The sequence below is a fragment of the Aegilops tauschii genome, chromosome 3 (genome assembly GCF_002575655.3).
Source record: "Aegilops tauschii subsp. strangulata cultivar AL8/78 chromosome 3, Aet v6.0, whole genome shotgun sequence".
Classification (NCBI taxonomy): Eukaryota; Viridiplantae; Streptophyta; class Magnoliopsida; order Poales; family Poaceae; genus Aegilops; species Aegilops tauschii.
This window is the reverse complement of record NC_053037.3, coordinates 401,413,942-401,486,030: the sequence shown is the minus strand read 5'-3', so window position 1 is coordinate 401,486,030 and position 72,089 is coordinate 401,413,942. Positions and strand designations below refer to the sequence as shown.

At 46.4% G+C, this 72,089-nt stretch overlaps 1 protein-coding gene across 1 annotated transcript; it reads right to left on the bottom strand.

The window, feature by feature from the left end:
• Window positions 1–36,449: 36,449 nt before the first annotated feature.
• On the bottom strand, window positions 36,450–37,466 carry LOC109768873 (oil body-associated protein 2B). The gene is made up of 2 exons (XM_020327610.4): window positions 37,139–37,466; window positions 36,450–37,073 (listed from the first exon to the last, which is right to left on the bottom strand). Exons 1-2 carry the CDS (start codon window positions 37,428–37,430, stop codon window positions 36,613–36,615), a joined length of 753 nt encoding a protein of 250 aa, XP_020183199.1. The 5' UTR covers window positions 37,431–37,466; the 3' UTR covers window positions 36,450–36,612.
• Between the last annotated feature and the right edge of the window lie 34,623 nt (window positions 37,467–72,089).

Below are 72,089 nucleotides of genomic sequence, written 5' to 3'. Positions count from 1 at the left end.
CAGAACAAATGGAGCACTGAATGGTTCACAAAAACCAAGGGGTTTGTGCGAGCCGCATTTGCAAATGGCCAGAGGAAAACCTGGTGCCCCTGTTTACGGTGCGGCAATTGGGAAAAGAGGACAGAGGCTGAAATGGGCAAACACCTGCAGAAGAGTGGTTTTACGCCCGATTATACGGTGTGGACATTTCATGGTGAGTCTGCCCAATGTGACTGAGCTGAGGTGGATCGTCGTCGCACCGACGAGCATGGTACCGGTATGGAAAACATGGTGCAAGACTTTGATGATGCTCGGGATTCGGACGAGGAGATGGAGGAATCTGCAAAGGCCTTCAATGAAATGTTGGAGTCTTCAAAACGTCCGCTCCATGAGCACACTGAGCTTTGTCAGTTGGATGCCATCTCACAAGTAATGGCTCTGAAGGCTCAGTTCAACTTGGGCAGAGAATGCTACGATGCAATGATGACAGTATTTGGACGCTTTCTACCCAAAGGCCATGTAATGCCTGCAAACCTGTACCAGTCGGACAAAATCCTCCGTGCACTGAAGATGCCCTATGATAAGATACATGCCTGTGAGAAAGGATGTGTCTTGTTTAGGCTTGACTATGCGGACTTGAACTGTTGTCCCATTTGCAAGTCTTCCAGGTATGTTGTGGTAGACAACGGTATGGGTGAGAAGACACAGACCAAAATCCCTGTTAGTGTTCTTCGGTATATGCCAATCGTACCAAGACTTCAACGTCTTTTCATGGTCGAAGAGACGGCCAGACAGATGACATGGCACCAAACGGGCAAAAGAACCGAACTAGATGCAGATGGGAATCTGATGATTGTACACACATCGGATGGTGTTGCGTGGAAAAAGTTTGATGAATTACATGGTGACAAAGCGGCAGATCCGAGGCATCCTCGAGTCGGGATCAGCACGGATGGGTTCAGTGTGTTTGGTATGACGGCAGCCCAATACAGTTGTTGGCCCGTATTTGTCTTTCCACTCAATCTCCCCCCCGGACAGATTATGCAAAGAAAGAACATTTTCCTGACGTTGATAATTCCAGGGCCCAACTATCCGGGGAAAAATATGAATGTGTACATGCAACCGCTTAAGGACGAATTGCAAGAAGCCTGGGATAATGGGTTCAAGACATACGATGCCTATAGCAAACGGAACTTCATAATGCGTGTCTGGTACATGTACTCGACGCATGACTTGCCGGCGTATGCGCTATTCGTTGGCTGGTGTGTGCATGGAAGGTTCCCGTGCCCCACATGCAAGGGAGCTCTTGAGTTTCGTTGGCTTCAGGCCGGTCGCAAGTTTTCTTGCTTCGACATGCATAGAGAGTTCCTGAATCCTCGCCATAAGTTCAGGAAAGACAAGAAGAACTTCATCAGAGGTAGAGTTGTCAAAAACTCTGCACCACATGCATTGACAGGCCAACAGACCCTGGATCAGTTAAACGCTCTCGAGCCAGATCCCGAGCGTCCAGGGTACTTCAAGGGGTATAATTCTAAGCACGCCTGGACTCACAAAACATGCTTATGGGATCTGCCTTACTTCAAAGACCTCCTTTGCCCACACAACATCGACGTGATGCACACTGAGAAGAATATCGCCGAGGCACTTTTTGGTACATTGTTCGGCATAGATGGGAAGTCAAAGGATAATACTAAGGCTAGAGTCGATCTGGAGGCGCTATGTGATAGGCCGTTACAAAACATGAAAGAACCGAAAGGAAAGCAGAACTGGACGAAGCCAAAGGCATGGTTCAATCTTGGAAGGCCGGCTATGAGGGAAATTATCTTGTGGGTGAAAATGCAGTTGATGTTCCCCGATGGGTATGCAGCGAATCTACAGAGGGGAGCCAGTCTTGATAAATTGAAGATATTTGGTCTCAAGAGTCATGATTGGCACATATGGATTGAGCGGGTAATGCCGGTGATGTTGCGTGGCTTCATCCCTGAGGATGAATGGCTAGTACTGGCAGAACTCAGCTATTTCTTCCGTGTTCTTTGTGCGAAAGAACTATCGCCTAGCGTGCTAGAAGAAATGGAAGAGTTGGCACCGGAGTTGATCTGCAAGTTAGAGAAGATCTTTCCACCGGGCTTCTTTAATCCAATGCAACATTTGATTTTGCATCTCCCGACCGAGGCAAGATTGGGGGGGCCCGTGCAAAATCGTTGGTGCTACCCAACTGAGAGGATGCAGAAGACGCTTCGACAAAAATGTAAAAATAAACGTAGAATTGAAGCATCGATGGCTGAGGCATTCATCACTGAGGAGGCAGCAAACTTCGTGACAGCACACTACGAAGCCAAAAATCGTCATTTGCATAATCCGAAGCCTCGGTACAATGCTGACGACCCTAAAAAGGGTGGATCCAACCTCAGCCTATTCAAAGGGAATCTCGCACCAGCCAGTGTTTCAAATCCAGTATCTTTGGATAACGAATAATGGCGGACCATTTCGTTGTATATCTTCAACAACCTGATAGAAGTGCGGCCGTACATCGAGTAAGTTCTCGGTACATAGTTTCGCAACTTCTATTTCCTTTGAACTGCTCTTATTCCTGGATATTTCATACAGTCGATATGTCGCCTTATTCTCGTATGGAGCGGTGATCCAAAAGGATTCTGTCGAAGAGTATGAGCTTCTCGCAAAGCAAGGTGGCGGCTATCCCGGTTTCATCTCTTGGTTCAAACAAACGGTAATTTCTATTAGACTTGTAGGCTAATTTGTACGTGGCTATCCCGGTTTCATTCGCTAATTTGTGCGTAATGCAACAATCCTTTCATATTAAACTTGTAGGCTAATTCAGAGTCTATGGACGCCGAATTGAGACAAGTCGCTAATGGTTTTGACTATAAGGTCCGTTCATTTGACAAATACGACATCAACGGGTATCGCTTTCGTAACTATGGCAAAGAGCTATCTATGGCCGACCGAAAGTCTACAAATTGTTGTGTATCTGCTATCGGCGAAGGAGGTACCGAGTATTATGGGAGAGTTGAAGCAATTTATGAACTTCTATTCTATGGTGAAAACCCACCGAATGTCGTAGTCTTCAAATGTTATTGGTTTCAGCCGAAGGAGACTAGAAGAACTCATGAACATATAGGGCTAGTTGAAATCAACCAAAGCACCCATTTAGATGTTCCGGATGTCTATATTACGGCTCAACAGGCGACCCAAGTATTCTATCTACCGTGGGCCTGCCAAACTAATCCAAATCTGAAAGGTTGGGATGTCGTTTATGAAGTGCCGCCACGTGCTAGACTATCTCCCCCAAAGGAAGAGGATTATGAACCTCACATTAACCCAGACACATATGAAGGAGAATTCTTCCAAGAGACACGTCTTTCCAAAAAGCGTTTCAAGAACCGCTATACTTCACCCCAAAACATTGAAGTAGACAGTGACAGTGAATCCGACATCACCCCAGAGGAGGAACAAGAAGAGCCAGAACAAGAAGAGGTTACTGCTGCGGATGACCTGTCATTGCTTGACCGATTACGTCAAGGTGGCCTTGCACATGTTGATGCCACTGAACCCTATGAGCCCGTCATTGATTATAGTGATGATGATGATTATGCATTTATTGATGATACTGATCGAGATTATTAGTAGTGTCAGGTATTAAATTTTTTAATGTTGTACTCGATGATGATACACTTAAGTGATACACATATTATTATTCATGTCGGTCTTTTTTTTATGTTGTACTAATTTCGTTTACTGTTTGTCATGGCAGGTGTTGAAAGATGGTGGGCGCTGGTCGGGAGCGCGCCAAGGCCCCTTCTTCCTCGGTGCGTGGTCTGAGGTCTTCGATTCCAGACGTACCTCTTCGCCGAGCGTTGCTGGACAGTATGTCCACACCGCCGGGCCCTTCTTCGTCCACCGCGGTGCCCAGCAGGGGACGAGGTAGGAAGAGAGGAGGTGGGGCACGTGGTCGCGGGAGAGGAGGTAGGGTGACTGCTAGAGCGCCTTCCTCGCCGCCACCCCCAGCTGTTTCACCCGAGCACGTGACTGCTAGGGTGGACTCATCCGAGGAGGAGGCTACACGGACTCCGGTCCATGGGTCTTGGGCCCACGAGCCTCGGGTCGACTGGCCTTCGGCCCACGGGAGTTCGGCCCATGAGACCCCGGAGGAGCACACGTCCGGATGGGGTACTTGGCCGGATCAGCCCGAGGAGCCGAGTGGCCATGCTGATGATGGCGGGGAGCCGACTGATCTTGAGGACCAGGGTGGCACCGTCTACCAGCGTGGTGCTACACGGCTCCCGTCCGTGCCGGCGACCCGCGAGCAGAGGTGGTTGATCTTCCCTGATGGGGAGAGGTACGTAAGTGCAAATAATATTTTTGTACCTTCTGCATTCACGTTTCTTCAAATAACTAATGTGTTGGCCTTGTCATGCTGCAGGGGTTGGGACCACCATCATAGTGTCCGCCGGCCCAACTCCGTCCTTGGAGTTCTTTGCCGGCAAAACTTCCCGGGGTTTGTAACGTTGCCTGGTGAGGGTCGGCTTCCAGAGGTTGGGTTGAGCTGGGAGCACTACGTGGCTGCCCCGGCCCCGCCGGATGTCATTATCGACGGTGTCGTGTGCGACACGAGGGCAGACATGGTGATCAGGACGTTCCGGGTAATTTCTCCTTTACACATTTCAAAATCTTCAACTAGCTAGTTATTAATTGTACTAATCAATATTGTCTCATTTGATTGCAGACATTCTACAGGTGTGAGGAGGGATACGAGGAGGACTGCGCAAATGTTATCCAGAACGTCTGCAAGCGCCTACTCCAGAACTTACGGCACGAGGCTCGGGTGCAGGCTGTTCGAGACTACTACGCCTTGCGTGGTATCAAGAAGACCAAGCCGGCGTGCCGCGATAAGTTCCTGAGTAAGGAGCAGTACATGAAGGTAATTCTTAAGGCCTTCTACTTAAGTTCCTTCATTTAGTAATTCTTAGCCGTAGCGCTCAAGTTTCTATTTGCTAACTTAGGCGCCTCTGAGATGGTGTGCGGATCGGATGGATTGTTGGGAGGTGTTGGTCGATGAGTGGTGCTCACAAGAATGGCTAGCCCTCCACAACCAGGCCAAGGACAAACGTGCCCAAATGGAAGGTGTGCCACACCATCAAGGCAGCTCCAACTTATATCAGTTCGGGCGCAACTGGGTATGTGGTTTGCTTCATGATTCATGCAATTCATTCATCATGCTAGCTTGAGCCCTTTAATTACTAATTTTCATTGTTTCTCTCTTTCAGGCACGCCACAATAAGGCGGATAAGGTGCCAGAGGTGTACGACCTGTATGCCATGGCCCACACTGGCTCTTACAAGAAAGTCAAGGCTTTCTCTCAGTCTGACCTCGATGATGCAAACAACTTCACCAACATCTCCTCCCACAACAAGCTCGTGAGATATAGAGATGAGGGGAAGGCGAGGAAAGGGGAGGACTTTAACCCGAGCCAGGGTCCCATTGATCCAGAGCTGGTGATGATATTTGGTGGCGGGAGGTCCCATGGCTCCATAGCCATTGGAGATGGACTTATCCGTTGTCCTAGCACTCTCCCGGAGATCAAGGCGCGCCAGTCGAGCTCCGCTCCTGAGATAAGGCCTCGTGAACGGCCAGTGCAACTCGCCATCAAGGTTAGTGATACGTACTCAGTTATCTTTCTCCATTACATTGTGTGCGCTTCCATCAATGATTACAAATGGTCATGTGAGTGGTGTTGCAGGCTGCTATACAGACTGAGAGAGATAGAACGGAGAAACTTCTGGCGGAGGCGGCGGAGAGGCAGCGGGAGATGGAGGAGAGGACGAGAAAGATGATGGAGGAGGAGAGGGCACAGAATGACATGCAGGCAAGGGCCATGTACGAGCTCCTTGTGGTAAGTTTCTTCTACAGATTACTTGCTAGTCTTAACATCTGAGTCTCATTACTAACTAGTATGACTCTGTTCTGAAAACCAAATGTGCAGTCTGTGTGCGAGAAGTCCGGTCAGCCCGCTCCGCCGATGCCAGTGATTGCTCCTGGGAGCATGGTGAGTTTAGTTTGAATGGACATTAGTTGGTAGTCTCAACATTTGAGTGTCGTAATGCTAACGAGACATTGGAAATGATCTTTGTTGCAGCTTAACTCCAGAAACGCATCGCACGATCCTTCTCCAGGTAGCGGCACTAGCCACCCCGCTCCTACACCTCCCTGATCACGATAAGTTTCTCTAGTGTTTTGCTTAACAAATGCATAAAGACCTAGACTTAGCTTTATTTCCTCCAATATGCTTACCATAATGACCTAGAGTTAGCTTATTTTCCTCCAAAATGACCCATTTTACCTAGGTTAGCTTATAAATGATGCAGTTCATCCAAGTTAGCTCAAAAATGACCCATTTTACCTAGATTAGCTCCTAAATGATCCATTTTACCTACGTTAGCTTTAAAATGGCCCATTTCACCTACGTTAACTCCAAAATGACCCATCTTACCTAGGTTATCTCATAAACGATCCATTTCAACTAATTTAGCTCATAAACGATCCATTTGACCTAAGTGAGCTAAAAAACGATCCATTTCACCTAAATTAGCTCTTAAATGATCCATTTCACCTAAGTTAGCTAAAAATGATCCATTTCAACTAAATTAGCTAAAAATGATCCATTTCAACAAAGTTAGCTCAAAAACGATCCATTTCAACTAAGTTAGCTCAAAAACGATCCATTTGACCTAAGTGAGCTAAAAAACGATCCATTTCACCTTAGTTACCTCAAAAACGATCCATTTCAACTAAGTTAGCTCAAAAACGATCCATTTCAACTAGGTTAGCTCCAAAATGACCCATTTCACCTTACTTAGCTCAAAAACGATGCCCTTCACCTTAGTTAGCTCATAAACGACCCATTTCAACTAAGTTAGCTCATAAATGATCCATTTCAACTAAGTTAGCTCATAAACAACCCATTTCAACTTAGTTAGCTCATATATGATCCATTTCACCTAAGTTAGCTCATAAATGACATATACTTCTTGTTCTAGTCTTCTTCTTGTTCTAGTCTTCTTCTTGTTCTAGTCACCTATTTCTAACTTTCTTATTTACCATTTCGCAGATTTCATTCACTTGATGGAAGCTAGCTTGCTATGATGGAGTGCTTGCTTTTCCTTTGATGAAACTTTGCATTGTATCTAGCTTGCTATCTTCATGACACTTTGCATTGTAATATATATATGGATGGAACAATGTGTATGGATGGAACTTCCTTATGTATGAACAATGTGTATGGATGAAACTGATGTGATATGTGATATGAAACTTATGTGCTAGATATGTGTTGGATATGTGCTGGATATGAAACTTATATATGTGATATGTGCTGCAAATTGTGGGATTTAATAAAAAACAGAAAAAACAGACAATATGCAGGCTCTTTGCCGTCTGCCACCGACGGCAAAGAGCTCTTTGCCGTCTGCCGCGGACGGCAAAGAAGCCACGTGGCAGCCAACTGTGCTTCCTGGGAGCTGACCCATTTGGTCAGTTTGCCTACATTGGCAGACGGCAAAGACTTTGCCGTCCGTGGCAGACGGCAAAGAGCCTGTACTTTGCCATCAGTGGCAGACGGCAAAGAACCTGCCATCTAGTGACGTGTAGATGACATCATAAGGCGGACGGCAAAGACCAAAGGCTCTTTGCCGTCTGCGGCGGACGGCAAAGGTCTGCCGTTAGCCACTTAACGGACTGACAGCGCAATTTTTGCCGTCCGCCCTCTTTGCCGTCCGCCGCAGACGGCAAAGAGACTTTGTCGTCCGCCGCCAGGAAGCAGACGGCAAAGCTGCTGTTTACCGTAGCCTTCTTTGCCGGAGCCTTTTGCCGTCCGCGGCTGACGGCAAAGGTCTTTGCCGTCCGCCTTTCGAGCCTTTGCCGTCCGCCATGGCAGACGGCAAAGTAGCTGTTTCCTGTAGTGTACTATACATGACCGGTCAATTTTAGAGCTGGATTAGCAGTTCTGCCTCCGTCGTTCGCCTCTTATACCCGCGGAGTTTGTACCGCGCATGCATAATTATGCACTCAAAATACCTTGGTCATCGGCGGAGGCATAATACTTACAGGCCTACAAAGCGGTTAGTCCGGACTTTAGCCTTTCCTCTTTTCTAACTATTTTCTTATCTTTGTGCCACAGGGGAATGAATACCCGTCCGTCCTATGGACCTGAAAGGACTCTTTACGAGCCCGGCTTTCCTACAAATAACAGGGGATTGCTCCCTCTAAGGAAGCCTTTCACGGAGGCACAGGCAGCGCAGACGTGCGACAGGAGGTTCAAAAGATTTTTTGTAGACCAAAAAATCTATTTGAAACCTGTATAGAGTCTTTTTCCTTAGCCCTCGACCCCTGGCACATAAAATGGCCTGGGTAGTGGTGTCATAATCTGTACGATTACGTTTGACGTATCAATCAGATTTTAGCGAACATAATCTTCAGTATTTGCTTTTCTGCATACAAATGTACCTTGCTTCTTCGGTTGTTTCGCGCAGATACCTCGGCACAAATCGCCAGGGGCTCGATACGGCAACATATGGGTTGTCGAAAAAGTCCGAACAGCTCTATAGCATACTTCGGTGTCACGAGTTTGGCATTATATGCATCAGCTCTGAATCATGTCTTTGGTCAATAGTTGGGTTTCCCGGCTCCTGTGCTTGCTACCATACGTTCTGTCTTATCGGCTAGGTAGTAAAGGGAGAACTACTGCAATTGTGTTTCCAGTTCACCTGGTCAAACACCTCAGTAGAGAAAGCCGAAAACTGATTGTCATGATGCGGCGAGAGCTGGTCAACCACTCGGTGACTTATTAGAATCTTTTGCGATTCCTTCCGTATTACACGGAGGACTGTTTTTTCTGGTCACCTATGTAACGGAACCTTATTCGAATAACTGCGTACATACCAGGGGCTACATCTTAGACCCACTGTAAAACTCCTATGGCTAAGTGAAGGTGTTAAATCCCTATAGTCCGATTGCCTAGTTTGTCGCATTGACACCTCCGTTCTGGACCAAGACCTTGGGTCAAGAGTGATCAGATGCTATTCCGAACACCCCTGTATTATATACGAGGGGGCTGAAGCCGACGACTGGAAAACTTTCAGGTTATAAGAAACGGCTGCACAGGAGGAAATAATGGCAAAGGTATATAACACACCTTTAACGTATCATAATATTGTTTTCACAATTTCGGTACATTTACTCAAATATAATATCCTTTGAGTACTGATCCTCTATCAAGCGGGCACCCTCTAGGACGTCCTCCAAATAATGCTCCGGCATGTGATGGTCCTTGCCTCCAGGCGGACCCTTGGTTGCAACATCACTGGCCTTCATCTTTGCCCAGTACATCTTGACGCGGACGAAGGCCATCCGGGCACCTTCTATGCACACTGACCGCTTGACCGCGTCAATACACGGCACCGCATCGACTTAGGAGCCCCCTGCTTGATCGAATCGCTGGCGTTGTTGAGTCTAGAACAAAAAAATGTTTTGAGTCTTAGGATTATATATATCGAAGAGTAGGATCTGATACCAACTTGTAACGCCCACGATGCGGCTATATCTCCCACGTGTCGAGGCACGACTTAGAGGCATAACCGCATTGTGGTATTGTCGCAAGAAGGGTTATCTTCACACAATCCCATGTAATGAACAAGAATGGGATAACGAGAGTTGGCTTACAATCGCCACTTCACACAATACATAAATTAATTCATACATCATCCAAAATCCACACATAGACCGACTACGGTCAAATCCAAATGGAAATAAGATAACCCCAAATACTAGATCCCCGATCGTCCCAACTGGGCTCCACTACTGATCATCAGGAAAAGAAACTTAGCCCATCATAAGCTCTCACGGTCAACGAAGGATAAACCTTCTCCCGGAAAGACCCGATCAGTCTCGGAATCCCGGTTTACAAGACATTTCGACAATGGTAAAACAAGACCAGCAAAGCCGCCCGATGTGCCGACAAATCCCGATAGGAGCTGCACATATCTCATTCTCAGGGCACACCGGATGAACACTACGTACAACTAGAACCAGCCCTCGAGTTTCCCCGAGGTGGCGCTGCAAGTGGCTCTAGTTTGGACCAGCACTCAGAGGAACACTGGCCCGGGGGTTTAAAAAAAGATGACCCTCGGGCTCGCGAAAACCCAAGGGAACCAAGGTTGGGCCTTGCTGGAGGAGTTTTATTCAAGACGAACTGTCAAGGGGGGCCCATAAATCACCCAACCGCGTAAGGAACGCAAACTCAAGGAACATAATACCGGTATGACGGAAACTAGGGCGGCAAGAGTGGAACAAAACACCAGGCATAAGTCCGAGCCTTCCACCCTTTACCAAAAATATAGATGCATTAATTAAATAAGAGATATTGTGATATTCCAAAATATCCATGTTCCAGCATGGAACCAACTTCACCTGCAACTAGCAACGCTATAAGAAGGGCTGAGCAAAAGCGGTAACTTAGCCAAACAATGGTTTGCTAGGAAAGGATGGTTAGAGGCTTGACATGGCAATATGGGAGGCATGATATAGCAAGTGGTAGGTAGCGCAGCATAGCAATAAAACGACAACTAGGAAAGCAAATATAGAAGTGATTTCGAGGGTATGGTCATCTTGCCTGCAAGGTTCTCAGAGTTGTCGAAAGCTTGATCCTCGTAAGCGTACTCAACAGGTTCCTCGTTCACGAACTCGTCTCCCGGCTCTACCCACAGCAAGAACACAAGCAATGGAACCGCAATCAATCACGGGACATGCACAAGCAACATGATGCAAAACATGCATGATATGCGAGATGTGGTATGCGATGCATATGCGTGCTCCGAAAGAAAAAGAATAAACAAGGCAGTAACTTGGGAAACCAAGTATTCCACTGGAAAGATGAGATGATTTCGGTCGAAATCGATATAAAGATCACCGGAAACGGATGCACGGTTTGCAAATGGCAAGCAAAACAAGAATGACACGATTCTGCGATTAACAGCATGATAGCACTTAGAATACATCAAGTAACTATGCTAAAGCACCCCAACATAGTAACAAATCATATGACAGTAATCTATAGGAGATGCTTGACAAAAGATGAACACTGAGCTACGGCTAGATCACACAACAACAGGTTCAAACAAGCATGGCAAAAGTGCAAAAGATATCACGATAGCAGACTTAGAGAAAATACTGGACATGGCTGAAACAGCATCAGGTAGCAATGTTCAAAGCAAGCAAAACACATGCTACATGAACTTAACATAGCAAAACAAGGCATGTAATGAATCTAATAAATGCATAGAACAAAAGTCCCTTACTGACCATGAGCGAAAAAGGATCAGAAGATCTGATGGCACTCATGTAAACATAGCAAGTTTCGTTAACAGGTTTCAGACTTAGCAGAAAACAGAGCATGGCAGAAACAGTATTATGAAGGCATCTTTGTGAGCTTGATTCACTCAACACAAAGCAATTCATAACAAAACAAGCATACCTGCAGCAAGATGGCATGTTTATGAAGCTATCCATGGCAAGAGCAAATACATAGCTTGAATGAATCAACTACAAAAACATTGGCAAAATTGAATATCATGTTAACAATCTGCCAGGAACATTTTATAGAAAAAGTAGAGCAAGATTGAGACACGCAGGCACTCCATAATTGCAAACAGGGGCATGAATGGAAAAAGCACAACTATATCTACAAAACATCCTTACTGAACATGCCCAAAAGAAGCATGGGTCTCTCTGTAGACACATGGATACATAGCAACAAAATAACAGCAGTCACAGACTTGGCAAAATTCAAAGTCCCTTAAAACAGAAACATCACGAAGCCTAGTTTGCATGCTTGTGCTAGTCACCACATAGATCACAAAAATACATGGCATACACCTCTTTAAAGATGGCATGGCATAGATCAAAACACCTGTAGAGCTCATGCGCATAAGGTGCACACATCAAATGCAACAAAAATAACAAAACACCAAGTTCTGATAAGTAACAGCAGAAAACATCATATAACACTCTTGCATCAGAGATTTGGGCATCAAGTTGGACTCAAACGAGCATAGCACAATGGAACAAAATGAAGAGCATCTCGAGACGAACATTTTGATATATTACACGCATGAAACGGAGCAGTATGTCATGAGATGTGATGCGATGGACATGAGCACATAATGCAATATTTCAGGACTTAGAGAATTTCGGGGTGGGGGGGGGAGTCAACCTAGCGGTTCCAGATCCAGATCGGGCGCTCGCCGGAGCTGTTCACCGGAGGCAGAGGGGACGGCGGCCGGAGGAGCTCGAGGGAGGTCGGGGAAGGCGAGGGAGCGACCGGACGGGGCGCGGGCGCACGGAGGAGGACGGGCGCGGCGTCGGGCGGGCTCCTCCGGGCGTATCCGTGTATCAATACAATACCCAGTTTCAGAAACTCGCTCGCTTCGGTAAGCAAGACGTTCCTGATGAAAAGAGCATGATCTATCAATTCAGAGGTGGTCTCAGAGAAGATCTGCAATTACCTCTCGTGCTTTTTGAGCCGACCAAGTATGATGATTTATACAATCTGGCTCTGAAGCAAGAGGCTGCTCAGCTCAAGTGTGAGGCTTCTAAGAAGAGAGTCAGGGACGCAGTTCAGTCCTCTTCTTCCTCACTAGTGGCTGCTAAGCAACAGAAGTTCTGGTTGCCTCCTCCTCCGTTTCGTCAGCCTTTCCAGCAGAAGAACAAAGGTGGCCATGGATCTTCCCACTCATCCAACCCTGGCTATCAGAACAAGTCTCAGAATCAAGCTCCAAAGTCGAATGCTCCTTATCATCGTCCACTCTCAGAGGTGACTTGCAACAAGTGTCAGCAGAAAGGTCACTATGCTAATAAGTGCTTCAACCAAAGGCGCCTTCCGCCTCCTCCTCCTGTGAGATCTTCCAGCAATGCAGTGGTCAAGCATAATCCCAAGTCTGCTAAGGTGAACATGATGAACGCAGCTCAAGCGAAGGAATCTACTGATGTGATAATGGGTAATCTCTCAGTTAATGATATTCCTGCAAAAGTCTTATTTGATACTGGTGCATCTCTTTCTTTCATTTCAAGACCTTTTGTTGCCAAGCATGAGTTTGTGACGGAAAAGATTCCTATCCCGTTGAAGATTGTGTCCCCGGGTAAGCAAATGACATCTAATAATTGTGTCCCGGATGTTTCCATCAAGATGGGCAACTATAAATTTTTATCTTCTCCAATGGTTCTTGGTGACTCGGATATTGATCTAATTCTCGGGATGGACTGGCTTTCTAAGCACAAGGCTCAACTTGATTGTGCTGCCAGAGAAATTCAATTGACACACTCTTCTGAGGATGTGATTATCTATGCCGCTCGTGATGAAACCATTCGGTTGTTTTCTCTCAATGAGAAGGGCGAGTTGAATGCCATCTCTCAGATTCCAGTCGTTTGTGAGTACCAAGATGTCTTTCCAGAAGAGCTTCCGGGTATGCCTCCTCACCGGCCAGTTGAGTTCGTTATCGATCTAGAGCCTGGGACGGAACCCGTTTGCAAGCGTCCATACAAGCTTGGACCCAAGGAGCTGAAGGTATTGAAGAAACAGCTCGATGAACAAGAGCGTCTGGGTTTGATCAGACCGAGTTCATCTCCATGGAGTTGTGGTGTTCTTTTTGTCCAGAAAAAGGATGGCACAGACCGAATTTGTGTCGACTACCGTCCATTGAACAAGAAGACAATCAAGAACAAGTATCCACTTCCAAACATCAATGAGCTATTCGAGCAACTAAAAGATGCTAAAGTATTCTCCAAGCTTGACCTTCGTATGGGTTATCATCAGATTTGCATTCGTGAAGAAGATATTCCCAAGATAGCATTCAGAACAAGCTTTGGTTCTTATGAATATACTGTCATGTCTTTCGGCCTTGTCAATGCTCCTCCAACATTCTCTCGGATGATGAACTTCATCTTCAACCCCTATACCAATGAATTCGTCCTGGTGTAGCTCGATGATATCTTGGTCTTCTCCAAGAATAAGAAGGATCATGCCAAACATTTGCGATTGGTGCTCGACAAGCTCAGAGAGTATCAATTTTATGCGAAGTTTTCCAAATGTGAGTTTTGGCTTGATGAAGTTCTTTACCTTGGTCATATCATCTCTGCCAAGGGCATCGCTGTTAATCCCGAGAAGGTATCTGCAATTGTGAATTGGGAACCTCCTCAGAATGTCAAGCAGCTCCGCAGTTTCCTTGGTCTTGCAAGCTATTGCCGAAGATTTGTTGAGAATTTCTCTAAGATTTCAAAGCCTCTTTCCAACCTCCTACAGAAGCATGTGAAGTCTGTCTGGTCTCCTGAGTGTGACGTTGCTTTCAACACTCTCAAAGAGAAAGTTGTCTGTGACGAATCCAAGCCATTCGACAGCTCCTGTCTTAACTCCTCCTGACGAATCCAAGCCATTCGAAGTTTTCTGTGATGCTTCTCTTCAAGGTCTCGGTGCTGTGTTAATGCAAGAGAAGAAAGTTGTGGCCTATACCTCTCGTCAGTTGAAGCCCAACGAAAAGAACTACCCCATTCACGATCTTGAGTTGGCGGCAGTTGTCCATGCATTAATAACATGGAGACATCTCTTGTTGGGAAGAAAAGTGGACATATTCACCGATCACAAGAGTCTCAAGTACATCTTCACTCAGCCCAACCTCAACCTCAGGCAAACTCGATGGGTCGAAATGATTCAAGAGTACAATCCGAGTATTGAATATACTCCAGGCAAGGCCAATGTCATTGCAGATGCTTTGAGCAGGAAGGCTTATTGCAACAGCTTAATTCTCAAGCCATTTCAACCGGATCTTTGTGAAGCTTTCCGCAAGCTGAATCTCCAAGTTGTTCCTCAAGGCTTTCTTGCCAACCTCATAGTCTCTCCTACTTTGGAAGATCAAATTCGTGAGGCACAACTCCTGGATACCATGGTGAAGAAGGTGAAACATGGTATTGACAAGGGTCTTTCCAAATACAAGTGCTATCGCATTGATGACAGAGACACTTTATTCTTCGAGGACCGGCTTGTGGTTCCTAAGGTGATCTAAGGAAAGTCATTATGAACGAGGCGCACAATTCTCTTCTTTCCATTCATCCTGGAAGTACGAAGATGTACCATGACCTCAAGCAGTCGTGTTGGTGGACTCGAATGAAACGAGAAACCGCTCAATTCGTGAATGAATGTGATGTCTGTCGAAGGGTGAAAGCAGAACAACAACGACCAGCTGGTCTCCTCCAACCTCTTGCTATCTCGGAATGGAAGTTTGATCATATCGAAATGGACTTCGTGACTGGATTTCCTAAGTCCAAGCGCTAAAATGATGCTATCTTCGTTGTCATCGACAAGCTTACTAAAGTGGCTCATTTCCTTCCAATCAAAGAATCTATCACAGCAGCTCAGTTGGCAGAGCTATACACCTCCAGGATTGTCTCCTTGCACGGCATTCCACAATTGATTTCTTCAGATCGTGGAAGCATCTTCACTTCTAAGTTCTGGGACTCCTTCCAGAAGGCCATGGGCACCAGCATTCGCTTCGGCACAGCTTTCCATCCTCAAACTAGTGGCCAAGTCGAGCGAGTAAATCAAATCCTTGAAGATATGCTCAGGGCTTGTGTCATTTCCTTTGGCATGAAATGGGAAGATTGTTGGAAATATGCCCTAGAGGCAATAATAAATTGGTTATTATTATATTTCCTTGTTCATGATAATCATTTATTATCCATGCTAGAATTGTATTGATAGGAAACTCAGATACATGTGTGGATACATAGACAACACCATGTCCCTAGTAAGCCTCTAGTTTACTAGCTCGTTGATCAATAGATGGTTACGGTTTCCTGACCATGGACATTGGATGTCGTTGATAACGGGATCACATCATTAGGAGAATGATGTGATGGACAAGACCCAATCCTAAGCCTAGCACAAGATCGTGTAGTTCGTCTGCTAAATCTTTTCTAATGTCAAGTATCATTTCCTTAGACCATGAGATTGTGCAACTCCCGGATACCGTAGGAATGCTTTGGGTGTACCAAACGTCACAATGTAACTGGGTGGCTATAAAGGTGCACTACAGGTATCTCCGAAAGTGTTTGTTGGGTTGGCACGAATCGAGACTGGGATTTGTCACTCCTGTAAACGGAGAGGTATCTCTGGGCCCACTCGGTAGGACATCATCATAATGTGCACAATGTGACCAAGGAGTTGATCACGGGATGATGTCTTCCGGAATGAGTAAAGAGACTTGCCGGTAACGAGATTGAACAAGGTATCGGGATACCGACGATCGAATCTCGGGCAAGTAGCATACCGATTGACAAAGGGAATTGTATACGGGATTGATTGAATCACCGACATCGTGGTTCATCCGATGAGATCATCGTGGAACATGTGGGAGCCAACATGGGTATCCAGATCCCGCTGTTGGTTATTGACCGGAAAACGTCTCGGTCATGTCTGCATGGTTCCCGAACCCGTAGGGTCTACACACTTAAGGTTCGATGACGCTAGGGTTATAGGGAATAGATATACGTGGTTACCGAATGTTGTTCGGAGTCCCGGATGAGATCTCAGATGTCATGAGGAGTTCCGGAATGGTCCGGAGGTAAAGATTTATATATGGGAAGTCCTGTTTTGGTAACCGGAAAAGTTTCGGGTGCTATCGGTAATGTACCGGGACCACCGGGAGGGTCCCGGGGGTCCACCAGGTGGGGCCACCGGCCCCAGAGGGCTGCGTGGGCCAAGTGTGGGAAGGAGGAAAGGGGGAAGGGGGAAACCCTAGGCTAAGATGGGCCTAAGGCCCATCTAGTGGGGCACTCCCCTCTCTCCCCCCCTTGGCCGCCCCCCCAAGTCCCATCTAGGGCTGGCCGCACCCCTTGGGGGGGAACCCTAGATGGGGGCGCAGCCCCTCCCACTCCCCTATATATAGTGGGCGTTTTGGGGCTGCCAGAGACAGGAGAACACCTCTCTTTTGGCACAGCCCTACCCCTCTCCCTCCTCCTCTCCCGCGGTGCTTGGCGAAGCCCTGCAGGATTGCCACGCTCCTCCATCACCACCACGCCGTCGTGCTGCTGCTGGACGGAGTCTTCCCCAACCTCTCCCTCTCTCCTTGCTGGATCAAGGCGTGGGAGACGTCACCGGGCTGCACGTGTGTTGAACGCGGAGGCACCGTTCTTCGGTGCTTAGATCGGAATCAACCGCGATCTGAATCGCTACGAGTACGTCCGCGTTCTTGCAACGCTTCCGCATCGCGATCTACAATGGTATGTAGATGCACTCCCCTTCCCCTCGTTGCTAGATTACTCCATAGATTGATCTTGGTGATGCGTAGAAAATTTTGAATTTCTGCTACGTTACCCAACAGTGGCATCATGAGCTAGGTCTATGCGTAGTTTCTATGCACGAGTAGAACACAAAGTAGTTCCGGGCGTCGATTTTGTCAATTTACTTGCCGTTACTAGTCTTATCTTGATTCGGCAGCATCGTGGGATGAAGCGGCCCGGACCGACCTTACACGTACACTTACGTGAGACAGGTTCCACCGACAGACATGCACTAGTTGCATAAGGTGGCTAGCGGGTGTCTGTCTCTCCCACTTTAGTCGGATCGGATTCGATGAAAAGGGTCCTTATGAAGGGTAAATAGAAATTAGCATATCACGTTGTGGCTTTTGCGTAGGTAAGAAACGTTCTTGCTAGAATCCCATAGCAGCCACGTAAAACATGCAACAACAATTAGAGGACGTCTAACTTGTTTTTGTAGGGTATGCTATGTGATGTGATATGGCCAAAAGGATGTGATGAATGATATATGTGATGTATGAGATTGATCATGTTCTTGTAATAGGAATCACGACTTGCATGTCGATGAGTATGACAACCGGCAGGAGCCATAGGAGTTGTCTTAATTTATTGAATGACCTGCGTGTCAATGAAAACGCCATGTAATTACTTTACTTTATTGCTAACCGTTAGCCATAGTAGTAGAAGTAATAGTTGGCAAGAAAACTTCATGAAGACACGATGATGGAGATCATGGTGTCATGCCGGTGAAAAGGTGATCATGCCGTGCCTCGAAGATGGAGATCAAAAGGCGCAAGATGATATTGGCCATATCATGTCGCTTTATGATTTGTATGTGATGTTTGTCATGTTTACATCTTATTTGCTTAGAACGACGGTAGCATAAATAAGATGATCCCTCACTAAAATTTCAAGAGACGTGTTCCCCCTAACTGTGCACCGTTGCGAAGGTTCGTTGTTTCGAAGCACCACGTGATGATCGGGTGTGATAGATTCTAACGTTCGAATACAACGGGTGTTGACGAGCCTAGCATGTACAGACATGGCCTCGGAACACATGCGAAACACTTAGGTTGACTTGACAAGCCTAGCATGTACAGACATGTCCTTGGAACACAAGAGATCGAAAGGTCGAACATGAGTCGTATAGTAGATGCGATCAACATGGAGATGTTCACCGATGATGACTAGTCCGTCTCACGTGATGATCGGACACGGCCTAGTTTGACTCGGATCATGTATCACTTAGATGACTAGAGGGATGTCTATCTGAGTGGGAGTTTATTAAATAATCAGATGAACTTAATTATCATGAACATAGTCAAAAGGTCTTTGCAAATTATGTCATAGCTTACGCTTTAGTTCTACTGTTTAAGATATGTTCCTAGAGAAAATTTAGTTGAAAGTTGGTAGTAGCAATTATGCGGACTGGGTCCGTAAACTGAGGATTGTCCTCATTGCTGCGCAGAAGGCTTATGTCCTTAATGCACCGCTCGGTGTGCTGAACCTCAGCGCCGTCTGTAGATGTTGCGAAACATCTGACATACACGTTTTGATGACTACGTGATAGTTCAGTGCGTAATGCTAACGGTTTAGAATTGTGGCACCAAAGACGTTTTGAAACGTCGCAGAACATATGAGATGTTCCGAAGACTGAAATTGGGATTTCAGACTAGTGCCCACGTCAAGAGGTATGAGACCTCTGACAAGTTTCTTAAGCCTGCAGACTAAGGGAGAAAAGCTCAATCTTTGAGCATGTGCTCAGATTGTCTGAGTACCACAATCGCTTGAATCGAGTGGGAGTTAATCTTCCAGATGAGATAGTGATGGTTCTCCATAGTCACTGCCACCAAGCTATTAGAGCTTCATGACGAACTATAACATATCAGGGATAGATGATGATCCTTGAGCTACTCGCGATGTTTGACACCGCTAAAGTAGAAATCAAGAAGGAGCATCAATTGTTGATGTTTAGTAAAACCACTAGTTTCTAGAAGGGCAAGGGCAAAAGGGATACTTCATGAAACAGCAAATCATTTGCTGCGCTAGTGAAAAATCCCAAGGTTAAACCCGAACCCGAGACTAAGTGCTTCTGTAATGAGGGGAACGGTCACTGAAGCAGAACTACCCTAGATACTTGGTAGATGAGAAGGCAGGCAAGGTCGACAGAAGTATATTGGATATACATTATATGAATGTGTACTTTACTAGTACTCCTAGCAGCACCAGGGTATTAGATACCGGTTCGGTTGCTAAGTGTTAGTAACTCGAAATAAAAGCTGCGGAATAAACGGAGACTAGCTAAAGGTGAGATGACGATATGTGTTGGAAGTGTTTCCAAGGATGATGTGATCAAGCATCGCATGGTCCCTCTACCATCGAGATTGGTGTTAAACCTAAATAATTGTTATTTGGTGTTTGCGTTGAGCATAAACATGATTGGATTATGTTTATCGCAATACGGTTATTCATTTAAGGAGAATAATGGTTACTCTGTTTATTTGAATAATACCTTCAATGGTCTTGCACCTAAAATGAATCTCGGTCGCAGTGATACACATGTTCGTGCCAAAAGATATAAAATAGTAATGATAGTACCACATACTTGTGGCACTGCAATTTGGGTCATATTGGTATAGAACGCATGAAGAAGCTCCATGTAGATGGATCTTTGGACTCACTCGTTTTTGAAAAGATTGAGACATGCGAACCATGTCTATTGGTATATATGCATGAAGAAACTCCATGCAGATGGATCGTTTGGACTCACTTGATTTTGAATCACTTGAGACATGCAAATCATACCACATGGGCAAGATGACTAAAAGGCCTTGTTTTCAGTAAGATGGAACAAGAGAGCAACTTGTTGGAAGTAATACATTTGATGTGTGCAGTCCAATGAGTGCTGAGGCACGCAGTGGATATCGATATGTTCTTACTTCACAGATGATTTGAGTAGATGCTGAGAATATTTACTTGATGAAACACAAGTCTGAATTATTGAAAGGTTCAAGTAATTTCATAGTGAAGTTGAAGATCGTCGTGACAAGAGGATAAAATGTCTGTGATATGATCATAGAGATATCTGAGTTACGAGTTTGGCACACAATTAAGACATCGTGGAAAGTGTTTCACAATTAATACCGCCTGGAACACCACAGTGTGATAGTGTGTCCGAACATCATAACTGCACCCTATTGGATATGGTACATACCATGATGTCTCTTATCAAATTACCACTATCGTTTATGGGTTAGGCATTAGAGACAACCGCATTCACTTTAAAAAACTGGCACCACGCAATTCCGTTGAGACGACACCGTTTAGAGAAACCCAAGCTGTCGTTTCTTAAAAGTTTGGGGCTGCGATGCTTATGTGAAAAAGTTTCAGGCTGATAAGCTCGAACCCAAAGCGGATAAATGCATCTTCATAGAATACCCAAAGCAGTTGGGTATACCTCCTATTTCAGATCTGGAAGCAAAAGTAAGTGCTTCTAGAAACGGGTCCTTTCTCGAGAAAAAGTTTCTCTCGAAAGAATTGAGTGGGAGTATGGTGGAGACTTGATGAGGTTATTGAACCATGACTTCAACTAGTGTGTAGCAGGGCACAGGAAGTTGTTCCTGTGGCACCTACACCAATTGAAGTGGAAGCTTATGATAGTGATCATGAAACTTTGGATCAAGTCACTGCCAAACCTCGTAGGTCGATAAGGATGCGTACTACTTTGAGTGGTACGTAATCCTGTCTTGGAAGTCATGTTGCTAGACAACAATGAACCTACGAGCTATGGAGAATCGATGGTGGGCCCGGATTCCGACGAATGGCTCGAGGCCATAAAATCCGAGAGAGGATCCATGTACTTGATGGTCGTAAGGCTGTTGGGTGCAGATGGATTTTAAAAGGAAGACAAACAAAGATGGTAAGTGTCACCATTAAGAAAGCTCGGCTTGTCGTTAAGATGTTTTCCGACAAGTTCAAGGAGTTGACTACGATGAGATTTTCTCACTCGTAGCGATGCTAAGAGTCTGTTGGAATTATATTAGCAGTTACTGCATTATTTATGAAATCTTGCAGATAGGATGTCAAAACACTGTTTCCTCCACGATTTTCTAGAGGAAAGGTTGTATGTGATACAACCAGAAGGTTTTGTCAATCCTGAAAGATGCTAACAAGTATGCAATGCTCCAGCAATCCTTCTAAGGACTGGAGTAAGCATCTCGGAGTTGGAATGTACGCTTTGATGAGATGGTCAAAGATTTTGGGTTTATACAAAGTTTATGAGAAACTTGTATTTCCAAAGAAGTGAGTGGGAGCACTATAGCATTTCTGATGAGTATATGTTGTTGACATATTGTTGATTAGAGATGATGTAGAATTTCTGGAAAGCATACAGGGTTATTTGAAAAGTGTTTTTCAATGGAAAACCTGGATTAAGCTACTTGAACATTGAGCATCAAGATCTATAAGGATAGATCAAAAACGCTTAATAGTACTTTCAAATGAATACATGCCGTGACAAGATTTTGAAGGAGTTCAAAATAGACCAGCAAAGAAGGAGTTCTTGGCTGTGTTACAAGGTGTGAGTATTGAGTAAGACTCAAGACCTGACCACAGCAGAAGAGAGAGAAAGGACGAAGGTCGTCCCCTATGCTTTAGACGTAGGCTCTGCAGTGTGCTATGCTGTGTACCGCACATGAAGTGTGCCTTGCCATGAGTTGGTCAAGGGGTACAATAGTGATCCGGGAATGGATCACATGACAGCGGTCGAACTTATCCTTAGTATCTAGTGGACTAAGGAATTTTCTCGATTATGGAGGTGAAAAGGAGTTCGTCGTAAAGGGTTACGTCGATGCGAACTTTGACACTAATCCGGATGACTCTGAGTTGTAAACCGAATTCGTATAGTAGAGCAGTTATTTGAAATGGCTCCAAGTAGCGCGTGGTAGCATCCACAAGATGACATAGATATTCGTAAAGCACACACGGATCTGAAAGGTTCAGACCCGTTGACTAATAACCTCTCTCACAAGCATAACATGATCAAACCAGAACTCATTGAGTGTTAATCACATAGTGATGTGAACTAGATTGTTGACTCTAGTAAACTCTTTGGATGTTGGTCACATGGTGATGTGACCTGTGAGTGTTAATCACATGGTGATGTGAACTAGATTATTGACTCTAGTGCAAGTGGGAGACTGTTGGAAATATGCCCTAGAGGCAATAATAAATTGGTTATTATTATATTTCCTTGTTCATGATAATCGTTTATTATCCATGCTAGAATTGTATTGATAGGAAACTCAGATACATGTGTGGATACATAGACAACACCATGTCCCTAGTAATCCTCTAGTTGACTAGCTCGTTGATCAATAGATGGTTACGATTTCCTGACCATGGACATTGGATGTCGTTGATAACAGGATCACATCATTAGGAGAATGATGTGATGGACAAGACCCAATTCTAAGCCTAGCACAAGATCGTGTAGTTCGTCTGCTAAAGCTTTTCTAATGTCAAGTATCATTTCCTTAGACCATGAGATTGTGCAACTCCCGGATACCGTAGGAATGCTTTGGGTGTACCAAACGTCACAACGTAACTGGGTGGCTATAAAGGTGCACTACAGGTATCTCCGAAAGTGTCTGTTGGGTTGGCACGAATCGAGACTGGGATTTGTCACTCCGTGTAAACGGAGAGGTATCTCTAGGCCCACTCGGTAGGACATCATCATAATGTGCACAATGGGACCAAGGAGTTGATCACGGGATGATGTGTTGCGGAACGAGTAAAGAGACTTGCCGGTAACAAGATTGAACAAGGTATCGGGATACCGACGATCGAATCTCGGGCAAGTAGCATACCGATTGACAAAGGGAATTGTATACAAGATTGATTGAATCCCCGACATCGTAGTTCATCCGATGAGATCATCGTGGAACATGTGGGAGCCAACATGGGTATCCAGATCCCGCTGTTGGTTATTGACCGGAGAACGTCTCGGTCATGTTTGCATGGTTCCCGAACCCGTAGGGTCTACACACTTAAGGTTCGATGACGCCAGGGTTATAGGGAATAGATATACGTGGTTCCCGAATGTTGTTCGGAGTCCGGATGAGATCCCGGACGTCACGAGGAGTTCCGGAATGGTCCGGAGGTAAAGATTTATATATGGGAAGTCCTGTTTTGGTCATCGGAAAAGTTTCGGGTGCTATCGGTAATGTACCGGGACCACCGGGAGGGTCCCGGGGGTCCACCAGGTGGGGCCACCGGCCCCAGAGGGCTGCGTGGGCCAAGTGTGGGAAGGGACCAGCCCCTAGGTGGGCTGGTGCACCTCCACAAGGGGTCCAGGGCACAGGAAAGGGGGGAAGGGGGAAACCCTAGGCTAAGATGGGCCTAAGGCCCATCTAGTGGGGCGCCCCCCCTCTCTCCCCCCTTGGCCGCCCCCCCAAGTCCCATCTAGGGCTGGCCGCACCCCTTGGGGGGGGAACCCTAGATGGGGGCGCAACCCCTCCCACCCCCCTATATATAGTGGGGGTTTTGGGGCTGCCAGAGACAGGAGAACACCTCTCTTTTGGCGCAGCCCTACCCCTCTCCCTCCTCCTCTCCCGCGGTGCTTGGAGAAGCCCTGCAGGATTGCCACGCTCCTCCATCACCACCACGCCGTCGTGCTGTTGCTGGACGGAGTCTTCCCCAACCTCTCCCTCTCTCCTTGCTGGATCAAGGCGTGGGAGACGTCACCGGGCTGCACGTGTGTTGAACGCGGAGGCACCGTTCTTCGGTGCTTAGATCGGAATCAACCGCGATCTGAATCGCTACGAGTACGACTCCTTCATCCGCGTTCTTGCAACGCTTCCGCATCACGATCTACAATGGTATGTAGATGCACTCCCCTTCCCCTCATTGCTAGATTACTCCATAGATTGATCTTGGTGATGCATAGAAAATTTTGAATTTCCGCTACGTTACCCAACAAAGATTGTCTTCCATATGCCGAATTCTCCTACAACAACAGCTTCCAAGCGAGTTCGGGCAAGGCCCCATTCGAGATTCTCTATGGCAGAAAGTGCCGTACTCCTCTCAATTGGTCAGAGACTGGTGAACGCCAACTTCTTGGCAACGACTTAATCACAGAGGCTGAAGAAATGTGTAAAGTCATCCGTGAAAATCTCAAAGCTGCGCAATCGCGCCAGAAGAGTTACTATGATAGTAAGCACCGTGACTTGGCTTTCGAGATTGGAGACCATGTCTACCTCCGTGTCTCTCCAATGAAAGGCACTCGTCTCTTCGGTATCAAAGGGAAGCTTGCCCCTAGATACGTGGGTCCTTTCAAGATCATTGGCAAAAGAGGCGACCTCACCTATCAACTTGAGCTTCCCTCCAACTTCGCGAACATGCACGATGTGTTCCACGTGTCACAACTTCGCAAGTGCTTCAAGACTCCTGAGCGCACCATCAACTTCGAAGAGATTGACCTCCAAGAAGATTTGTCTTATCATGAGCACCCCGTTGCTATTCTTGAAGAAACTGAGCGCAAGACTCGCAACAAGTCAATCAAATTCCTGAAAGTGAAGTGGTCGCACCATTCCGACCGAGAAGCCACCTGGGAACGCGAGGACCACCTCCGTTCCGAATATCCGGAGTTCTTTCAGTCCTAGATCTCGGGACGAGATCCTCTCATAGTGGTGGAGTGTTGTAACACCCCGGATGTAACTTTCCATATTTGTAACTCCAAATCTTGCCATTTTCGGCTATGTGTTATGATTTTCCCTCCGTGGTCGGGTTTTGTTTTTCGTTTTGCATTTTGTTCATGTCATGCATCTCATATCATGTCATCATGTGCATCTCATTTTCATACGTGTTCGTCTCATGCATCCGAGCATTTTTCCCGTTGTCCGTTTTGCAATCCGACACTCCCACATGCACCGGCACGTCCCTCTTGTTTCTTTTCGTGAGTGGGTGTTAAACATTCTCGGAATGGACCGAGGTTTGCCAAGTGGCCTTGGTATACCACCGGTAGACCACCTGTCAAGTTTCGTTCCATTTGGAGATCGTTTGATACTCCAATGGTTAACCGGATAACCGCAAAGTCCTTTTGTGTGTTGCAGCAAACTCCCCTCTAAACAGTCCAATAACCCCTCTAAGTCACCTCCATGCTCTCGGTCGTTCGATCACGATCGTGTGGGCGAAAACCGCACTCCATTTGGAGCCTCCTAGCTCCCTCTACCTATAAATATGTGCACACCTCCTCCAAATCCCGGTTGAAACCCTAGAAGATTTTCCTCTCCGCACCCGGACGAAACCTCCCACCGACGGACACGTCCGCCGCCGATCCCCCGTCCAGCGGCGCGCCGCCACGTGGCAGCTGCGCCCACATCGCCGCCGGCCCGCCGGGGCCCAGGCGGGGCCCTTCTGTTGGAAATATGCCCTAGAGGCAATAATAAATAGGTTATTATTATATTTCCTTGTTCATGATAATCGTTTATTATCCATGCTAGAATTGTATTGATAGGAAACTCAGATACATGTGTGGATACATAGACAACACCATGTCCCTAGTAAGCGTCTAGTTGACTAGCTCGTTGATCAATAGATGGTTACGGTTTCCTGACCATGGACATTGGATGTCGTTGATAACGGGATCACATCATTAGGAGAATGATGTGATGGACAAGACCCAATCCTAAGCCTAGCACAAGATCGTGTAGTTCGTTTGCTCAGAGCTTTTCTAATGTCAAGTATCATTTCCTTAGACCATGAGATTGTGCAACTCCCGGATACCGTAGGAATGCTTTGGTGTACCAAACGTCACAACGTAACTGGGTGGCTATAAAGGTGCACTACAGGTATCTCCGAAAGTGTCTGTTGGGTTGGCATGAATCGAGACTGGGATTTGTCACTCCGTGTAAACGGAGAGGTATCTCTGGGCCCACTCGGTAGGAAATCATCATAATGTGCGCAATGTGACCAAGGAGTTGATCACGGGATGATGTGAGTTACGGAACGAGTAAAGAGACTTGCCGGTAACGAGATTGAACAAGGTATCGGGATACCGACAATCGAATCTCGGGCAAGTAGCATACCGATAGACAAAGGGAATTGAATACGGGATTGATTGAATTCCCCGACATCGTGGTTCATCCAATGAGATCATCGTGGAACATGTGGGAGCCAACATGGGTATCCAGATCCCGCTGTTGGTTATTGGCCGGAGAACGTCTCGGTCATGTCTGCATGGTTCCCGAACCCGTAGGGTCTACACACTTAAGGTTCGATGACGCTAGGGTTATAAAGGAAGTTTGTATGTGGTTACCTAATGTTGTTCGGAGTCCCGGATGAGATCCCGGACATCACGAGGAGTTCCGGAATGGTCCGGAGGTAAAGATTTATATATGGGAAGTCCTGTTTTGGTCACCGGAAAAGTGATTTCAAGAATTGTTTAACGACGCTGATTCGAATACGATCCACGTCAGTTCTCAGAGGGGTTAAACTATGATTCAAATATGACCAAAGATAACCTCCCAATGAGCTCGGCACTTTGCCAATCAAATGGGTATCGACGGCTATGTTCTCTTTGGTTCGAATACGACCCATGTTTGAACAGGAAGCCCCCAAATGACCTTACTGCTTACGGCACGATTCGAATACGATCATGAGCTCGCTCCTTCCTTTAAGCCATCATGTAATCTTGTAATAAAAACAACACGTGCATATTTAGAGGAGAAAATAGGACAGAGGTCCTGCTTTTATTGCTTCATCATAATATATACATGTCTGAGAGAAATATGTACACCAAGAGAGCCGGTGGCTCAAGTGTAGTAAGGCCGAAGCTGAGCTATGTTCCATGGCCGACGGGTCTCCTCCTCCGACTTACGTGAATCTTTGTGCTCCCGAACGTCAATGAGGTAATAGGACCCGTTGTGCAAGTTCTTGCTGACCACAAAGGGCCCTTCCCAAGGCGGGGATAACTTGTGTGCATCTGTTTGATCCTGGATGAGCCGGAGCACAAGGTCGCCTTCCTGGAAGACCCGGGATTTGACCCGGCGGCTATGATAACGACGCAGGTCTTGTTGGTAAATCGCCGAACGGGCCGCTACCACATCACGCTGTTCGTCCAACAAGTCAAGAGCATCCTGGCGCGCCTGTTCATTATCCGTCTCAACATAAGCCGCCACGCGAGGTGAGTCGTGACGGATATCACTGGGGAGGACTGCTTCTGCTCCATAGACCATGACGAAAGGCGTAAAGCCTGTAGACCTGTTAGGAGTAGTGTTGATGCTCCATAAGACGGAGGGCAACTCCTCCACCCAACAACCCGGCGTCCGTTGCAAAGGGACCAAAAGCCGGGGCTTGATGCCCTTCAGAATCTCCTGGTTAGCTCTCTCAGCTTGACCATTGGATTGAGGATGAGCCACTGAGGAAACATCAAGTCGGATATGCTCTCGTTGACAAAACTCTTCCATAGCGCCTTTGGAGAGATTGGTGCCATTGTCAGTTATGATGCTGTGCGGAAAGCCGAAGCGGAAAATCACCTTTTTCATAAACTGAACCGCCATGGCTGCATCGCATTTGCTAACTGGCTCAGCTTCTACCCACTTTGTGAACTTATCAACTGCCACCAAGAGGTGGGTCTTCTTATCCTTGGACCTTTTAAAAGGCCCAACCATATCAAGCCCCCAGACCGCAAAGGGCCAAGTGATCGGGATCATCCTCAGCTCCTGAGCCGGCACATGAGCCCGTCGTGAGAACCTCTGGCAACCATCACATTTACTGACCAAGTCCTCTGCATCAGCATGAGCCGTTAACCAATAAAAACCATGACGAAAAGCCTTGGCCACAAGAGACTTTGAGCCGGCGTGATGGCCACAATCCCCTTCATGGATCTCACGCAAGATCTCTTGACCTTCCTCAGGGGAGACACAACGCTGAAACGTTCCTGTAACACTGCGATGATGTAACTCGCCATCGATAACGATCATGGACTTAGCTCGCCGGGTTATTTGCCTGGCCAAAGTTTCATCCTCAGGCAACTCACCCCGGGTTATATAAGCCAGATATGGCATTGTCCAGTCTGGTATGACATGAAGAGCCGCCACCAGTCGTGCCTCCGGGTCAGGGACAGCCAAGTCTTCCTCTGTAGGCAACTTAACTGAAGGGTTATACAGGACGTCCAGGAAAGTGCTAGGCGATACCGGCTTTCGCTGAGAGCCCAGCCGGCTTAGAGCATCCGCCGCCTCGTTCTTCCTGCGATCAATGTGCTCCACTTGGTAGCCCTGAAAGTGCCCCGCAATGGCATCAACCTCGCGGCGATAAGCCGCCATGAGAGGATCTTTAGAATCCCACTTGCCTGATACTTGTTGAGCCACCAAGTCTGAGTCACCAAAGCACCTTACCCGGCTCAAGCTCATCTCCTTAGCCATCCGAAGACCGTGGAGCAAGGCCTCGTACTCAGCCGCATTGTTAGTGCAAGGAAACATCAACTGTAGCACATAATGGAACTTGTCACCTTTAGGGGAAGCCAATACAACGCCAGCCCCCGAGCCCTCCAACTGCCTGGACCCATCGAAGTGAATAGTCCAATATGTGTTATCCGGCTTTTGCTCGGGCACTTGTGACTCTGTCCAATCATTGATGAAATCCACCAAGGCTTGAGATTTAACAGCAGTGCGCGGCACATATTTGAGACCATGAGGTCCAAGCTCTATAGCCCACTTAGCAATTCTCCCTGTGGCCTCTCTGTTTTGAATGATATCACCAAGGGGGGCAGAACTGACCACAGTAATGGGATGACCCTGAAAGTAATGCTTAAGTTTCTGGCTTGCCATGAACACACCATAGACCAACTTCTGCCAATGCGGGTACCGTTGTTTAGACTCAATAAGCACTTCGCTGACATAATAAACCGGCCGCTGAACCGGATGCTCCTTACCCTCCTCCTTGAGCTCCACCACAATAGCCACACTGACGGCTCGTGCGTTTGCCGCCACGTACAGTAGTAAGGGCTCCTTATCAACCGGAGCAGCAAGGACTGGAGGCTCTGCCAGCTGCTTCTTCAAATCCTCAAAGGCGGTATTACCTGCATCATTCCAGACAAAGTTATCAGTTTTCTTCATCAACTGATATAATGGCATGGCCTTCTCACCCAAACGGCTTATAAACCGGCTTAAAGCAGCAATGCGACCCGCCAAACGCTGAACGTCATTTATACACGCCGGCTTAGCCAGGGAGGTGATGGCCTTGATCTTCTCCGGGTTAGCTTCAATGCCTCTGTCAGAAACCAAAAAACCAAGAGCTTGCCTGCAGGGACACCAAAAACACACTTGGCCGGGTTAAGCATCATCTTATAGACCCGGAGATTATCAAAAGTTTCCTTTAAATCATCTATCAGGGTTTCCTCTTTGATGGACTTAACCACAATATCGTCCATGTAAGCGTGAACATTGCGCCCGATCTGTTTGTGAAGACAGTTCTGTACACAACGCTGGTAAGTCGCCTGTGCACACTTGAGTCCAAAGGGCATAGACACATAGCAGAAGGCTCCAAAGGGAGTGATGAACGCCGTCTTCTCCTGGTCCTTAACTGCCATCTTAATCTGATGATAACCGGAATAAGCATCCAAGAAACTTAAACGTGCACAACCTGCCGTAGCATCAATGATTTGATCAATACGGGGGAGGGCAAAAGGATCAGCCGGACACGCCTTATTCAAGTCCGTGTAGTCCACACACATCCGCCAGGTGCCGTTCTTCTTGAGCACGAGCACCGGATTAGCCAACCACTCTGGGTGAAAAACTTCAACGATAAACCCGGCCGCCAAGAGCCGGGCCACCTCTTCACCAATAGCTTTTCGCCTCTCTTCATTAAACCGCCGAAGGAACTGTCTGACCGGCTTAAATTTCGGATCAACATTGAGAGTATGCTCAGCGAGTTCTCTAGGTACACCTGGCATGTCAGAGGGTTTCCATGCGAAGATGTCCCTATTCTCACGGATGAACTCGATGAGCGCGCTTTCCTATTTTGGATCCAGATTGGCACTGATGCTAAACTGCTGAGATGAATCTCCTGGAACAAAATCAACAAGCTTAGTTTCATCAACCGACTTAAATTTCATCACCGGCTCATTCTCCGTCGTCGGCTTTTTCAGAGAGGTCATATCTGTTGGGTCAACATTGTCCTTATAAAACTTCAGCTCCTCTGTAGCACAAACAGATTCTGCATAAGCCGCATCACCTTCCTCACATTCCAGAGCCACTTTCCGGCTGCCGTGAACCGTAATGGCCCCGTTGTGACCTGGCATCTTGAGCTGTAAATACACATAACATGGTCGTGCCATGAACTTGGCGTAAGCCGGCCGTCCAAATATAGCATGGTATGGACTTCTTATCTTGACCACCTCAAAGGTCAATTTCTCCACCCTGTAGTTGTTCTCATCACCAAAGGCCACTTCCAATTCGATCTTGCCAACTGGATAAGCCGACTTACCAGGTACTACACCATGGAAGATGGTGTTTGACTGGCTGAGGTTCTTATCAACCAACCCCATACGGCGAAAAGTCTCATAATAGAGGATGTTGATGCTGCTGCCTCCATCCATGAGCACCTTTGTGAACTTATATCCTCCCACTTGAGGAGCCACCACTAAGGCCAAGTGGCCCGGGTTATCCACCCGGGGAGGGTGATCCTCCCTACTCCATACTATAGGCTGCTCAGACCACCGCAAGTAGCGCGGGACCGCCGGCTCAACCGCATTCACAGCCCTCTTGTGAAGCTTCTGATCTCGCTTGCACAAGCTAGTGGTAAACACATGATACTGTCCACCGCTAAGCTGCTTTGGATTGGTCTGATAACCCCCCTGCTGCTGTTGATGACCCTGGCCAGACTGTTGATTAAAGCCCCCTTGACCACTCTGAGGACCCGAATTTGAGCCGCCCCCCGGGCCATGAAAGCCGCCGGCGCCTGAGCCGCCGGCACCTGAGCCGCCGCCCGGGCCATTGTAGTTTTTAAAGGCCTTCATGATTGCACAATCCTTCCATAGATGAGTCGCTGGCTTCTCTCTAGAGCCGTGCCTCGGACAAGGCTCATTCAACAGCTGCTCCAGTGAGGGTCCTGACCCGCCGCCTCGGGGAGGGGGCCTCCCCTTGCGTTGCTGGTTATTGCCTTGCGCGCTGGCGTTGGCCACAAACTCTAGGCTGCCATCTGCCTTGCGCTTGCCTCCTCCTTGGTTCCCCGGGTTAAACTGAGGACCCTTGCCGTTGCCGTTCTTCTTTCCCTTCCCTGTCCTTTCATCATCTGAAGGGGGATCCTTGGTACCATCAGAATCGGCGTACTTGACAAGAGCTACCATTAGCGTACCCATATCATTGCAGTCGCGCTTAAGCCGCCCGAGTTTCATCTTCAGGGGCACAAAACGACAATTATGCTCCAGCATTAAAACTGCTGAGCCGGCATCCATTTTGTCTGATGAATGTATGATTTCCTTAACCCGGCGAACCCAATGTGTCGTGGACTCACCCTCCTGCTGCTTACAGTTAGTCAAATCCACAATTGACATAGACTGCCTACAGGTATCTTTGAAGTTTTGGATGAACCGGGCTTTCACCTCAGCCCAAGACCCAATGGAATTCGGTGGTAGCCCTTTCAACCAAGTGCGGGCAGTTCCATCTAACATCATGGTGAAATACTTGGCCATGGCCGCCTCACTGACCTCCAGCAGCTCCATAGCCATCTCATAACTCTCGATCCAGGCTGCGGGTTGCAAGTCAGCTGTGTAGTTAGGCACCTTCCTAGGGCCCTTGAAGTCCTTAGGTAGACGTTCATTACGGATAGCTGGCACCAAACAAGGGACACCCCCGGTCCTGGTAGGGATACCCACATCAACGGAAGTCGTCGGATAAGCCGGGGGGGTCTGGTAAGCCGTCAATTGAGGCACTTGCTCCGCCTCTTGGCGCGCTTTGTCCTGGTCTGCTGCGTAAAAGGCTCCATTATAAGCCGGGCCATGGCCAGGGGGCGGGTCATGGCGTCGGACGTTACTTGAGCCGGTTGCTGAGACCATGTGCCGGTTGTAACTCGGGCTCTGGCCTGGACGAGGGGTCGAGTGGATCCTATCCCGGCTGTAGGAGTATGCCTCTTGCTGCGCCAGTGCTGTCTGAAGGAGTTCCCTGACCCGGCGGGTTTCAATAGCCGTCGGAGAGTCGCCGTCAACTGGGAGAGCCGCCAGCCGTGCTGCCGCAGCGACCATGTTCTCCAGCGGGTTATTATAATGACCCGGGGGTATTGGCACATACTGAGGCGGGGCAGGGGGCACCTGGGGAGGCCCCATCACTTGTGGCTGAATAAGGGGTCCAGACCCAGGCGCTATGACCCCTGGCGGGTTACTAGACCCTGCTCCTGGCGTGTTGAAGAGGTTGTGTGGATCGTAAAACGGTGGGAGTCGAGATTGGGCCTTTTGATGCCTCCTTCTTATGACCTCATTGGCCGCGTTCTGATCCATCGTGAGTTGGAAGGACTGCGCCTGAATCAGCTGAGTCCGGGCATCGAGAGCCGCCCGCTCCGCAGCCAGCCTAATCCCTTCCGCTGCAAGATCCTCTTTAGCTTTTATCAGATCCAATTTTAACTGTGGCACCTCCGCATCATGCTGAGCTTGATCCGCCGGGTCAACCGTGGCGGTTAACAGGGCCGTCATCTTGTCCGTGAGATCCATTAGCACCTGAGCCGGCGAAGGCACCGGGGTTCCCGCTCCAGCAGCAGGGTTCTAAACAGGCTGCGCACCAGCCATAAAAACTCCAACCTGACTTGGCGGCTCAAATAGGTCCGGAATACTGTCACCATCGGAACAACCCATGAGCCTGTCATCCTGAAGTTGGTACAACGAGTTTGACTCATCGGTGGCCGACTCGCCGTCAGAGCCGGCGGCCGTCTCATCACCGGACCCAGCTGGATCAAAGGGCCCTCCATGGATGCATCCCACAAAAGTGTGCTTTACGGCAGGCCGGGCCCGGGCGGGTCGTGCGCGCTGAGCCGTTTCGATGAGATCGGCGCAGAGATCCGGCTCAGGTCCCGGTTCACCAATCTTGCCAATGAAGACATGGATTCCACCGAAGGGGACCCGGTACCCGTACTCAATTGAGCCGGCGTCGGGGCCCCAGTTTGCATCGTCGATGTAGAGCTTGCCGCGATGACTCTTGGTCATCCGGCCCACAGCGTATCCCTTGAGCCCTTCGAAGCTGCCCTTCAAGAACTCAAATCCACCGTGCGCTGGCCCCACGGCGGGCGCCAACTGTCGTGGAATTGTCACGGCAGATGTCCTCGAGCTAGGACTTAGTCGTGGAGCCGTCGCAACTAGGAAGCTTGAAGGGGTTATGTGGGACAAGGAACACGAGGGTTTATACTGGTTCGTCCCCTTACGATGAAGGTAAAAGCCTACGTCCAGTTGAGGTGGTATTGATTTGGGTTACAATCACCAGGGAGCTAAACTGCTATGCCCGGCTCTCGACGAGATTGTTGTTGTCCCTAAACCGCTGTCGGGTCGTCCCTTTTTATATAGGGAGGCGGACGCCCAGCAGCCCTTAGAGCCCCGGCCGGCTCATAAGAGTGTCCGGCTCGGACTCTCAATCATACTTGCCTTACACTACAAGTTCTACCATAATAATGATTATAACTATGGGCCTTAAGCCGTATCCGGGTCTTAGCCCATCTCTGGCCCATCGTCTTCAAGCTTGTCTCCGGGCTTCTGGCAACGACCATACGAGTAACCCGGCCCCTCCTGGCGGGTGACTCTAAGGTCTATATCCTCAACAGGTTCCATTGCTTGTGTTCTTGCTGTGGGTAGAGCCGGGAGACGAGTTCGTGAACGAGGAACCTGTTGAGTACGCTTACGAGGATCAAGCTTTCGACAACTCTGAGAACCTTGCAGGCAAGATGACCATACCCTCGAAATCACTTCTATCTTTGCTTTCCTAGTTGTCGTTTTATTGCTATGCTGCGCTGCCTACCACTTGCTATATCATGCCTCTCATATTGCCATGTCAAGCCTCTAACCATCCTTTCCTAGCAAACCGTTGTTTGGCTAAGTTACCGCTTTTGCTCAGCCCTTCTTATAGCGTTCATAGTTGCAGGTGAAGTTGAAGTTGGTTCCATGCTGGAACATGGATATTTTGGAATATCACAATATCTTTTATTTAATTAATGCATCTATATTTTTGGTAAAGGGTGGAAGGCTCGGCCTTATGCCTGGTGTTTTGTTCCACTCTTGCCGCCCTAGTTTCCGTCATACCGGTATTATGTTCCTTGAGTTTGCGTTCCTTACGCGGTTGGGTGATTTATGGGCCCCCCTTGACAGTTCGTCTTGAATAAAACTCCTCCAGCAAGGCCCAACCTTGGTTTTACCATTTGCCACCTAAGCCTTTTTCCCTTGGGTTTTCGCGAGCCCGAGGGTCACCTTTATTTAAACCCCCGGGCCAGTGTTCCTCTGAGTGCTGGTCCAAACTAGAGCCACTTGCAGCGCCACCTCGGGGAAACTTAATGGCTGGTTCTAGTTGTACGTAGTGTTCATCCGGTGTGCCCTGAGAACGAGATATGTGCAGCTCCTATCGGGATTTGTCGGCACATCGGGCGGCTTTGCTGTTCTTGTTTTACCATTGTCGAAATGTCTTGTAAACCGGGATTCCGAGACTGATCGGGTCTTTCCGGGAGAAGGTTTATCCTTCGTTGACCGTGAGAGCTTATGATGGGCTAAGTTGGGACACCCCTGCAGGGTATTATCTTTCGAAAGTCGTGCCCGCGGTTATGAGGCAGATGGGAATTTGTTAATGTCCGGTTGTAGAGAACTTGACACTTGACTTAATTAAAATACACCAACCGCGTGTGTAGCCGTGATGGTCTCTTCTCGGCGAAGTCCGGGAAGTGAACACGGTTCGGGTTATGAATGAACGTAAGTAGTTTCAGAATCACTTCTTGATCATTTCTAGCTTCGCGACCGTTGCGTTGCTTCTCTTCTCGCTCTCTTTTGCGTATGTTAGCCACCATATGCTTAGTGCTTGCAGCAGCTCCACCTCATTATCCTTTCCTATAAGCTTAAATAGTCTTGATCTCGCGGGTGTGAGATTGCTGAGTCCTCGTGACTCACAGATTCTATCAAAACAGTTGCAGGTGCCGACGATGCCAGTGCAGATGACGCAACCGAGCTCAAGTGGGAGTTCGATGAGGAACGTGGTCGTTACTAAGTTTCTTTTCCTGATAATCAGTAGTGGAGCCCAGTTGGGACGATCGGGGATCTAGTATTTGGGGTTATTTTATTTCCATTTGGATTTGACAGTAGTCGGTCTATGTGTGGATTTTGAATGATGTATAAATTAATTTATGTATTGTGTGAAAGTGACGATTGTAAGCCACTCTCGTTATCTCATTCTTATTCATTACATGGGATTGTGTGAAGATAACCCTTCTTGCGACAATACCACAATACGGTTATGCCTCTAAGTCGTGCCTCAACACGTGGGAAATATAGCCGCATCATGGGCGTTACAAGCGAGCCACAGATCGAGTGAACAGGCGTGAGCAAAAGGCACTGGCGTTAGCGCAGTGCGACTTGAGACTAGCGTCGACTTTTGACAACAATGATCCTTAATGAAATGACGCGTTACTATACCACTGGGGAGGAGGAGTAACTTCTACTATGTTTGCATCGTAGTATCATTTTTATCTATTTTTATTATTTGTATTATATGAACTATGTGTTGCGTGGCACTGATTTGCTCGCGCGCTGTTTTTTCAGCGCCCGACGCTACATTTTATAGTGTCCGTTGGAGCCAACGCCTTGCTGGGCGCAGAAAAACACTATTTCCGTGCTGTTTTTACAGCGCCGCTCCTGTTGGAGATGCTCTATTTCCGCGCTGTTTTTACAGCGCCCCTCCTGTTGCTCTAACGCGAGATAGGGAATCACGGTTAGAGTTGGCCTTAGTTTCCTGCAATTAACTCCTCACAACACAATCCACCATGTCGACCCTGCCCTGTTTTTCGAGCTGCAAGATGCGACAGCATGCACATATTGCAATTTACAAAGCTGAAACCACGGCAGTAAAGAATGCAAATAATCAGGGGAAATGACGTTGGATTATATAGAATCAAACGCAACTTGCACCTTCACTCGCATCTCCCGACCATTCCGTACACCGACGACTCTACGGAAAAAACAAGACCAACCAACAGAAGTTGAAAGAAGATGCGCATTTCACTGGGCAACCATTCGACCTCTCAAGGGAAGGGCGCGTGCTGCTTCATCTCCGTGGCCGTGACGTCCACGGCGAACCCCTTGCCGTGCAGCCGCCAGTAGTCGGCGTTTGGGTTGATCCACTCCGGCTCATCCATCTCCACCCTCTGAGCCTTGAGCCCGCGAGCCGAGCTGTCCACCTTGCACCTCTCGTCGCGTGCGCGCACCAGCTCGGCGCGCACCCGGCCCGGCTCCACGGCCTGCGGCGACATCATGAGCGCCGGCGCGCCGAGTGGCAGCCGGTCGCCGCGGTCCACCTGCCACGTGCACCAGAACTTGCCGTACGTCTTGGCCATCCTGGCCATCTCCGAGGTCTGCAGCATCTCCGGCACGCCCACGTCGGTCCACAGCCCGGCCTTGACCTCGTAGGCGTGCGAGTGCCACAGCCTCTGCTCCTCCGGCGGCAGGTCCTCGAAGATTTTGTCCGACACGATGTACTCCACACCTGCAACATCCAAATTTATAAGCAACTAAACGTAATGGTCTGCGTGGTTCCGGCGATTGACATACCGATGAGGCGGGCCGAGGGCTTGTCGGAGTCGTAGACGGCGCACTGGAGGACGTCTTGGTTGAGGCGGGAGACGAAGTGGTGGACCTCGAGCTGCCGGTGCATGTCATGCGCGTACAGCGCGAAGCTGCACGCGTGCTGCTTCATCTGGCGCACCGGCTTCAACGGCTGCAGCACCTGAGCGCCCATGTCGATCGCCTGCGAGGAGACCGTGGTCGGCCTGCCCGGCGGCGGCGCCGTCCCGCCGGTGCCCGAGGCGGGCGTGGGCGCTGGGTTCTGATCACTGGAGGACATCGCTTCTCGCGCGTTGGCAGATCGCAACAGGCTGATTAGCGACCAGTCGAGGGCGCGGTCTTCTTATCTTCGTAACTTCGAGGCGTTCGCGCAAGCTGGCCTGACGCCGTGACGCGTGCTGCTTTAGGCGAAGGACGTGGCGTGCTTGCAGAAGGCGCGAGAACTATGAGTACGAGCTTCCACCGCCGAACGTGGCGCCTAAGTCCGATACACGTCGCAAAAAAAAAAAAAAAAGTCCGATACACGTCACAAACTTGGTTGCTAATCATCCCGAATACTTGACCTCACAGGGATCCCGAGGAGGACCGACGGCTGGGATAATAGTATCATATGGTATGGCAGTACAATCTATATTAAATTTTCGTTAGTTCACTTCCTTCTTTCAAGAGGATACATGGAGTGAAGCTCACATGGTTAGCTTTGTCAGATGACAAGAATTCAGGTCTTAAAATTGAAGGTTTTTTTGCAAAAGTTTTAAATTTGGCACCGGTGCTTGCACTATTTTAATTTAATTTCAGTCTTTCTAGCATGTTCGTTTAGTGGAGGAGATGTTTCAGTCAACTACGAGTCATCATGGTACTTCCTTCGTTTCTTTTTAGTCTGCATATAAGCTTTGATTAAAGTCAAACTTTGTTAACTTTGACTAAGTTTATAGAAAAAAATATCAAGATTCACAATATGAAATCAATATTGTTAGATGCATCATGAAATTAATTTTCATACCATACAACAGCTTTAGTATTGTAGATGTTAATATTCTTTCCTACAAAATTGGTCAAACTTTACAAACTTTGACTTTGATCAAATCTTATATACAGACTAAAAAGAAACGAAGGAAGTACTACATTAGAATGGACTTCAAAACTCCATGGCTGGATAACACACAAGCCTCTTAAATTTTTCTACATGAACTTTCATATTTACTTCATCCAAATACCATCCCTAAATACAACACGAGTTGTATTCCATTTTAGTATCAGTTGATAGTCAAATGTGGGTGCGTCTTAGGTGTTGTGCGGGTGGCTGCTGCGCATCCGGCTGGCGGTGGCCTCGTGCGGCGACGCGCCCCCCCTCCCTGGTGGCCTCGCATGGCAGTGCTCGCCTCCTCCGAGGTGGATTCGCCGCGGCGATATCCAAGTGAGCCTCCTGGGCTCGGATCCCGTGGCCGCTCCATCCCGCTGCTCCCGTGGCGGTCCTCCTCCGGCCTGGCGGCAGCTGCGCCGGTTGTGTTCTCCTTCGCCCCTTCCGCCATCACCAGCTAACTGCCCGGTGTGGCGTGGCCTCTTCCCTGAAATCCACCACCTCCAGCGTCCCCCACCCAACTTTTGGTTGTTGTTGCGACCTTGCCGTTGCTCCTCCCAGTAGTCCGGCCATGCCTTGTCTCCTCTCGGCTGGCTGTGGATGCTGCTGGTTGCGACGGTTCTGGGCATCCCCTGCTCAAACCTGGCCTGTGGTGGCTGGTGGCGGCTCGGGTGCCTGCAACAGTGTGGCGCTGGTGGTTGTCGTAGGTGATGCTGATTCGAGTGCGCGTCCTTTGATGGGTGCATCTCTCCTTCCTTCGATGCTGGTTTCGGTCAAGCAATTTGGTTTCCACGTCTTCAAATCCTGATCTGATGACATTTGGGATTGTCTGGTCAAAAGCCGGGGCGAAATCCCTGCTTCGCTTCGGTGCTGGCAGCGGCGACACCTGTGGGTGCCATCACCTTCTTAAAGGCACTGCCATGGGCTTTTGTCAAAGTCCCTCCTTGAGCACTGGGGGAAATCCTAGGTCTGGTTCACCACATCAGACGATGGTGGCGGCCCGACGTCATATCCTTACATCCTTCATGAAGGCGCAGTCTTGCTCGTGGTGTCTCCAGTATTAGAATAGATGATATTGGGCCGTGGTTGGTTTTGGGTTGCTTCTCAGGGCGTGAGCATCCGAAGCGCAATGTATGACATCGTCGATGCCTCGTCTGTGGCCCCTGCCTCCCGTCCAGTCGGATCCTGCACTCACTTGCCGACTCCTCTAGGCACTTAAGGTGGGGGTACGTTGATTTGGTCTCCCTTGGAGTGGCGGTCGTGCGATTTAGGCGTCTTGCGGTCGTGACGCGGTCTAGGTGCTCTGGGTCTCGTCTCCTAGCCTTCCTTGGCTGGAGTTCGAGCTAGGCGAGTGTATACTGTGTTGTATCTTTTTTCCGCTCCCCACTCACCTCCTTCTCTCCTATCTATCAATGAAAGATGCGCAAGCTTTGCGTATTCACGAAAAAATACGAACAGAAAACTTTAGCCACCACTGTAAGGGCATATTTCTCCCTAAGTGGTTTTGGTGATTGATGACAGTGCATTTGCGGACTAATCGTGTGCACTGAGCATTTCAGATATCTCATGTCTAGGCGCAAGACGATTCGGTGCCCCTCGGAGCCTATCGAAGACGGCTGTCTCTACGTTTCTTTTCGGTGGATTTGAGTCGTAGGAAAGCCGTACAATTAAGAGGGGGTCCGCTTCGGAAAGGTTAGGAGGAATCAACACGTACACATCTGTTCCTTTGCACCACCTTTCCTTCGCTTCGATGGAGCACCGTCTGTTTATCCATGTCTCTGCGATATGAAGGCAGCCAAATGCTAAAGCTTATGTGGCATGCGGTAGTACTGCTCAAGGGAGCGGTAGTACCGCAGGGGCCAGCGCTAGTACCGCTCCTGGTGAGCGGTAGTACCGCTGCCTCCAGCCCTGAAGCTGATACATGCGGATGTAGGCGCGGATGTAATTTTTACATCCGCCCTTACGCGGTACTACCGCGACGGCTATCCGGTACTACCGTGCCGGACTTTTGCACAGTTCCAACCTCAGCGGAAGTTGTTACGAAAGCAATTTATTACTTCTGTGCATTTTCAGTACGAGTTGATACCTGCCTTACGGTAGCACCGCTCCGGCGGTTCTACCGCTCGTTTCCCTGTGCAACAGGCCCTCATCTGGTCACTACCGCGCAAGCGGTAGTACCGCAACCTATGTGGTAGTACCACGGCTGTGTGCGGTAGTACCGCATCGCGCGGGCTGGGAGAGGGGATAACGGTTGGATCTTTTCCCCCACTATATAAAGGGAATCTTCTTCCCCAAGAAGACCACCTCTTCCCTCCCCAAGCTCCATTGTTGCTCAAACCTCCATTTTCGCCCGATCTCTCTCCCTAGCCAATCAATCTTGTTGATTTTCTAGGGATTGGTTGAGAAGGCCCCGGTCTACACTTCCACCAAGAGAAATTTGATCCCCCCACTAATCCCTTGCGGATCTTGTTACTCTTGGGTGTTTGAGCACCCTAGATGGTTGAGGTCACCTCAGAGCCATATTCCATTGTGGTGAAGCTTCGTGGTGTCGTTGGAAGCCTCCAATTAAGTTGTGGAGATAGCCCCAACCTTGTTTGTAAATGTTCGGTCGCCGCCTTCAAGGGCACCAATAGTGGAATCACGGCATCTCGCATTGTGTGAGGGCGTGAGGAGAATACGGTGGCCCTAGTGGCTTCTTGGGGAGCATTGTGCCTCCACACCGCTCTAACGGAGACGTACTTCCTCTCAAAGGGAAGGAACTCCGGTAACACATCCTCGTCTCCACCGGCTCCACTCTTGGTTATCTCTTACCTTTACTTGTGCAAGCTTTTATTGTGTTGTATCCCTTGCTTGATTGTGTGCTTGTTGTTATTGCATCATATAGGTTGCTCACCTAGTTGCACATCTAGACAACCTACTTTGATGCTAAGTTTAATTTGGTAAAGAAAAGCTAAAAATTGTTAGTTGCCTATTCACCCCCCCTCTAGTCAACCATATCGATCCTTTCAATTGGTATCAGAGCCTCGTCTCTTTATTAAGGACTTTACTGTCCGAAGAGTATGGTTGGCACCGGAGACGAGGGGGAGGAGCACTTCAGTGTGAATCTGTCCTTGTCTACGACCGATGGGGGATCCTCGGTCTCTCGTGAGGAGTTCAATGCGGCTATGGACACATTGAAAACCTCCATGGCGACCGAGGTTAAAGGCATGTTTAAGGAGTTTCTTGAAGGCCTTAAATTATCCACCGCACCGTTGGAAGTGGTTGATCCGGCTAACAAGGTGGCGGATGCTAACTCCAAAAAGGGGGAAGCTAGTAGTGATCAAGTTCCTTTGCCTAGTGGTAGGAGCGGGAGTGGCATCTTTGCCCATGTTGAACCTCCCCTCACCTATGGAGGACCGGTTCCCTCCACACATATGAATCATGTTGGTCCTCCTCCTAAGCTTGTGAAAAATGAGGATTTTGCCGCTTGGGTGTATCGCTTTAAACATCGTTTAAATCATAGTTCTACTAATCTTTGGAGAATTATTGAGTGAGGTTTCTACCTGCACAATCCAAGCAAGTTCACTCCTAGACAAGCAGCGGATCATCAATTCGACGAGTCCGCTCTCTTCATTCTCCAAGAAGCTATTCCTCCCGAAGATATTGCGCATCTCTGACCTTTCACCGTGGCCAAGGAAGCATGGGAGCATGTTGTTTCCTTGTACAAGGGAAGCGCAAGCTGATACGTCCATTTTGCATCATGTTTTCTTACTGTTATTTATAATGTTTTTATTCATAATAATGCTTTTTGGAGTAATTCTAATGCTTTTTCTCTCATAATTTGCAAGGAACACACCAAGAGGGAGAATTCCGGCAGCTGAAATCTGGACCTGAAAAAGCTACGTCAGGCCACCTATTCTGCACAAATCCAAATAAGCTGAAACTTCACGAAGATTTTTTATGGATTATTTAAGAAATATTGGAGCCAATAATCACTAGAGGGGGGCCACCAGGTGGGCACACCCCACCTGGGCGCGCCAGGCCCCCCAGGCGTGCCCTGGTGGATTGTGGCCTCCACGGCCCAGCTCCGGTGCCCATCTTCTGGTATATAAGTCATTTGACCTAGAAAAAATAAGGAGAAGACTTTCGGGGCGGAGCGCCGCCGTCTCGAGGCGGAACTTGGGCAGGAGCACTTTTGCCCTCCGGCGGAGCGATTCTGCGGGGGAAACTTCCCTCCCGGAGGGGAAATCATCGTCATCATTATCACCAACAACTCTCCCATCTTGGGGAGGGCAATCTCCATCAACATCTTCACCAGCACCATCTCATCTCAAACCCTAGTTCATCTCTTGTATTCAATCTTGTTACCGGAACTATAGATTGTTGCTAGGGGGTGGCTAGTAGTGTTGATTACATCTTGTAGTTGATTACTATATGGTTTATTTGGTGGAAGATTTTTTTTCAGATCCGTGATGCTATTTAATACTCCTCTGATCATGAGCATGTTTATTATTTGTTTGTAGTTACTTTTGTTCTTGAGGTCACGGGATAAATCATGTTGCAAGTAATCATGTGAATTTGATATGTGTTCGATATTATGATGGTATGTAAGTTGTGATTCCCTTAGTGGTGTCATGTGAACGTCGACTACATAACACTTCACCATACTTGGTCCTAAGGGAATGCATTGTGGAGTAGTAAATAGATGGTGGGTTGCGAGAGTGACAGAAGCTTAAACCCCAGTTTATGCACTATTCCGTAAGGGACCGATTGGACCCAAAAGTTTAATGCTATGGTTAGAATTTATTCTTAATACTTTTCTCATAGTTGCGGATGCTTGCGGGAGGGTTAATCATAAGTAGGAGGTTTTTTCAAGTAAGAACAGCACCTAAGCATCGGTCCACCCACATATCAAATCATCGAAGTAGCGAACACGAATTAAACCAACATGATGAAAGTGACTAGATGAAATTCCCGTGTACTCTCAAGAACGCTTTGCTTATCATAAGAGACCATTTGGCCTGTCCTTTGCCTCAAAAGAATTGGGCTACCTTGCTGCATACTTATTGTTACTATCATTTCTTGCTCGTTACAAATTATCTTGCTATCAAACTACTCGCTACTTACAATTTCAGCACTTGCAGACATTACCTTATTGAAAACAACTTGTCATTTCCTTCTGCTCCTCGTTGGGTTCGACACTCTTACTTAGCGAAAAGAGATACAATTGATCCCCTATACTTGTGGGTCATCAAGGCTATTTTCTGACGCCGTTGCCGGGGAGTGGAAAGCCTTTGGTAAGTGGAATTCGATAAGAAAACATTTATATAGTGTGCTAAAATTTATTGTCACTTGTTACTATGGAAAACAATCCTTTGCGGGGTTTGTTCGGGGTATCTTCACCTTGTCCGGAACCACAATTAGCTACCCCTCAACCTACTGCACCTACTGAAAATATTTAATATGAAATTCCTTCGGGTATGATAGAACAACTGCTAGCTAATCCTTATGCAGGAGATGGAACCGAACATCCTGATATGCACTTGATATATGTAGAACAAATTTGTGGATTGTTCAAGCTTGCAGGTTTACCCGGAGATGAGGTGGTGAAAAAGGTTTTCCCTTTATCTTTGAAGGGAAAAGCATTGGCATGGTATAGGCTATGCGATGATATTGGATCATGGAATTGGAATCGTTTAAAATTGGAGTTCCACCAAAAAAATTATCCTATGCATCTAGTTCATCGTGATCGGAATTCTATGTATAATTTTTGGCCTCGCGAAGGAGAAAGTATCGCTCTAGCTTGGGGGAGGCTTAAGTCAATGTTATATTCGTGCCCCAATCATGAGCTCTCAAGAGACATTATTATTCAGAACTTTTATGCTCGGCTTTCTCATAATGATCAAACCATGCTGGATACTTCTTATGCTGGTTCTTTTATGAAGAATACTATTGAATTCTAGTGGGATCTTTTGGAAAGAATTAAACGCAACTCTGAAGATTGGGAACTCGAAAAAGGTAAAGAGTCAGGTATAAAGCTTAAGTATGATTGTGTTAAATCTTTTATGGATACCGTTGCTTTTCAAAAGTTTAGCACTAAATATGGACTTGACTCTGAGATAGTAGCCTCCTTTTATGAATCATTTGCTACTCATGTTGAACTCCCTAAAGAGAAGTGGTTTAAATATCACCCACCTATTAAAGAAGTTAAAGAACCGGTACTGGTTAAAGAAGAAACTATACTCTATAATGTTGATCCAGTTGTTCCTACTGCTTATATTGAGAAACCACCTTTTCCTGTTAGGATAAAGGAACATGCTAAAGTTTCAATTGTGGTTAACAAAAGCTATGTTAGAACACCTAAACCAGATGAACAAATTAGAGTAGAACCTAATGTTGCTATGGTTAAAGATCTCTTGGAAGAAGATATAGATGGGCAAGTTATTTACTTCTGTGCAGAAGCTGCTAGAATTGTTAAACCCGATAAAAGGGATAAACATAGACTAGTTGTTGCATGCCTGTCATTTCAGTTAAAATAGGAGATCACTGTTATCATGGTTTATGTGACATGGGTGCTAGTGTGAGTGCTATACCTTACACTTTATATCAAGAAATTATGAAAGACATAGCACCTGCTGAGATAGAAGAAATAGATGCTACTATTAAACTTGCTAATAGAGACACCATATCACCAATTGGGATTGTTAGAGATGTTGTAAGTCTTGTGTGGGAAAATAAATACCCTACTGATTTTCTTGTTCTTGGTTCCCCACAAGATGACTTCTGTCCCATTATCTTTGGTAGACCTTTCTTGAACACAGTTAATGCTAAGATAGATTGCAAGAAGCAAACAGTTGGTGTTAGCTTTGGTGATGAGTCTCATGAGTTTAATTTTTCCAAGTTTAGTAGAAATCATCATGAAAAATAATTGCCTAGTAAGGATGAATTAATTGGTCTTGCTTCTATTGTTGTGCCACCTACTGATCCTTTAGAACAATATTTGCTAGACCATGAGAATGATTTACATATGCATGAAAGAAATGAAATAGATAAAAATTTCTTTGAACAACGTCCTCTATTTAAACACAATTTGCCTATTGAAACTCTCGGAGGTCCTCCTCCACCTAAAGGTGATCCTGTGTTTGAATTAAAACAATTGCCAGACACTTTGAAATATGCTTATCTTGATGAAAAGAAAATATATCCTGTTATTATTAGGCTAACCTTTCAGAACATGAAGAAGAAAGATTATTGAAAGTTCTAAGAAAGCACAGAGCTGCTATTGGATATACTCTTGATGATTTAAAGGGAATTAGTCCCACTCTATGTCAGCACAAAATTAATATGGAACCTAATGCTAAACCAGTTGTTGATCACCAACGTCGGTTAAATCCGAAGATGAAAGAGGTGGTAAGAACGGAAATATTAAAACTTCTGGAAGCAGGTATAATCTATCCTATAGCTGATAGTAGATGGGTAAGTCCTGTTCATTGTGTCCCTAAGAAAGGAGGTATTACTGTTGTTCCTAATGATAAGAATGAACTTATTTCGCAAAGAATTGTTACAGGCTATAGAATGGTAATTGATTTTAGAAAATTAAATAAAGCTACTAGAAAAGATCATTACCCTTTGCCTTTTATTGATCAAATTCTTGAAAGATTATCTAAGCACACACACTTTTGGTTCCTTGATGGATATTCTGGCTTTTCACAAATACTTGTATCTCAACCTGATCAAGAAAAGACCACTTTTACTTGTCCTTTTGGAACCTATGCTTATGGACGTATGCCTTTTGGTTAATGCACCTGCTACCTTTTAAAGATGCATGATGGCTATATTCTCTGACTTTTGTGAAAAGATTGTTGAGGTTTTTCATGGATGACTTTTCTGTTTATGAGAAGTCTTTTGATGATTGTTTAAGCAATCTTGAGCGAGTTTTGTAGAGATGTGAACAAACAAATCTTGTCTTGAATTGGGAGAAGTGCCACTTTATGGTTAATGAAGGCATTGTCTTGGGTCATAAAATTTCTGAAAGAGGTATTGAAGTGGACCAAGCTAAGGTTTATGCAATTGAGAAAATGCCATGTCCTAAGGACATCAAAGGTATTCGTAGTTTCCTAGGTCATGCTGGTTTCTATAGGAGGTTTATTAAGCACTTTTCTAAATTGCTAGGCCTCTTACTAATCTTTTGCAAAAGGATATTCCTTTTGTTTTTGATGATGATTGTCTTGAAGCCTTTGAAACACTCAAGAAAGCTTTAATCTCTGCACCTATTGTTCAACCTCCTGATTGGAACTTGCCTTTTGAAATTATGTGTGATGCTAGTGATTATGCTGTTGGTGCTGTTCTAGGATAAAGAGTTGATAAGAAATTGAATGTTATTCATTATGCTAGTAAAACTCTAGACAGTGCTCAAAGAAATTATGCTACTACTGAAAAAGAATTCTTAGCAGTGGTGTTTGCTTGTGATAAGTTTAGACCTTATATTGTTGATTCTAAAGTAACTGTTCACACAGACCATGCTGCTATTAAATATCTTATGGAAAATAAAGATGCTAAATCTAGACTTATTCGTTTGGGTTCTCTTGTTACAAGAATTTGATTTGCATATTATTGATAGAAAAGGAGCTGAGAACCCCATAGCTGATAACTTGTCTAGGCTTGAAAATGTGCTTAATGACCCACTACCTATTGATGATAGTTTTCCTGATGAGCAGTTAGCTGCAATAAATGTTGCTAATGGTACTCCTTGGTATGCTGATTATGCTAATTACATTGTTGCTAAATATTTACCACCTAGCTTTACATACCAACAAAAGAAAAAATTCTTCTATGATTTAAGACATTACTTTTGGGATGACCCACATCTTTATAAAGAAGGAGTAGATGGTATTATTAGACGTTGTGTACCTGAGCATGAATAGGGACAAATCCTACGGAAATGTCACTCTGAAGCTTATGGAGGACATCATGCTGGAGATAGAACTGCTCATAAGTTATTGCAGTCTGGATTTTATTGGCCTACTCTCTTCAAGGATGCTCGTAAGTATGTCTCATCTTGTGATGAATGCCAAAGAATAGGTAATATTGGTAAGCATCAAGAAATGCCTATGAATTATTCACTTGCTGTTGAACCATTGGATGTTTGGGGATTTGATTACATGGGACCTTTTCCTTCCTCTAATGGGTATACACATATTTTGGTTGCTGTTGATTATGTTACTAAATGGGTAGCAGCTATTCCAACCAGTAGTGCTGATCACAACACCTCTATTAAAATGCTTAAGGAAGTTATTTTCCCAAGGTTTGGAGTCCCTAGATATTTAATGACTGATGGTGGTTCACACTTTATTGATGGTGCTTTCCATAAAATGCTTGCTAAGTATGATGTTAACCATAGAATTGCATCACCCTATCATCCTCAGTCTAGTTGTCAAGTTGAACTTAGTAATAGAGAAATAAAATTAATTTTGCAAAATACTGTCAATAGGTCTAGGAAGAATTGCTCTAAGAAATTAGATGATGCACTTTGGGCTTATAGAACAACATATAAAAATCCTATGGGTATGTCTCCTTATAAAATTGTTTATGGAAAAGCCTGTCATTTGCCTCTTGGGTTAGAACATAAAGCATATTGGGCAGTTAAAGAACTCAATTATGATTTCAAACTTGCTGGTGAAAAGAGGTTATTTGATTTTAGCTCATTAGATGACTCTATCTCCGCTCATAAGAAGATAGCGTTTCATTCACTCGCTCTAGAAACCATAGGAGCTTGGAGAACCCAAGCTTATGAAAATGCAAAGTTATTCAAAGAAAAAGGTTAAAAGATGGCATGACAAAAGAATCCAAGCGTGAGTTTAAAGTCGGAGAATACGTTCTTTTGTACAACTCTCGTTTTAGATTTTTTGCAGGGAAGCTCCTCTCGAAATGGGAAGGCCCATATGTCATCGAGGAGGTTTACCAGTCCGGTGCCATCAAAATAAATAATTCCGAAGGTACTAATCCGAAGGTTGTCAACGGACAACGAATAAATCATTATATCTCAGGTACGCCTATTAATGTTGAAAGCAATATTATCCAAACTTTGACACCAGAAGAACACATAAAAGACTCCTTCCGGAACACTCTAGAATCGTCAAAATAAGGAGGTACATGATACGGTAAGTAAACGGACTCCGAAAAATCCGCAAAAATATGTTTTGTCAGTTTTGGAATATTTTATAATTTTGGAAATAAAGAAACTTCCAGGAAGCGTCCCCTGGTGGGCACAAGACACCAAGGCGCGTCAGGCATTCCTGGCGCGCCCGGGTGGGTTGTGCCCACCTGGGACACCTTCCGTACTCCGTTTTTCTTCCATATACTTGTCCTCCAAGATAAAAAAATCTATATATACTTCTCGAACCTGTTAATCACCGTATCGCGAAAAAATCCTCTATTCTCTTTTCTTGCTGTTTTCTGCGTAGATCTGAAAATATGTCATCCCAACACTCTGAGGGAGAGAGCTATGTTGCTGATCTCATCGCAAACCAAAGTCCTATGGGGTGAGAAGCACTATAGCTGGACTTCTGAAGAAGATGAAGATGAATCGATTCCTCCTCGGTTCAAAAACGAAAGCATGGAGGCGTTATGCAAGAAGATAATAAAACTCGAGATAGATAATTGTGAGTTGATGATGGAGAATTTTACTCTCAGTCAGAAGTTGAAGGAGGAAAAGGGTAAATCCCCTATCTTCTCACCTCCACCATTACCTTCTTCATCACCACCATCACCTTCTTCACCACAAAAGGAGAATTGAGTATCGGGTATGGGCACTCCCCTTGGCTTCCGCCAAGCTTGGGGGAGGTGCCCCAGTATCGTATCACCCCACTATATTTTGCTTTTACTTATCTTAGTTCGATCTTTTGCTTTAGATGAAATAAAGTTTAGTTTGATCCTTTTCTTATTTGAGAGTTTGCTTAGTGATCTATCATTCTAATCGTGTGCAAGTTATACAATAAAGTTTAGTTTGAGTTTTTACTTTCTTTAATTTCATGTTGCAAATAAATAAAAGAAATAAGAAAGAAAGAAAAGAGAAAGAAAGCAAAATAAAAGAAAGAAAATAAATCAATAAGATCATATACTAATCCTATGGTAGGTGATAGCACCACATAAGGAAAAGTATAAGTAAGAAAATTTTATTAGAGATTGACAAACATAGCATTAGTCAGTGATGCAACTCATGAAAGAATTAATAAGGGAAGGGAAGATTCACATATAAATATACTATCCTAGAAATCTTTTGTGATTGTGAGCCCTCATCAAAATATTATATGCCAAAATTGTTGACGTCCGACAAGGAAGACAACGTAATGGTTCATGTTTGTTTATATTCACATAGAAGTCATATTGTCATAGATCCTTTAACATGTGGTGCTTGCCCCCTATCTTTGCTAGCCAAAAATTCCGCACTAAGTAGAGATACTACTTGTGCATCCAAAAACTCTTAAACCTAAATCTTTTTGAAGTGTCCACCATACCTACCAAGGGATTGAGTAAGATCCCTCAAGTAAGTTGTCATCGGTGCAAAAAGGCAATAAAAATTGCTTCTAAATGTGTGAGATTGTTTAGTGTAAGAGAAAATTGAACGTTGCACGAACTTGGATGACAAAGAATAAAAGTGACAGACTGCATAATAAAGGTTGTCATCTTAAGGGGCAATGTAACGTGACGTTCTTTTGCACTAAGGGATTGAGCATACAAACAAATAAGCGCATGACAACCTCTGCTTCCCTCTGCGAAGGTCCTATCCTTTACTTTTATGTATTTACTTTTATGCAAAGAGTCAAAGTTTTCCTTCTATTCCTTTTTATTTTCTCCTTTGGCAAGCATCATGTGCCGAGGAAAGATCTAGGCACATATGTCCAGTTGAATATAGATAGCATGAGTTATTATTGTTGACATCACCCTTGAGGTGAGTATGCTAGGAGGCGAAACTATAAGCCCCTATCTTTCTATGTGTCTGGTTGAAACGTTTTGCTCATGTGTACTCGGTGAGTGTTAGCAATCATAGAAGACTATATGATGGTTGAGTATGTGGACTTGCTTAAGGGCTCCGACATGTGACCCTTTCTGAAAAGATGATGAATTGTAGTTGCAAAGTTGACTGAGAACATAGTTTGTTGGTTTCTAATAGAGTTTTTTCTTTATACTTCGATTATGTGATGAACTGTTACTTATTCATGGGAAGTGTATGATAAAAGTTCTATGATAAAAATCCTATGTTTAATTTTGTTGCTGTTATAAAAATCAACATGATGCTTCTATGTCCGTATTTTGTTTTTATCGACACCTCTTTCTCAAAGCATGTGGACATGTTTTTCGATTTCGGTTTTCGCTTGAGGACAAGCGAGGTCTAAGCTTGGGGGAGTTGATACGTCCATTTTGCATCATCTTTTCTTGCTGTTATTTATAATGTTTTTATCCATAATAATGCTTTTTGGAGTAAATCTAATGCCTTTTCTCTCATAATTTGCAAGGTACACACCAAGAGGGAGAATTCCGGCAGCTGTAAATCTGGACCTGAAAAAGCTATGTCAGGCCACCTATTCTGCACAACTCCAAATGAGCTGAAACTTCACGGAGATTTTTTATGGATTATTTTAGAAATATTGGAGCCAATAATCACCAGAGGGGGGCCACCATGTGGGCACAATCCACCCGGGCGCGCCAGGCCCCCCAGGCGTGCCCTGGTGGATTGTGGCCTCCTCGGCCCACCTCCGGTGCCCATCTTCTAGTATATAAGTCATTTTGACCTAGAAAAAATAAGGAGAAGACTTTCGGGGCGGAGCACCGCCGTCTCGATGCGGAACTTGGGCAGGAGCACTTTTGCCCTCCGGCGGAGCGATTTTGCCGGGGGAACTTCCTTCCCGGAGGGGGAAATCATCGTCATCATCATCACCAACAATTCTCTCATCTTGGGCAGCGCAATATCCATCAACAACTTCACCATCACCATCTCATCTCAAACCCTAGTTCATCTCTTGTATTCAATCTTGTTACCGGAGCTATAGATTGTTGCTAGGGGGTGACTAGTAGTGTTGATTACATCTTGTAGTTGGTTACTATATGGTTTATTTGGTGGAAGATTATATGTTCAGATCCATGATGTTATTTAGTACTCCTCTGATCATGAGCATGTTTAGTATTTGTGAGTAGTTACTTTTGTTCCTGAGGTCACGGGATAAATCATGTTGCAACTAATCATGTGAATTTGATATGTGTTCGATATTTTGATGGTATGTATGATGTGATTCCCTTAGTGGTGTCATGTGAACGTCGACTACATGACACTTCACCATACTTGGGCCTAAGGGAATGCATTGTGGAGTAGTAAATAGATGGTGGGTTGCGAGAGTGATAGAAGCTTAAACCCCAGTTTATGCACTATTCCGTAAGGGACCGATTGGACCCAAAAGTTTAATGTTATGGTTAGAATTTATTCTTAATAATTTTCTCGTAGTTGCGGATGCTTGCGGGAGGGTTAATCATAAGTAGGATTTTTTTTCAAGTAAGAGCAGCACCTAAGCACCGGTCCACCCACATATCAAATCATCGAAGTAGCGAACATGAATTAAACCAACATGATGAAAGTGACTAGATGAAATTCCCGTGTACCCTCAAGAATGCTTTGCTTATCATAAGAGACCATTTTGGCCTATCCTTTCCCTCAAAAGGATTGGGCTACCTTGCTGCATACTTATTGTTACTATCGTTTCTTGTTCGTTACAAATTATCTTGCTATCAAACTACTCGCTACTTACAATTTCAGCACTTGCATACATTACCTTATTGAAAACCACTTGTCATTTCCTTCTGCTCCTCATTGGGTTTGACACTCTTACTTATCGAAAATAGCTACAATTGATCCCCTATACTTGTGGGTCATCACAATCATTCAACGCTCAAACTTTGAAGTGGTACAACATGAAGCCAATGAGTTTGCCATGATTGAAGATGAAGAAGCTCGAGAGCTTTATCGAAGATTAACTACTCTTGCGGTCTCACTCCGAGATCATGGGAGCAAGGATACGGATGACAATTGGATAAAGCGCAAGTTTCTAAAGGCCATGATGCCTTACCATAAGGCCATGTCCTCCGCCATCCAACAAAGGCCGGACTTCCACGCCTTGTCCTCATGTGAAGTGTTGGATGAGTTTGTTGCAATGAGGATCTTGGACACGACCGCCGACAATGTGGTGTTGCGTGCTCAACGATCAAAGAAGCCCAACCTTGCTTTGAAGGCCAAGGCTAGTGCGGAAGAAGAGGATGAAGAGGAAGAAGAGGAGAGTTGCCCCGAAGACACCAAATATGCCTATCATGAGCACATGGCTCTTGCTTCACGGCAATTTTGGGGCAACAAGAAGAATGCAAGGCCCAACTTCAACAAGAACAACTTAAGTGGCACCAAGGGAAAGCAACGTGTGAGGACGTGCTATAATTGTGGCAATGTGAGTCACTTTGTTGTGGATTGCCCTTACGAGAAGAGGGAAGACAATGGTGACAAGCTTATCCGAAAAGACAAGGCCAAGTCTTTCCCCAACAAGAACAACTTCACCAAGAAGACTCCTCCCAAGGGGTAGGTGGCACAACAAGAGTACAATGAGGATGATGATGATGATGAAGATGGTGAGGCGGTTTCCATGGCCTTCGTTTCCATTGCAACAACTCCACGGGTGTCCCTCTTCGATTCATCCAATGAGAACATCACCGCCAAGTGCCTCATGGCTAAAGCCACCAACAAGGTAACCCCCAACATCAAGACTACCATCACTACTAATCCTTCCTTGACGGATTGCATTGATGAAAGTGAGGGGCCTAAGGAGGAGGAGAATGAATTTGAGTCTTTCATGAGTAAGCTCAAAGGTAAAACCAAGAAGCACTTCACTGCTCTCTTGGAACAACTTGGTAAAGCCAATGACATGATCGAGGCTCATGAAGAGACCATCTCTAAGATGGAAGGGCATAGTCGTGACTATGCCGATGAGATGTCAGATCTCTCTAATGCGCTTGAGGAAGAGCGTGGTCATCGTTTGGCTCTTGAGGAGTCACACAACGATGATCATGCTAAATTAAAGAAAGATCTTGATCATGCTCTTGTTGTCTCTCGTGTGCTCAATTCCGAGAAGGCCAAACTTGGGGTTGACCATGCTAGACTCAAAGAGTCTCATGATCAACTCCAAGTGAAGCTAACCAAGGAGAAATCCACATTTCCTCATATGGTTTTAATTGATAATGCAAATGCTACTATAAACCGTGTTGTGAGTATGTGCATCTTGTGGAGGAGAATGCCAAGTTGAAGGAGCAAATTGAGAAAGGCCTTGTGTCGTGCATACAAGGTGAGCAGAACCTCAACGGCCTTTTGAGCAATCAAAAGGAAGTTGTGGCCAAGGAGGGGATTGTGTTTGCACCCAAATCCAAGAAGAAGAAGAAGAAGAATGACAAGACCAAACAACCTCCTCCTCTCAAGCATACGTTTGTGAAGGAGGGGGAGGGTACTTCTAAGGAGAAGAAGAACAATGCGAAGGGTGGTGGTGTCAAGAAGGACAATGCCACTCCTTCCAACAAAGCCAGCGACTTTAACCCTTCTTATGTGTTATGCCATGCTAGTGATGGGCATGTTTATGCCAAATTTGTCAGTTCTTCTTATGAGTACATTGAATGGTCTATTTGTGTTCCTAAGACCCTTGTTTCTTACATCAAAGGACCCATTAAAAAATGGGTACCTAAAACCAAGCATTGATCTCTTGTAGCTATTTGCTTCCGGTGGGGTATCATGCATGGTTGCTCGATAGTGGAGCCACAAATCCTATGACCGGAAGCAAGGACTTGGTGGTGGACGTGCACAAGGTTTCATCTATGCCCACCAATGTCGAATGGGGTGTTGCCTCATCTTCTAAGGTATTGGGTCTTGGCAAAGTTGTCATTTCTCATGATCTCACGAACGAGAAAGTCATGCTTGTTGAGTCCCTTGCATACAACTTACTTTCCGTTTGTCAACTTGCACTCATGGGCTTTTGCCACTTTCTTTGATATTGATTCTGTGGCCCTCTTGTGGAGCAAGAATCTTAAAGTAGCCTTTGTTGGGCATATCGAGAATGGTCTTTATGTGATTAACTTTTCGGAGCGACCCACTAAGACTACGACATGCCTAATGGCTAAAGTTGACGTGGGATGGCTTTGGCATCGCTGTTTAGCCCACGTCAATATGAGATCTTTGAAAGTCTTCTCAAGGGGGGCCATGTCCGTGGACTAAAAAATGTTAGTTTTGCCAAAGATCGTGCTTGTATCGAAGGAAAGCTACATGAGACGGCTCACCCTCCAACGACTATTATCTACTCGACGAGGCCTTTGGATCTCCTTCACATGGATCTTTTTGGGCCTCCATCCTTTGATAGTCTTGGGGGTAGAAAGTATTGCTTGGTGATTGTGGATGATTATTCAAGATACACATGGGTGTCTTTCTTCAAGAGGAAGAGTGAGACCCAACAAATCGTCATCAACTTTGCAAATGAAGCTCAACGTCAACACAATGCAAAGATTTTGATGATAAGAAATTGCAACGACACCGAGTTCAAGAACTACACCTTGGATGAGTTTCTTAGTGATGAGGGGATCAGGCATCAATATTCCGCACCTTACACCCCTCAACAAAATGGTGTAGCGGAGAGGAAGAACCGGACATTGATGGACGCGGCAAGGACCATGATGACGGAGTTTATGTCTCCGTACAACTTTTGGGCCAAAGCCATCAACACCGCTTGTCATGCATACAATCGACTCTATCTCCTCAAAGGCTTGAACAAGACTCCATATGAGATACTTACCGGCAACAAGCCCAACCTCAAGTACTTCCAGGTGTTCGGTTGTAAGTATTTCATGCTCAAGAAAGGTGTTCGTTTGTCTAAATTTGAGGCTAGAGCTCATGAGGGCATATTTGTTGGTTATGCTACAAACTCTCATGCTTACCGTGTCCTCAACAAGTCATCAGGACTCATTGTGGAGATGTGTAACGTGGAGTTTGATGAGAATAATGGCTCCCAAGTGGAGCGAAGTGGTACTTGTGATGCAGGTGATGAAATTCCCCCCAAGCCATAAGAAGAATGGGTGTTGGCCATATCCTACCCATTGAGTAACCCTTTGTGGCTGAAGGAGAAGGACAATGTTCCACTCAAGTGGAACCAACACCAACCCAAGACCCGCACTCTTCCAAAAAACAAAGTGAAGGCCCTCAACCAAATGAACAAGATCAAGGGCAAGATCAACCTCAAGATGGTGGTGATCCACCAAGTGATGCCCAAGGTCAAGTTCTTGCTACCGAGCAAGTTCAAGATCAAGAGCAAGCTCAAGATCAAGAACAAGCTCAAAATGACGCTCATGATGATCAAGTTACCGCTCCTCAACTCTCTCTTGAGGAGAAATTGAAGCGTCGTGCCGCCAAGATTGCTTCCAAGCTCGCTACCAAAGAGCATCTCATGAAGAATGTGCTTGGAAGCTTAAGAAAGGGGGTAAGCACTCATAGACAATTAGCAAACTATTGTGAACATTATGCATTTGTTTCTTGTGTTGAACCCCAAAAGGTCTATGAGGCACTCGAGGATCCGGATTGGCTTAATGCCATGCATGAAGAAATCAACAACTTCGAGCAAAACAAGGTGTGGAGATTGGTGCCAAGACCAAAGGAGAACCATAATGTCATTGGAACCAAATGGATCTTCAAGAACAAGCAAGATGCTCACGGGGTTGTCATTCGCAACAAGGCTCGTTTGGTGGCACAAGGCTACTCCCAAGTCGAGGGTATCGACTATGGTGAAACCTTTGCTCTCATTGCTCGCCTTGAATCTATTCATTTGTTACTTGCTTATGCTTCTCATCATAACTTCAAGTTGCAACAAATGGATGTGAAGAGTGTTTTTATTAATGGTCCTCTTAATGAGTTGGTGTATGTCAAACAACCCCCGGGGTTTGAGGATCCCAAGTTCCCCGATCATCTGTACCAACTCGATAAGGCTCTCTATGGACTTAAACAAGCCCCACGTGCATGGTATGAACACCTTACCGAGTTGTTGCAAGATCATGGGTTTGAAATTAGGAAAATCGACCCCACTCTTTTTTACTAAGAAGGTCAAAGGGGAGTTGTTTGTATCCCAACTATATGTTGATGATATTATCTTTGGTTCTCCTAACAAAGCTTTCAATGAGGAGTTTGCTGCACTCATGACCGCAGAGTTTGAGATGTCCATGATGGGAGAGTTGAAGTTCTTTCTCGGGTTCAAAGTCAAAAAAGAAGAGAAGGAATCTTCATCAACCAAGCCAAATACACTCAAGACATGCTCAAGAGATTCAAGCTGAGTGATGTTAAGCCTGCTTCTACACCAATGCCTACCAAATGCCAACTTGACAGTGATCCCAATGGTAAAGCGGTGGATCAAAAGGTATATCATTCTATGATTGGCTCCTTGCTTTACCTTTGTGCATCTAGACCGGATATCGTGTTGAGTGTGGGAATTTGTGCACGGTTTCAAGCCTCGCCTAAGGAAAGCCACTATGTGGCGGTCAAGCGAATCTTTCGATATTTGGCTCATACCCCAAACTTTGGCTTATGGTACCCTAGAGGAGCAAACTTCAATCTCGTGGGATTTTCAGATTCGGATTGGGTGGGAGACAAAGTGGATAGGAAGTCAACTTTCGGAGGGTGCCAATTTCTTGGTTGCTCTTTGGTGAGTTGGTCTTCTAAGAAGCAAAGTTCTATGTCTCTCTCCTCCACCGAAGCCGAGTATGTGGCCACCGATATTGTTGTGCTCAACTTCTATGGATGAGGCAAACTTTAAAGGATTACGGTGTCATTTGTGACAAAGTGCCTCTTTGGTGTGACAATGAAAGTGCCATCAAGATTTCTCTCAACCCAGTGCAACACTTCAAGACGAAGTATATTGAGATTCGGTATCACTTCACCCGGGATCACATTAAGCGAGGGGAGATTGATCTTAACTATGTCAACACTCATGATAACCTTGCAGATATTTTCACGAAGCCTTTGCATGAAGCAAGATTTCACGAGTTAAGGCATGAGCTAAATATCATTGATTTGAGCAATGTGGCTTGAACCTTTGCACACCCCACCATACTCATCATGTTGTCTTGTTTAGGTGTAGGCATGGACATAGGGGGAGTGTTGTTCTCTCAATGAACTCTCCCTCCCCCATTATGCATAAATCGATCAACTCTTTCACATTCTCCATTTTTGATGGTACTTGTGCACCAATGACGAGTTTTGGTCATTGGCCCAAGGATAATTCTTCATGGTGCCATACCAATTGACTCAAACATAGGTGGCTTCGGCCACTGCCCTCTCTTCATGAGAGGTTTTGGTTCATTGTTTGGTCCTCGTTTTCTCTTTTCTTATCTTTTAGACCTTGTTTGTGGTTAAGTTACTTCGGTTGTCACTACAAAAAAACGACACATCCGTGACATTTTGGGCCGAACGAAAAAAAATTCTGTCATACTTATGACACTTCTATGACGATAATTGTGACAAAACTCGGTATCATCATAGATGTGGTGGGGTCCTACTTCTATGACAAAAAATCATGACAGGAAATGGCTTTTCGTCCTGGGCGGGCCGGAGACGCAGCTGCATGACATTCTTTGGGCCGTCCATGATGGAAAAAACCATGGTAGAAGCGAGGGCGAGGAAAATATCGGGGAGTTCCCGGTTACGGTGGGTGGTCGGGGGCCGAGCGATGCGCGTTTCTCTTGTACGTACGCGCGTGTGTGCGAGGCGTTGCGCTCTAACTGAACCAGAGGCAGGCGTTGGGCTCTAACTAAACCTGAGCGATTGCACTGCAGGCTACGCGTTACTGAACCCGAGCGATCGATCGATCCCTTGTTGTTAACTGAAGCCGAGTGATTCCTTCGCTACTGCTGCTAACTGAAGCCGATCGATGCTGCCTCTGGATGAACAGTGAGCGTTGTTGGGGGGGGGGGTTGGATGAACAGTTCCCGGTGGGGGGTTGGATGAACAGGACCCCGTGGTAGTAGAGGTCGTTGCCCCTGGATGAACAGTACCCTGATCGATAGAGCCGGTGGATGAACATAACCCCGTGGAGGGCTGGATGAACAGGACCCCGTGGAGGGCTGGTTGAACAGTAGACGGTGGAGGGCTGGATGAACAGTAGTCGAGGGGTGGTTGAACAGGACCCCATGGAGAGGGCTGGTTGAACAGTAGCCGGTGGAAGAGCGCGCGGTGGAGGCTGGATGAACAGGAGCCCGTGGATGAACAGTCGCAGGTGGAGGCTGGAGGAGGTCGACGGTGGATGAACAGTAGCCCGTGGAGGCAGTCGACGGTGGAGATGAACAATATCCCGTGGAGTCCCGTTTTGCGGTACAACACACCCCTCCCATTGAACAGGACCCCCATTTCGACCGTAGGAGGTCCGTTTCCTCCGTTTTGCGGTACGCCACACCCCTCCCGGTCAACAGGACCCCGTTTCGACCGTAGGAGGTCTGTTTCCTCCGTTTTGCGGTACGCCAGCCCCCTCCCGATGAACAGGATCCCGTTTCGACCATGGCGGTCGAACACAAGGCCGTTTCCTCCGTTATGCGGTATGCCAGGCCTCATTTCCATTGGTTGTTCCGTCCAAGCCGGTTGGCTCCCGATGAACAGCACGCGTTCCGTTGCCTCCCGGTGAACACGACGCATCCCGTTGCCTCCCCATGAACACGACGACGGCGCGGCTTCGCCGTTCCCACCCAGCCATGTACATGAGCCATGGCCGTACGTATGCGCGAGTAGGCGTTCGAGACCCCGCCCGTATGTACGTACGTGGCCATATTTTCTTTCTTGCACCCTGGCCGCTGTACATACATGTACATGCTACATGCACGCCTCTACTATGACACGTGCGCGCCTCTACATCGACCAGTATTTACGTAAACGTTCGCGACCAGAATGACAACCCTACGTACGCTTCGACCAGGTGGGTCCCGACTGTCAGGCACTTCCTTGCGTGCGAAGATGTAGCTGGTGGGTCCCAGCAGTCAGGAGCGAATCATTTTTTTTGCTCGTAATATTGACGCACATCCTTGCGTGCGAAGATGTACCTAGTGGGTCCCAGCAGTCAGGGGGAAACATTTTTTTCATGAAATACGGTGGCCCGTTCGGTGGATCCCTGCTGTTAGGTGGAGGAATAATTATTTTCGGTGTAATAAGGAGGAACTTCCTTGCTGAGGCCGTGGACCCAGCTGTCAGCCTCCACGTAGAATACTCTTTCGATGGAAGTCGGTCGTTGACCACATTGACCACGCCGCGCCGACAGCACCAAGGCGGTGGACAACAGCGAGGCCTAGGAAGGGGACGACGCGGAGCCGGGGAAGACACGGCAGTGGATGCCCACGCAGAGATGAGTACGAGGGTTCACTAGTTCGGCTGCGGTGTGAGGATGCCGTCGCCACAGGGCCTAGCAAGCGGTGGGAGTGGTAGGGGCGATGAGGTCTCCGTGGCAGCACAGCCGGCCACGAGAGGCAGGAGCAGGCGGCACGACCGACACTGCTTTGGGCGGCTGGAGCAAGAAGACCAGAGGTTGAAGAATCACGACGGCCGTTGGATGGACATCGTACAGTCACTGTAGCTAGAATCGTTTATATTGACTAAGTGGACAAAGCCCTTGTTATGCGTCAACTTAGTAGGCCCACAGGTCAGCCTCCGATACGGTGCGCCCCAGATGTCAGGTGGAGGAATCATTTTTTGGGCGGCTGAAGCTAGAATATCCGAGACTGAAGAAGCACAACATCCGTTGGATGGACATCCAACGGACACTGCTGCTAGAACCGTGTGTTGACTATAAGTTGATAAAGCCTTGCATACGCGTCCAACTTACTTTTTTTAGAGGACGCGTCAACTTAGTAGGCCCACAAGTGTGTGGCAGAGAACTTATAGCCCATTTGCGATTTGTAAGAATGTACAACCCATTTTTGAATTCTAATGGAATTTACTACTGCCCATTTACAGTTTGTTAAAAGTATAGCCCATTTTCTAGCTAGGACAACGATTAATAATTTCAACCAACCGTTCAAAACAGAATTCAATAAAATTTCCCACATTTTGATGGGATTTGAAATATTTTTATCCCGAAATTTCTAGTCAGATTAAATACAATTTCAATATAAATTTGTATTACGTAAAAATCCAACGAAACATTGCGCGCGCAATAATTAATGAAATTAAAATTTTCAAAATCCAAAAGTAATATTTTATAAACTAATTACGTGTTTGGTGCATTTTTTATAGTTACTACCCAGTTTTTATAATTACATCCCATTTATTATTTCTTAAAGCCCATTTTCTTGTTAAGCCTAATGCATCCCTCCTAGGAAAGGTTTGCAGCCCAGCGGGGCGGAGAATAACAAGTTCACCCGGATTGTGTACAACTGTCGGCCCAGTTGCATTGCTGATGTTGAAAAAAAGGCTTGTGTAGTACAGTACAACCTTACATGCCTACTCAGCCCACATTCAGCGACGCCGGAAAGGCCCAAACAAGGCTTCTGTACAACTTTTTGAAGTCACTGAGCTCAATTAGTAACTTAAGAAAAAAGTAAGAGTATATTGGAACCTAATTAAAAGCTGTCACGAGCGAAGAAATAATTCAACGGGTCCCACTTGTGCGTGTGTGCGTGCGTGTGTGTGTGTGTGTGTTTGTGTGTGTGTGTGAGAGAGAGAGACCCATCGGTCGATGCTCATAAATACATCTTTCAGCCATATGCATTGATGATGCTCAGTAAAAACTTATATAGTTGACACAGTCATATAGAACATCATAGCACACTGAACTTCCATACAAAAATTTCACCCAGGTGGCACAATCAGGGTGGAAGCAGTGGATCGCTACGGGTAGGGTTATGTTGAAACCAACGAACTCGTACATAACGGTTCATCGTCTTTATCAATGACGGGGAAATATCTTGAATGATGTGCAAAGAAAACAGACAGACGACACAATATATAAGTTCTACTAGAACATTAAGTTGACGTACAACCCTTTCTATAAAAAGTTCAGGTAAAAAAATAGAACATGTCACAATCAAATGTACTGGCACATCAGTGCTTCACACCCATAGCTCGGATTTAACTAGTACAGTATCTGACAAGATTCAGTTGTTACCTCAAATTAGAGCACATCCAGGCAGCCAGTCCTGCCTCTTCTCCCAAAGAAGCAGTGGCCTCCGCCGCGCGATGGAGTAGGCCTTGTGCCATCCATCGTTCCGAGCAACACGGGGAAAGTCTGACGTTGACTCCTGTAATGGATGTCGTCGACGGACCCGGGCACCAGTGGCGGCGGCAGGACTTCGATTGATGGATTGACCACTTCTTCGACATGCACGAATACTCGATACAGGTACATTCCTAACGTGGTCCGCGGCGGCCTTGGCGGCGACGAATAGTACAACCCCGGTCCCTGCACCGGTATCTCAACACCAATCACCTTCGGTATGGTGCACGGCTTCTTCATCCATGCCATAACCGTGAGGGCCCAGCTGTCTGGAGGAACAAACATACTTACGAGCTCACCTCCAAGGTCGTTGATAAGCTCATTCATGGACTCGCTATTCCAAGCACGTCGAGGCATGCCGTGGAAGGTAAGCTTTGTTAAAAGCTCAAGCTCAGAGGGCACCGAGCCCCATCCTGGGTGCCACGATCAAAGCTCACCAGCGCGCCATCATAGAACAAACGCCGGGAAGATTCGAACACACGACTGCAGTCGAAAGTTGTCCGGAACCTGACGAAGAAATCAGCTGGTGGCGGACAGACTTCGACAAGCAAGTCAGTTATTTGGATGCCGTGCGCAATGCCAAGAGCTTTGACAAGGTCGTCCGGCGAGACGGGAGGCCGGTCGCCGTTGATGGTTACCATCAGCACTTTTCCGGCAAACTGGTCGTCAAGCGCCGCCATGCCAATGTTGAGCGACAGCACGCAGCGCCCGAAGGCAGGACGGACCTCAGGATCTCCGGCTCGGAGATCCGTGTTGACTGGCGACATGATAGTGCGCTTGAGTACAGGGAGTACAGGAGGGGGATTTGGGGGAACTGGAGTAGGAATCGAGATTCCAGAGTTTGGGAGGGGCGGGAGACTGGGGATGAAAAGGTAGCATGAATTTCGAACACGCGCAAATATTCTCTCGGCGCGCAAGCGCACAAAAACACTGGTGGCGCCCACATGTCGGCCTAAGAGTACCTATTCTTTCTTTTTTTGAGAGCCCGACCTTTTTTTAGGATCTTTTGAGAGCCCGGCCTGAGAGTTATAATTGACCTATTTGGCATTGCGTTACTACTCGGCCCATATTCAACGACACCTCACTGGCCCAAACAAGTGTACATCATCGAAAAGACATTGAGCTCAAATTATAACTTGAAAAAAGGAGATATACTCTGAACACTGGAGAATGGTGATGCCCTCATTTAGCCCACCAACAGTTCGAGACAATAAACAGTTCGAAACAATGATATATACAACATTCAAACACTGACTAGTGACTACTACTGACATAAACACCAAGACATGATAGTTCATAAGAAGTCTTGCTACACCACCAAAACGCACCCATCTGCAGCGCTCAGGCTCTCGTGATCCAGACGATAATGACATTCTAAATAGAGGCAACTATTACATAGTAAGAGTGACATAGATGAGGATGACCAAATGACAAGGAATATGCATAACAAAAGATAGAACTACCCATCCAGAACAAGCAGCAAAGACAACAAGTCATTCAAAGAGGGATGATCCAACATCATCATAATTTGTAGCCCCGGTTCAGCCACTAGTGATCCGGAGACACTAGTACTCCACCCTTTCGACGCAACAGCCCAGTTACCTATCAACCTGAAGGCTTGAACCACATCACTGCCTGTCAGACTCGACACATCCGAGGATCAAAGTTAATCCAGATGCCCATTCTCACCTTCTTTTGGCTGCAGGTTGTATCATTGACAATCAGGGGAGTTTGCTCCCGAACTCCTAGGTCTCATCGTGTAGACACAATTTTCCATAGCAAACAGAGCCTCTCTGCCATCAAGGTCCTTGCCAACGATGATCTCCTGGTTAATCGGATAATTGAGTCCGAGAAACAGAGAGTGTGAACCAAGGCTGTTTACCCGCCTCCAACTCAAAAATCCTGAAGGCCCCAACAAGCTGGTATCCTGCTCATAGACGTAACAACCACTGTCCAGATACTCACGTATTTCACGGTGCTTGCATACAGTGGGGTTTTTGCAATATCACTTTCCCAGCTCATGTGTCCGAATGATCATCAGTCTTTTGCCATCGTCCGATCGAGCGAGGAACCAGTTGTGCTTCCCTATTTTTGGCAAAGGTGGTGTGATTACAAAGGGCAGTAACTGTAGGGACACTTCATCATATCAAAAAGGACAGGCATTGTTAATGTAAGATCAGCATTGTTCAGAGTATGAGTAGGATAATGCAAGGAACAGCATTGATATGTCCCTGTTGGAACTGTGAGGAAAATACAGGGAAATGTATACTGGGTTCGAAAATATAGAAGTGCCATGCATGGTTATACTCATGTTATCTCACAATCGATTCTTCACAGGAAACTACCATGTCGTGCATGTTATGTAATCATGTGCTGTCCTCACAAACAAATTTTTCAAGGAAACTAACAGACCATGCATTGTTATATACTCATGTTCTATGGGCAAAAATTTTGTGAGCATATTATTCTAGCCATTGATTGCTGAAGGGCGAACATAGGTATGTACACATGGTAAGTATTACAGGATTTCACTACTTCCAAATATAGAGTTCTCCATATGCACATTTACTTCCCTAATGTATGGTTAGATGAAACCAACAGTGTGATGCATGTTTCTACATCATGAAAATGAGGAAACTAACATGCCCATTGATACACGCTCATATTTAGTAGTATATAGATTACTATAAAATAAGGAGAATATCAAAATCTTCCTTACCGTTTGATTATTCAGGGGTACAAATTGGTTGTAATGACATGGTCACAATCGCATGAATTAACTCATTCCAAATATAGCTGATTTACGGCGTCTCTAATACATTGCCATAGTTCTACTCAAATTCTGCTCAAACAGGGATATGTCAATCATCACAAAAAGCTCAAACAGTGTCATGGCGTCATCATTAACATGAGACGGAAACAACTTACATGCGCCGTCCCAGCAATACGTGGTGCCATCTGCTTTGTCGATCGCGTAGATGATGCCATTGTGTTCAATAGCATCACATAAGTGTGTATCAGCTTTGACGACGATCCACTGTGAGATGAGTTGTCTCCAGCTAAAGAAGGCACCGGCGGAAAGATAGGCGAGTCCCTTATCAAACAAGGCAATTAGCTTGAAGTCTGCGTAATCTGCATGTCGTGTGGGCACTTGGCAGATTACAATCTTCTGTAAAACAAGGTGCGTCCAACTGACGACGTAATCTAGATGACTTGGACCGCGACGGTAAAACTCTATATCATCCAACGAAGGAAGGCTCATGGGAGGTCTGGAAGTTCACGAGCACCAACTTTTTCCCGTCTTCTCTGACGGCATCCATCCAGTGGGAGTTCATGCCGACCCAGTACATACCTGCAAGAAGTTTCGGGCGATGGTGATCGGATCGAAGTCGAGGGAAATGATGTACGACGACCCACTACATACTTGCAAAGAAGTTTCGGCTAATGGAGGTCGGATTGAAGTCGAGGGGCATCATGTACGCCTTCGTATCATGGTGAGCAAATCTCGCAAGACCAAATAGCAGCAAGCAGGGTGTCTTGAAAAGCTTAGGCCTCGCTTCGATGATGGCCGTGTGCATGCCCCTCGAGCATGTAGCCAGCCGCAGGGTGCTCAACATATCCATACACGAACAACAGAGGTCGAGGACGTCACCGGGGAGATTGCTCCAATCGCGGCTCATATGGATGCTACATGGTTCGCATTCGGCCATGGTGGAGTTTGGAAGGTGGGGTTTTGGGGGGCTTGATTTACGGGGGAGAAGGCTCTCGGTGCTGGAGCGTCTAGCGAGGGAATAGTGGTACCGGGGGAGGTGAGCAAGGCGAGGGTACGCGGGGGCACAGTGAGATGATGAAGAGTGACCTCAGGATCTCCGGCAAGACGGAGATGCATATGGAGTGGTACTAGGGAAGAGGGAGACGAGGCGAGGCATGCTATACAGCGGCGGTGACAGTGACTGCACAGTGCACAAGGTGAGGCTGACTTTGGTAACCCGGACACGCTGCCTGGACTGGTGTCACCTCGGGCGCAGGGTCTTGTCACTTCACTGTGAGGACCGGATGAATAATAGTATTTTGACCATCAAGTGTACCACGGTTGTAGTACTACTACTAGTAGGAGTAGTAGGAACATGAGTAGTACTCCTGTACAGCGACACATGTAGCGCTAGAAGGATGGGCACGTATAGGGACAGGCCCCACTCCTCAGTCTACCCACGTAGCCTTTTTTTAGTCTACCTAGCCGTCTAATCAACTGCATGTAGACCACATCTCCCATTTACCTCTCCATCGGGAACCGATTTTCCTCAGCTTCTTCACTACTCCTTTATCTTCATTTGCATCCAAACCACACTGCATTCACATTGTTTTAACCTCTTCACATCCTCCTGGAGTAATTCCGAAGCCCCTATAAATAATCATCTTCTTCAGTTAGACTAGCCATCTAATCCTAATTCTCCAAACCATAGCCCTCCCGTCCAGCGGTTCCAAATGGCGAAAGAGATCGAGATGCAGGTTTTAGCGTCCAACATGTCCTCGTCGAAGGCTCGTTGAGCATAGTTGCTACAGTCACCGACCACCCAAGGATTGTTCGGAAGTGGATCAACAATGTATCCAACTCCCTCCAAAAGGTGGAGATGAAGGTCATCGGTCTCGACGTAGAGTACACGGAGCGTGCCACTGGGAAGATCCAACGCGCCGCCATCCTTCAGCTGTGCCTCGAAGATGATGTTTTGGTGTACCACATCATACACGCGCCCTCCATACCAGGTGAGCTTCACAATTTCTTGTCTCGGGAGGACATATACTTCTGTGGGGCAGCCATCGCAGGGGACAAACATAAGTTGGAGCCGTACAACCTTGATTTGAAAAGCATCACTGACGTACAAACCAAAATAAAAATTCCTGTAGAAGATTGTGATAAACCGACACCATCCCTATTCGACGTAGCAAATTTTGTCCTCGGAACAAATATTCAGAAGGGTGATGAGACGCTGGCATTAAGGTCGTTTGGATGGGAGAATTATCCCTTGACGTACGAGCGGATAAAATATGCTGCCCTCGATGCCCGTGTGATTTTAGAGATAGCTACAAGGTTCAGAGAGCTTGTTGCGAAGCCGTCTCCCAGAGAAAATGAGAAGAAGAAGATGAAGAAGATGATGATGAAGAAGAAGAAGAAGATGCCGCACCAGCAGCAGGGCATTATGGATGGATGAACTATTTCCTCTGTTGTAAAAAAAATTATTCCCTCTATGTGTATATTGATATAGATGGACTATTTCGATGGTGTGCATGTCTTTGGAACAAGTAGTAGCGTGGGTCCGCTTGACTATAAGGAACTATTTATCCGCCTAGCTTTCTCTACTACTCCTTCCAGTGATCGGTATGCAATGCATGTGTCCGTAGACATGACAGCTTGTCCATGAAAGTTCAACTACGGCGACCATCACATTTCATCCACTGCCACTCGCGATTCCCATGACGCCGCTCCAACCCACGGCACCACGTCCCGCGACGTGCGCCTCACCCCTCTCGGCCGCACCGCCCCTCTGCCTTTGTGTGCATGCCATGTGGGCCAACTGAAATGCGGCGAGCATCAAGTTTCTACCACACCCATACTCTCGAAAAAAAGTTTCTACCACAACCACATGCGATTCACACGACACCGCTCGAACCCATGACACCACACATCCCCCGACCTATGGCTCACCCCTCTCGGCCCCACTGCCCCTCTGCCTTCAGGAGCATTACATTTGGACCAGCCACCTATCGGGTCCACTTGTTATTGACTCAAAGGTAGGTGTCGTAAGGCGCTGAAGCTCAGACTCGAGGGCCCGAGAGGTAAATGTAACTCCTGCACCAGGCCTTGTGGTGCTACCGCTACACGAACTCGCGGGAAACTCGAGATTTGTTTCTTTACTATACATGCACGCAACAATTTAATGGACATTGTAATCTCAACATGTGATGGGGAGCTCTAAATTTGAATTTGAAACTTATAAAAAGAAAAAATTGAAAACAAATAAACTAGGAGAGAGGGAGTATACCGTAGGATGTGTCCCATACAAAACAAGTCCCCTGGTTTGTCACCGCGAAGATGCGGTTAGAAAGGAGCACAACGTCTTCGTACTCGTACGGCAACAAATCGGCCGTAGACAACATCGTCCACCTTTGACCGCCATGTGCAAGGTTCGTGCTATCTTCTTCAATCTCACTGTGGTTCCATCATACAAATTCAGGCGGTGGCGCGTTGCATGGCTGATCCCAATGTTGGACAAAGGTTCTACGTGAACAGTGTCACCGTTGTAAATGTTGTGCAAATTGATGTTGGTACCCTCCCGTACATATGCAAGCCAATCTCCACTCGCACCGAGCCTAACCCGTGAAACAGTGGGCAGGGGGAGAATTAGGAAATGGACACGGAAGTAGTCTTTAGAATGCATTTACTACGTGATCAAACTCATCTTACCTGCTCATTGGACAAAATCCGAGTGCCCCTCAACGTCGGCATCTCAAGGGGTGTCAACTTGCAACTACGGCCACGCCGCGCTGGAGAGACCCCCAAGGAAACATCCTCGTGCGTTGCACGGAACATCAAGATGCATTTGTATGTGTAGTTTATCTTGTGAGAGAAAAGGATGAACGAGGGAAGGCCTTATTTGCAAATGTGGAGAGGGGTGTAGGTTTCTTTTTGCAAAATTGCCACAGTTTTCTTCCTATCCATCAGATATAAATCAGACGGCCTATATTGCAGGGTGGCAGGCACACCATCATCACCAACTCTATTTTTTGTAATAGTAGAGACTAGCAAGATGCCCGTGAGTTGCACGGAACATCAAGATCTTGTGGGAGAAAAGGATGAACGAGGGAAGGCCTTATCTGCAAATGTGGAGAGGAGTGCGGGTAAATTGTCATAGTTTCCTTCCTATCCGTTAGATATAGATCAGACGGCCTATATTGCAGGATGGCAGGCTCTTATAAAAAGCAGAGTTGGTGATGATGGTGTGCCTACCATCCTGCAATATAGGCCATCCGATTTATATCCGACGGATATGAAGGAAACTATGGCAATTTTGCAAAAAGATACCCACACCCCTTTCCACATTTGCAAATAAGGCCTTCCCTCGTTCATCCTTTTCTCCCACAAGATAAACTACTCATACAAATGCATCTTGATGTTCCGTGCAACGCACGGTCATCTTGCTAGTATAAGAGGGGTGTGGGTATTTTTTTGCAAAATTGCCATAGTTTTCTTCCTATCCGTCAGATATAAATTGGACAGCCTATACTGCAGGATGGGAGGCACACCATCATCAACAACTCTGTTTTTTTATAAGAGTGGAGTAGAGATAGAGATAGAGACTACTACTACCAATGTGCTGGCATGTGCGTTGCAATGGATCCAAAGTAGTAGAATAATACTTGTTCACGGGCTTGAAATATAAACACTCTAGTTTTGATATACATATATCAGTAAAAGTAAATCATGCTTCACTCAAAATATATTCCTCGGGCTGTTTTTATGGTTTGAAGATAACGGGTTTAAAAAAATTGGAGCTGTTTTTTTTACATTTTGTAGCGTGGCACGACATTAGGTGCACCTAAGCATCTGGAAAAAAATTGAGTTTGGGTCGGTGGCACACCCTGCGGCAAGATGCCCGTGCGGGCTTCTTTTATAACTAGCAAGATGCCCGTGCATTGCAGGGAACATCAAGATGCATTTTTTTACAAAACACCTGTTGTGATTGACCATTGCAGGAGTAATCCCATGTGTAAAAACTAATGATATCTCAAGAATTTTATCGGAAAAATGGTATCTTTGGAACAAGTTTTCTCTACTACTGCTCCTTGTAGTGAGCGTTACGCAATGCATGTGTCCGCAGACATGACTGCTTGTCCATGGAAGTTGAAACACGGTGACCATCACGTTTCTTGTTTCTACCACTGCCACACCCACACACGATTCCCCCGACGCGGCTCCAACCCATGGCACGACGTCCCCCGACGTGCGCCTCATCCCTCTCGGCCCCACCGCTCCTTTGCCTTTGTGTGCATGACATGTCTTTCTACCACAGCCACACCCGATTGGACGCGGTTTGCTTGCTCCGCTCCGGTGCTCCGATCCGTACTCCCGCACCATAGAATTTTCATCCAGCGGCTGTGACACATGTAACGCCCACGATGCGGCTATATCTCCCACGTGTCGAGGCATGACTTAGAGGCATAACCGCATAGTGGTTTTGTCGCAAGAAGGGTCATCTTCACACAATCCCATGTAATGAACAAGAATGGAATAAAGAGTTGTCTTACAATCGCCACTTCACACAATACATAAATATAAATCATACATCATCCAAAATACAAACATATAGACCGACTACGGTCAAGATCCAGATGAAAATAAGATAACCCCAAATGCTAGATCCCCGATCGTCCCAACTGGGCTCCACTACTGATCATCAGGAAAAGACACATAGTAACGACCACGTTCCTCATCGAACTCCCACTTGAGATCGACCCCATCATCTGCACTGGCATCGTCGGCACCTGCAACTGTTTTGGTAGAATCTGTGAGTCACGAGGACTCAGCAATCTCACACCCGCGAGATCAAGACTATTTAAGCTTATAGGAAAAGGATGGTGTAATGAGGTGGAGCTGCAGCGGCAAAAGCATATATGGTGGCTAACATACACAAAAGAGAGCGAGAAGAGAAGCAACGGAACAGTCGTCATCTAGCAATGACCAAGAAGTGATCCTGAACTCCTACTTACGTCATACATAACTCAGACCGTGTTCACTTCCCGGACTCCGCCGAGAAGAGACCATCACGGCTACACACACAGTTGATGTAATTTAATTGGGTCAAGTGACAAGTTCTCTACAACCGGACATTAACAAATTCCCATTTGCCTCATAACCGCGGGCACGGCTTTCGAAAGATAATACCCTGCAGGGGTGTCCCAACTTAGCCCATTATAAGCTCTCACGGTCAACGAAGGATAAACCTTCTCCCGGAAAGGCCCGATCAGTCTCGGAATCCCGGTTTACAAGACATCTCGACAATGGTAAAACAAGACCAGCAAAGCCGCCCGAATGTGCCGACAAATCCCGATAGGAGCTGCACATATCTCATTCTCAGGGCACACCGGATAAGTCAAGCTACGAGTAAAACCAGACCTCGAGTTTCCCCGAGGTGGCCCCGCAGGCTGCTCAGTTCGGACCAACACTCGAAGGAGCACTGGCCTGGGGGGGGGGGGTTAAAATAAAGATGACCCTCGGGCTCGCGAAAACCCGGGGGAAAAGGCTTAGGCGGCAAATGGTAAAACCAAAGTTGGGCCTTGCTGGAGGATTTTTATTCAAGGCGAACTGTCAAGGGGGTCACATAAATCACCCGACCGCGTAAGGAACGCAAACTCAAGGAACATAATACCGGTATAACAGTAACTAGGGCGGCAAGAGTGGAACAAAACACCAGGCATAAGGCCGAGCCTTCCACCCTTTACCAAATATATAGATGCATTAATTAAATAAGAGATATTGTGATATCCCAACATATCCATGTTCCAACATGGAACAAACTTCAACTTCACCTGCAACTAGCAACGCTATAAGAGGGGCTGAGCAAAAGCGGTAACTTAGCCAAACAACGGTTTGCTAGGAAAGGGTGGTTAGAGGCTGACATGGCAAAAATGGGAGACATGATATAGCAAGTGATAGGTAGCGTAGCATGGCAATAGAGCGAACAACTAGCAAAGCAAAGATAGAAGTGATTTCGAGGGGTGGTCATCTTGCCTGCAAGGTTCTCAGAGTTGTCGAAAGCTTGATCCTCGTAAGCGTACTCAACAGGTTCCTCGTTCACGAACTCGTCTCCCGGATCTACCCAAGACAAGAACACAAACAAACGGAACCACAATCAACCACGAGAAATGCACAAGCAACATGATGCAAAACATGTATGATATGCAAGAAATGATATGCGATGCATATGCGTGCTCCGAAGGAAAATGATGAACAAGGCAGTAACTTGGCAAACCAAGCATGCCACTGGAAAGATGATATGATTTCGGTCTAAATCGATATAAAGATCACCGGAAACGGATGCACGGTTTGCAAATGGCAAGCAAAACAAGAATGACACGAATCTGCGATTAACAGCATGATAGCACTTAAAATGCAACAAGCAACAATGCTACAGCACTCCAACATAGCAACAAAGCATATGGCAGTAATCTAAAGGCGATGCTTGACAAAATATGAACACTGAGCTACGGCTAGTTCACAACATATCAAGCTCAAACAAGCAAGGCAAAAGTGCAAAAGATAACAGGATCACAGACTTAGTGAAAAACTGGACATGGCAGAAAACAGCATCAGGTAGCAATGTTCAGAGCACGAAATCAACATGCTACAAGAACTTAACATGGCAAAACTTGGCATGGAAGTATTCTACTAAATGCATATGACAAAAGTCCCTTACTGAACATAAGCCAAAAAGGACCAGAAGATATGATGGCAAGCATGTAAACATAGCAAGTTTCGTTATCAGGTTTCAGACTTGGCAGAAAACAGAGCATGGCAGAA

Bases quoted from the DNA above. Each gene is read 5' to 3' on its own strand.
- LOC109768873 (XM_020327610.4), bottom strand. From the start codon at position 37,430: ATGTCCTCCAGTGATCAGAACCCAGCGCCCACGCCCGCCTCGGGCACC. The intron at 37,074-37,138 runs GTATGTCAATCG...TGGATGTTGCAG, and splicing joins GCCCTCGGCCCGCCTCATCG to GTGTGGAGTACATCGTGTCG.